This window comes from Monodon monoceros, unplaced genomic scaffold (genome assembly GCF_005190385.1).
Source record: "Monodon monoceros isolate NGI ecotype Baffin Bay Population unplaced genomic scaffold, NGI_Narwhal_1 Super_Scaffold_20, whole genome shotgun sequence".
In the NCBI taxonomy this organism is placed as follows: Eukaryota; Metazoa; Chordata; class Mammalia; order Artiodactyla; family Monodontidae; genus Monodon; species Monodon monoceros.
Genome location: NW_021703777.1, coordinates 85,623,668 through 85,687,085, shown reverse-complemented (window position 1 = coordinate 85,687,085; position 63,418 = coordinate 85,623,668). Strand labels below are relative to the sequence as shown.

The 63,418-nt window shown below is 40.5% G+C and overlaps 1 protein-coding gene across 2 annotated transcripts; it reads left to right on the top strand.

Annotated features, from left to right (window-relative positions):
* The first annotated feature begins 2,673 nt into the window (after nucleotides 1-2,673).
* ANAPC4 (anaphase promoting complex subunit 4) lies at nucleotides 2,674-43,930 on the top strand. Of its 2 annotated transcripts, XM_029235553.1 has the most exons (28): nucleotides 2,674-3,002; nucleotides 5,765-5,870; nucleotides 7,570-7,702; nucleotides 9,233-9,307; nucleotides 9,423-9,449; nucleotides 9,536-9,580; nucleotides 10,216-10,300; nucleotides 10,937-11,041; nucleotides 12,335-12,418; nucleotides 13,489-13,575; nucleotides 13,995-14,059; nucleotides 14,807-14,849; nucleotides 14,958-15,034; nucleotides 16,492-16,592; nucleotides 16,677-16,728; nucleotides 23,105-23,160; nucleotides 25,473-25,519; nucleotides 33,556-33,612; nucleotides 33,934-33,990; nucleotides 36,067-36,160; nucleotides 39,400-39,497; nucleotides 40,070-40,131; nucleotides 40,213-40,251; nucleotides 40,348-40,449; nucleotides 41,261-41,335; nucleotides 42,276-42,449; nucleotides 43,088-43,211; nucleotides 43,581-43,930. In XM_029235553.1, the coding sequence occupies exons 1-28, from the start codon at nucleotides 2,874-2,876 to the stop codon at nucleotides 43,806-43,808; spliced, it is 2,427 nt and encodes an 808-aa protein (XP_029091386.1). In that variant the 5' UTR covers nucleotides 2,674-2,873; the 3' UTR covers nucleotides 43,809-43,930. The 2 variants fall into 2 exon arrangements, with proteins under 2 accessions (XP_029091386.1, XP_029091387.1); XM_029235554.1 differs by lacking the exons at nucleotides 2,674-3,002; nucleotides 5,765-5,870; nucleotides 7,570-7,702 and adding an exon at nucleotides 5,872-5,884.
* Nucleotides 43,931-63,418: the final 19,488 nt, after the last annotated feature.

Here is a 63,418-nt window from a genome sequence, read left to right as displayed (position 1 = left end):
TTGCTCTGGTCTACTTTCCCTCCCTTCCCCTCATACTTCCCTCATATCCCACCCAACAACAACCAGTTCTCTACTCCCTGAGTCTGTGCGCCCAAATATCCCAACCTGTCTTGACTACTCCCTTGCTTTCATTCCCCCGATCTAATCAATAATCTGTTCATGTTATCCTACTTCAGAAATGTCTCTGGAATCACCTCCTGCAACCCCCCTCTCCCCTCCTCCGCCTCTACCCAACTAGTCTTCCTTCCTTTCTAACCCATCATCAGCCTTGGCACAAGAATTAAGGTCTTGCATGACCGATGAACCAGTGTGATGCCGTCAACAACACACCCCGCCGCCAACAACCTCTGTTCTCAACTTCCTGCCATTCAGAATCTAACCCCACACCGTTATAACACGTGGAAAGGTGCCGTCGGTGTGAGCTAGCCCAAGGGGTGTAGTGATCAAAGAAACAGCCTAGCTACCAAAAAGTTATTTCAAAAGAGCTAGCCACTGCATTTTCTTTTCAAGCACTAGGAAGAGGATAGATTAATATACATCATGGGAATTCTTAAAGTCTATTTTCTCTTCATTTCCCTCACCCCTTTCCCACTTCCCACTCTGCACATTTGTATCTCCCGTCTTTGCCTTCTTAAAAAGCACCAATGCCTGATCCCGGGGCCTTTCCCCCTTTTCCTTTTGATCCTGTGCCACATAAGCACAAGTCAACCAATTTGACTAAGCAGTGTTTTCCTTAGAGAATGGGGAAGGCAAAGAAATGGAGTGGGTAAAGCCAAAGTCTCCTTTATGGGGCAATGAGAAAAAGAAAAGGCTGGAGATACCGTGTGTTAATAGCTCTTGTCCTATGGCTACTTTGGATCATTTCCAGTAACAATCCCTGGCACCCACTCCCACTGACACGCATGAGGTGCTATGGCCACATCTGGAACTTCACACCTATGCTGTTTCCTGTGTTGTTATACATGCCTTCTGGGTAATTCATACTTTTCTGAGAAGGTTTCATAATATGCAGGTAGTTACTCTCCTCTGTCTTGTAGCACTGAGTGTATAGTTCTATTAACAGTCCTTTCCATGTGTTGTATGAGGGTTCATATTCAGGATAAGTTTCAGGAAAATGGCATTCAGTTTTCATAAGATTGTTAAGCGGATAAAGATATTGGACCCCCACCATGTAGGTTATCTATTGCCACCTGTTGGAGGATGGAGAAGGTATCTTGAGATCAGACTATGAGGCAGGCAGCTATTACATAATCCATGGATACGCTTATCCAGTAACTTACAGGATGGGATCAAGCAGACAACGGTCTGGAAGCATTCACAGCTGCACTCGGCATCGCCAAAGGACCGCTGGGACAATTTTATAGTTCACCTGGAGAAACAGGAAGTGCATTCGTTAAGTCAAGATTTATGAATGGGTAACTAGTCTTGTGGGTGCCAGGAATACGTCAGGGAAGGTCTTCATCATTGCTTGGGGACTAACAGAGCATAGAGGCCACCTGGTCCTAATGATTATTAAACAATTAACTACAATGCCCTTGACAGAGAAGTGATTTACCGCACAGTACAGTCTTGGGTAGGGCAGTGGAAGGACGGGAGGAACTGTACGTGCCCAAGGTGGCATCAGTTGTGCTAGCAATCACACACCACCCCAGAACATTAAATAATACCCAAAAACGCATTTCATGAATAACAAAGGCAAGTCCATTCTCACCTTAGGACATTGCCTGTGGGTGAATTTGGGGGACATTCTAAATTGTTTGCAGAAAAGGCAAGGGAAAAAGCCCATCTCAGGAAGCAGGGTAAACATGAGGAGTTACAAATCGCCTGGCACAAAAGAGTGCCTCGAATATTTGTTGCTGAATGAATTAGTCTACCTCTGTCACCTTCGTCCCAGGGGCTAGATCCAGACAGAGGGCAGGAAGACGGGGCTTGTTGCAAATTGAAGATCCTGCCTCCTTTCTACTTTGAACAAGTAAAAGAAGTGAAAGTTAGATAGATGGCTTTCTACCACAGACTTTAAGATCAAGAATCACAGGATGATACTGTCACATTCTCTTAACCAGGTTCATAACTTGTGGAAACTTTTAAACAAGTTAACACATTTAAATGTGTGACAAGAAGCATCAGATGGGCTCTGATTCACATAACCCGCCAGGCTGACCTGTGAACCTTACAGAGCAGAGCCTCTGTCCCGTGCATTTGTGTAGCTCAGGCTCCTTCACATAGTAGATGCTCCAATAGTTACGGGACAAATCCTGGCTGAGCCCACAGTCCTCATTTATCATGGTGGGGGCTAATACTACTAATAAGTTGTAGGCATGGGATAAAGAATCAAGATATTTGCCTATGTCAGAGGTTTCAGAGTATGACTCTCCTACCTTGGCTGCAAAGTGGCAGCACCTAGAGCGTTTTAATAAATATTGGCCCCATTACGTATTAATTCTCTTTTAATCGTCTGGGGTTCTGCCTGGGCAGGGTTTTAAAACAAAACAAAACAAAACAAAAAAAACCCACAACCCTCTCTACTGAGCACCCAAGGTTGCGACCCACTGGTTTAGAAACTATCGAAGAGGTTCCGGCGGTTCGAGAGCGCGCCTCCGTGCTCTCGCGAGGAAGTCCGGCTACCGGAAGTGCTCGGAGCGCGCGCGCGCGCGCGCGGCGGCGGGGGCCGAAGCGCTGGGGGAGAGCTGGAGGCAGAGGCTTCCCGGGTCGCGTTGCCTGCCGTGGGGCATCTGGCAAGTACCGCCACCCTCCGGGCTCTGTGCGAAGGGCCGGGGGCGGAGGCGGCGCCGCCGCCGCCGCCGGGCCCGGGCAGAGCGGCCCGGGGTCCCCTGCCGGCCTCCGATTAGGGGTGTAGTTGCAGGGCCGCCCCCATGTTGCGTTTCCCGACCTGTTTCCCGTCCTTCCGGGTGGTGGGAGAGAAGCAGCTACCGCAGGAGATCATCTTCCTGGTCTGGTCACCCAAGCGGGATCTCATTGCTCTGGCCAATACGGCGGGCGAGGTGAGTGAACCGGCGTGCAGCCCCGAGGACACCGAGCCCGGGCCACCTGTGTACCCCGCCCCTTCCTCCAGCCCTGCTGAAAACTTTAAGTGAATCTAAGGGGCCACATATGGGAAAGGTCATTTATACGCCCACCTCCCGCATTTTGTGGCCAGAACAACAGTTTTCATGCAGCTTAACGCAGTCATACAGTCCTGCATCCCCAAGACTTTCAGTTATGTGTTAAATGGGCTTTTTAAAGGCTCATGTGTCACTCATGAGCTAGACATAGTAGTAGGTCCACAGAGTCTGCAGTTAGTTTACTTGCAGTTTAGGCAGAAGAAAGATGAGTTATTGTCAGACTTGAGCTGCGAATGTGCGTGTCTATAGCTGCCACAGAGGATGTTTAAGAATCTTTATTCTGTTGTCCAAGTTATACAGAATGGGTTGGATAGCCATCACTGGATTCCTGATGGAATGTGCATGAGTGTTGTCAGTTAGCATTTCTAGTTCACATTGTATTACGCTTCATCAAGTGTAACCGAGTTGTAGCTTTCTGCTGAGAGTTTTTAGTTACTTGGCAGCCATTTTGTAAGGAAACCTTCACCTTGGCTTCTTTACTCCTTTGGCCTTTTGGCAGGGTTCCTGATAGTTATCTGGCCAGGTGAGAGTTGTGTGGTGTGCAGCCAACCTTGGAAACTAGGTGGTAAAGAGAACTTAGCAGTCAGGGAAACTTAGCAGCCTGCAAAACTGTGTTGACTATCGTGACCTCGTTGTCAGGGTATTGATATCTGCTTTCTCAAGGCCCTCTATGAAATCTTCTAGTCTCCCTCCACTGCCAGGGTGTTTTGGAACGCTGTCCTGGCCCTGAGAGGAGTGCAGTTAGTACAGCCACAGCAGTAGGAGAGAAGGGAGAGAATAGGAGCATCATTGTGATCAGATGGATAGATGTAATCAATTGTGGGCATTTGTTGCTTCCGTTTTCTCAGTGAAGAAGAAGGGGCGCTGTCTAGGAGTGAGGATGGAGAAGAAAATATTGGAATTTTGAGGAGAAAAGAGAGGTATGAAAAAGCTGACAAGTGGCCTGGTGAAACTTGGTAGGATTGTTCGTCAGTATTAAGAGCCACATGAGGTTAGTGATTTTGTAGTGAAACTAGTGAGCATGGTTGTATGTCTCTTCTGTTCAGCTGTATGGGTGCAGGCGTGGTTGGGTTTAACCAGAGTTGTTGTGACTAACTGTGACAAAGCAAGAGAGATGCAAGGGGGTTGAAGTTATACGTAAGAGGAATGATTGTAATGATGAACTTTGGATTGTAACCTGATTAAGTAGGGAAGTGAGGTCACGTGTTGGGTGAGGGACAATGAGTTGGTCGGTGGTAGAGTCAATGGCTTGTATGTCTTGGTGAGGTTGAAGAATTGAAGTTGGGTATCTGGGATGAGCAGGAGAGATACAGGTGGTGATGGAAAGTGGGAGGTTTGCAACTGAAGATTATGGCAGCATTTATAGTTGTTGGTAATGACAAGGTCACAGGCATGACCCTGAGAGTGACTGAGGTGAGGTAGAGGGTGTGATCATTGAAGAAGAGGTAGTTGAGCACCAAAAAGCCAGGACATTGTATCTCTTGAAATCGCCAAGAATGAGGATGAGTAGTGTTGGAAAGCATGAGTGAGCCAGACAGGAGTCCAAATCTCCCAGGAATGGGGGCGGCGGGGGCGGGGGGGGCCTAGGAGGCTATAGGCGACTGCAGTTAAGAGGGATAGCAGGTGGTATGGTCTGATTGCATATGATTCAAAGTTAGAGGATTTTAGAGAAGAGAAGAAAAACCAGCCAGAAATGACATCAAGGAGGAAATCTTTATCTCCTAGCCCAGTAGTAGTATAGGGCACATGGTGTGCAAAACGGCCACCACCTGAGAATCCTGTAGGGAAGCAGTATCCTCAAGTGAGAAGTACATTTCAGGGAAGACAGTGAAGATACAGGGGATCTTGATACCTGACCATGAATTCCAGAGGGCACAGAGGAAGGGTTTCAGAAGTAAGGAAAGTCAGAGATGGGCTCAGAAAAGAGCACTGGGTCTCGGGGATGAGCGATTCCTTGGGAGTCCTGGCTTCCCTGTAACCAAGAGTGAAGGAAGGATGCTATGAGATAAGGCAGGGAGTGGTAAAGCTGTGAGTACAGGAAACTATGAAGGTGTGTGGGGGTGGGGGGAATCTTCAGGAGCACATGCAGTTCGAGGCCTTTTCTTCATTTCTACCGGTTGTATAGAGGAGAGAGTAGGGACAGTTTTACTTTTGAAGCACAAGGAGCTCCAGGGCATCATCTTTATCCTCCAAGGTGGGAATATACCCGGTGGAAATGGAAATTTAGAATGACTGAGTGACTTGTCTGAGATCCATGGCCAGTAAGTGACACAGCTGAAATTGTCTGATTCCAAGTTTAGTATTACTTGATCTTACACAGCTGCCTTTCTAGTTCTGTTTGTGTCCTTTATTGCTTTTTTCGTTATCTTCTTGGACAGCCTTATTCCTTTTCTAAAAGGTAAGTCTCTTATTGACATGAAAGTTAGGAAATGTATAGGGTACAGGGTTAAATTAGACCTTGTTTCAGCCATTTCTTTGAAAATACCTTAAGTTCATTCAGACACTTTTGTCTTCGAATTTCTTCTGATAGCTAAATATTATATTTGATATGATTTAAAAAAAATTATAGTGGGGATCTAGGTATATTTTATTTTTGGAAACGGATTTTTTATTATTTGCCATTATTATCTGTTTTGTCTCAGGTTTTACTTCATCGACTTGCAAGTTTTCATCGAGTTTGGAGTTTTCCACCAAATGAAAATACAGGAAAGGAAGTGACCTGTCTGGCTTGGAGACCAGATGGCAAACGTAATGATAGTATTGTAAAAAATACATTTTTGTTTTTCAGAAGAAGTATTCTGTAAAGAGAACTTATTTCCAGAAAGAATTTATTGTTCTTATTATATACTAGAATTCTAAATTTGGGAACTTTGCCCTTTTTTCAAATGCTTTGAAGTGTTTTCATAGAACTCAGATTAATTCTACCATCTTGTTTCTTGGCAAAGATATCTCTAAAATGAAATCTGACTTCTTGGCAAAGATAAGGCTGAAAAGAAATTTGATAGGAATATACAGAGTACTTTGGTTTTGTTCTTTCGCTGTCGTGTTGTCCTGCACTGTTTGCCCTAAGCTTCATTTGTCACTCACTAGTCGGTTCAGTGCCATCATGGCCCTTTCCTCCCCAGAATGTGTTTTAGCATTAAATGTGTGGCTCATAAATATTCTCTCTGCACATTTGCTTGCCTCACCTGAAGGACTGTCAGTTCTGACCCACTTCCTGCAACTTCTGTGTGATCTTACTCCTTTTGGTGCCCTGTATGTTGTAGCTTGCTGCATTGTAGCTCTGAGGACCGAACTCTCCTCTTCCACGTGTTGTTACAAGGACAGTCATTGTTTGAGCTGTTGTACATGTCCAGTCAGCACAGGAAAATGCTACAAATCATACAGCTTAAAGTTCATCTGTATCATTGGTGCTTGAAAAAAGAAAAAGAATTGTTTTTGTAAAATGATATGTACTCCTCATTGCTTACTTTTTTCCTAGATAAATATAAGTATGTAAAAATGCCCTGAAAGCCTGTCACTTTACAGATAACAACTATTTTTGTCTGTACTCATTTTGCTCCGTTCTTGTTTCATCTTTTACGTAAAAACAAAGTATGTGTAAAATTAGAGAACTTTTGTAAGTAATAATTTGAGATCTTGCACTATTCATCCAAAAATGCCACGATCTCAAAAATTATGAAAGTCAGTGTGTGTGAAAATGTATTTAAGTAGATGATATTTTTATCATTAAGAAATGTCTTGTGATTTTCGACAGTAAAATAGGGTTTTTTTTTGGTAATGATTATTTCAAGATTGCTTTAAATCGTTTTGAAGAAGAGGAGACTTGGATTGCCTCACGTCTAGCAAAGCTGCATATATTGGTATACAGTGAAACTCACAGCCCTCTATTTAGAAATTCTTCAATTTGATATGTTAGGACGATGTTGATGACTTATGTAGAGAAACTATACTAGATAATTCAGCCACAGTGAAAGGAAGAAGACCCATCGGTATTTGATGGCCCTGTTCATTAAGGGTTAGAAATAAAAAAGGAATAAAAAACCTTCCAAGAACCAAGCAGATGGAATCACTTTTCAGCTTTTGGGTGGGGACCAATATGTCTTGGTGATAACGATATTATTGTTTATTTGTTGATGCCTGTTCTGTATTTTCTGCTTGGCATCAAGGTTCCAGTCTAGAGGCTGTGATATGTAAGATGTTAAGAACAGTACACGAGAAAGTAGTAGATTGCTCGTGAAAGTTTGAGCATTTGAAAATAAGCGTAGGTAACAGCATAACTATATGCAAAGATATCTTTTAGTTTTTTAATTAGTTAAAGCAAGGATTTGGGGGTTAAATCATTTCTATGATTATGTTGTATTTAAAATAGTAAAATTGGGGAAGCAATGAAATACCCATTTTTCTCAAATATTACACTAACTCATTCTGATTATTTCTTCTTTAGTTTTGGCCTTTGCTCTTGCTGACACCAAGAAAATCGTTTTGTGTGATGTAGAAAAACCTGAAAGCCTTCACTCTTTTTCTGTGGAGGCTCCAGTTTCTTGTATGCATTGGATGGAAGTGACCGTCGAGAGCAGGTTGAGTAGTAAAAAAAGAGAAACCCCAGTAGTCACAGTAGGATGTTTTTGAAATTCTCACTTTTTAAAAGTGGAAACTTAGGAGTATCTGGGTGTTGAGTATGTGTACATTGCATTTAACTTTTTGTTTTAAGCTTATCAAGATGCAGTTTTTTTAATGCTGTGTTGGGTTTTTTTTCTCTTGAAAAAAATCTCTTTTCTTATTGGAGCAGTAATGCCTCAATGGCCAAGATTTTTCTTTTCAGTTATTTTTAACGGTTTATATCGATGAGTTATACATTCAAGGAATATTAATTAAAATTATTGATTAGCAAATTGAGGTTCTGTTTTTCTTTTCACCATATATTTCACCTGGAGCTTTGTGTTTTTGTGTCCCAGTGAATATTCTTAGAGTACAAAAAGTGCTGAATTGAGCATTCTGTTTTGATGCTGAATGGGTTCTTTCTGTGTTCATGGTCCCTATAGTTTCCTTATTTTGTGAAAATAGTTTTGCCTTAGTCTGCGAAGTCAAGTACTACGCCAGGTTTGCAGTAAAGATGGCTTAAAGAATCAATGGGCTTAGTGAATACTGAAAATAAAAGTTTCTTTTTTGAGGAAATATGATAATTTTCTTTTCATTCTAATTAAGTTTTAAGTTAATATCAAATGAATTTGTAAATCCTGATTATTAATTGACAAATTTCCTAAGAAAGGGACTGTAAAGCATTAGATAATAAGGTCTAGCCTGGGGTTTGAAATTCACTGTAGATAAAACAGTGATTAATCCATCATCAAATAAAGGTTGTAAATGGTCATGTGAATTCATAGAAGATCAGAGGAACAGAATATACCATGTAATTTCTGTCTCAGTCCAGTTGCCTGCTAAGTGTATTCGTAACACACTTTTCATTAAGAGTTCAGAAATATGTGGAGATTCCAGGGTCTCTCAGGACACTACTTTTTCACCTTCTTACTCATTTATTTCCAGCCATATTCGGAGGTAGGATTGAAAAAAAGGTGGGGGGGGGGATAAATAAGACTGTTTCAAAATACGTGGTGTCATCTTATGTACCTGCTGGGTTTTTACATCTTCATATGTATGTAAGCTATAGAAGCCATCATTACATTATATAATAATTGCAGTGTTCTTTACAGTTACTCTTGGAACTCATATGTTCAGTGTTGGTTCTTAGAGGAGAGTTAAGTCAGTCAGTCTGTATCTGGTGCTGATACTGAATACATTTGAATACATTTCATATGCTGAGAAAATTGTTTATAAATATTTGTTCCTCTAAATGTAAAGTGGGTAGGCTGATTTTTTTTTCCCAGAAATAACGTTATAAGTAAATGGAGAAATTCCAACTTTTCTGTTTCTTGTTTGTGATTGTTATAGTGACTATTTTACAGTGATAAACTGTGTGGCATCTGTTTACTTGGTAATGTGTGATGTATAAAATTGGGCATTTAAAAAAATGAGTATTTTTTAATGGAAAGAAAAGTAGAATCTTTGTTTTTATAATACTTGTTTTTGTTTTGTTTTCACCTTTTTAGTGTTCTAACGTCCTTTTATAATTCTGAGGATGAATCAAATCTTCTCTTACCGAAACTTCCTACACTGCCCAAAAAGTAAGTATCAGAGTTTAATTTCATTGGAATTAATCTTGCAGATTTCTTTCCTTTCCTTTTAACACTGGCAATTTTCTCATGTGTTTTAAAAAATGCATTTCTGGTTTTTTTCTAGTTATAACAACACCTCAAAAATATTTAGGTAAGATATGCCTTTTTTCCTTGCAAGTAAGATAATCTTTTATTATTTGAAAGATAAAGATAACCCAATTTATTTTTATATTTTAGTGAAGAAAATTCTGATGAAATTATTAAGCTTTTGGGAGACGTCAGGTAAATCTTGCAGATATCTTAAATATTTAACAAGTCTTATTTTCTTAAATTTGATATTTGATATTTGAGGCAGTTTTTAGACTAAAGTTCCAAGGACAATTTCCTTATTTGTCCTGTTATTTCATTGCTGACAAATACCTCTGAACAATAAACAGACAATATCTATTATTTACTCGTTCTTATTCTATGATACTTGGTTGTGTCAAGTTTAATATTATGATGTACTTTTATTTTAAAAAGTAAAGGAGGGTGGAAGTGCTAGAGTTTCCAAAATTTAAATTTAAATGTTCAGGTTCTTTAAGCACACTTAATGCATTTAGCATCAGAGCCATGATAAAACTGTTGGCGCTTTATATTAACTGGAAAAGAGATGATTTTGTTATTGAGAGTATACAAATATAATCATCATTAAAATAATATATTCTTATTTTACTGCAAACTGATGTTTTTTTAGGCTGGATGAAATTTATGTTGTTCCTTTGAAAGAAAGGAATAAGCCCAATGTGATTGAGGCTTGGTGAATTTGTTGCGGGATTCAGGTCCCCCACAAGGAATCTTGAACATGCAGATTATGTGAGGGTTTAAGAACTCGCTCCTGTCTGTTGTCCTCAGCTTGTTGCATTATTTTTAATTAGGCTTAATATTCTTGTCCTTGGAGGAAGCTCTGCATTTATTGAGCTTTATGCTTATGGAATGTTCAAAATTGCTCGAGTCACTGGGGTAAGTTTTTCTTTAAAATCTTCCTTTTTGTTTCTCTTAGAATATAGCAGCTGACTGATTTATGGAAAAAGAATAAAACATTACTTTTTTTCTTCATTTCAGTTATTGGAATTATTTGTTCTTAAGTGTTAAAAGGATAATTTTCCTACTAAGAATAGTGATATGATGTCTGTGAAGATCAGAGGCTCTTAGTGGAATTAGTCAAAAATTTTTTTCTTACCAAAAAGATTGGTATGATACACTGGATTATAATTTAATGTTTTTCTAGTCTTGTGGTGTTTAAGAGCTACACTTTGCGATTGGAATTTGATAAACATCACCAGAAGCAATCTTATGCTCAGTCTCGGTCTTCTCCGTATCTTTTTCTTCTTATTCTTACAGTTCTCTAAAAGGATAGAAAATGTTATAGGCTCTGTGGGAATGTTAGTTCTCCAACACTTAGTTTGGGCCCCTTGTTGGGGGTGTGTGTTTGTGTCCTTGCAACTAAGAGGACACATGCCTTCATGTGCCACGTGTGTGGCAGGAGCCAGGCATGTGTTTCTGCTTTTTAGAGCTCTGAATATTTGCCTCCTATATTGTAAGCAGATGCAGTCTAGCAGTAACACTAAATATAATGGAGATTTGACTGTTTTACAGATTGTTGGTACTTGTCTTGCATTATGTCTATCAAGTGATTTGAAATCATTGTCAGTGGTCACAGAAGTTTCCACCAGTGGTGCCCCAGAAGTTTCGTACTTTCAGGTGAGTACTGGAACCTAATAGCAGCAGAGGGTAAATATATATTTTTAAAGGTTTTATAGTTTTTTATTATCCATTTCACTGGATTCTAAGGTCATTAAAACAAAACAAAGCAAAAAAATCGACTTGGAGCTTCTAAGACATATATAGAGTCTTACTGGTGAATACCTTACTATTCCAATGGTACAGCATAGTTAATATGGCCTATTAATGACTATATTAACTCATTGCTATACCAGTTCCATCTTTGTACCAAGTGTTTTCTTAGGATTCTGACCCTAATAATAATAAAAGCTAATATTTATTAATTGTTTAAGATGTGCCCAGTACTGAGTGATTCAGTATAACTCACTTGAATCCTCACAATAACCTAATAAGTAGGTACTGTTATCCCCGTTTTACAGTTGAGTACATGGGCACACAAACTGTAATTTGCTTGGTGAGCATTGGAAAGTGCTGCTGCACAGTCTGGCTCCAGAGTTGGTGCTCTTAACTAACACATTGCCTCTTGTGTAAGATGACTACTTAACGTTGGGAAAACCCTTTTTCATTGTGTGCTGTTTGTATCATAGATTATGGAAACTGGGCTCCTGTAGATTATTTAGATTGTAGCCTTGTCTTCAAGAAAATCTTCCCTAAAATTTCATCGCAGATAACCCAGCCACTTAGCCTAAGAATGCATGAACTCTCAAACAAAAGTAGGGTGAAAAGATGCAAGGTGTGATGCATGTGATGCCTTCCAACATTCGTTGTATTCAGAACATCAGAGAACTCTTAACTTCCTGACGTTTGCTGGAACGGTTGTTCATATTTGCTCTTCATCTTAAGGTTCTGTGAAAATGTGATTTCCAGGATTGCATTTGGTGCTGTAATAAAATGATTCACTATTAATGTGAAATTTGTAATAGGTATTTTTCAAACAACTTTATTGAGATAATTCATGTACCATTGTAATAGATATTTCACTTGTATATATCAATAACTATAATTCCTTTAACATTTTTACAGAAATTTGTGATCATTTTTTAAATTCCTCATAAGAGTGTTATAAAATAGATTATTACATTTATTCTAACTATGTAGAAGGGGTTGCTAACCTCGAGAGGGTGATCTGTGCATAGGTAGACACTGCAGATTAGAAAATCCTAAGATTATATTCTGTTACTCTCCAAACCATTATGCTCAAAAGGAGCAGAGTCTGGCATAGTCTTTCTGATATGTAGTTAGACTTTGACTCTTCTTTAAAAGAAGTAAATATGTCTGCTTGTAACTTACTTTATTATTTTGATTTGACAGCTTGAAACCAATCTGTTGTACTCTTTCTTACCTGAAGTAACTCGAATGGCCAGAAAGTTTACTCACATTTCGGCTCTTTTACAGGTATTTATTTATAGCTTGTTTTATGTGACTGTTTACTATAACTTTCTAATGTTCTGTAAATAAAAAACTTGAAAATCTTACTTCTTAAAGCCAACTTTATGTGGCGGAGGTGTCTAGTCTGATAGACAAGTTTATAATGTCCGTTAAAGCAAGAAAGAGAAATTTAATTGAAAATCTACTCTCACCCATCTCTATTTCTCCAAAGGAAAAGAAAAAAAGTAGTTTAAACCTTTTTAAACATTCTCATAAATAAAACAATATTTTGGAATTTTAAGTTTTTTACAAATAAAGTAGTATGGAAAACATCATATCAGTTAGCTTTTGTACATGATAAATGCACCCCAAATTAGCTTGTGATTGGTGTTTTAGTTGACGATTTGGGCTGGGCTCAGCTAGAAGGTTCTGTTGTTCTGGGCCAGGTTCAGGTATTCGGGGCTGGGCTTGTTCGTACATTGGTGGTCAGCTGGCTGGTCCAAGTGTCCCATATCTGTGATGGCTTTGTCTGGACTGCACATTCCTCATCTCCCAGCCGGCTGGACCAGCCTTGTTCATGAAGTGGTGGCCACGGCAGGGGTGTCAAGAGTGCAAGTGGAAGCATGCAAAACCTTCTGGGGCCTTAGACTTCTGCTTTTGTCACACTAAGACCCAAGGCCAGCCCGGATTGAAGGACTGGAGAAATTGAGTCTACATCTGCATAGAGGAGTTACTTGTACTTCATGTCAAAGATTTCTGGAGATTAGTGTCTTTTTAAAAGGATACTGTTTGAAAATTGAATAGTTGACCAGTCAGCATTTTGACAGTTACTGTATATAAAATGCATCTTATATGTAGAAAGCTGGAAAATATCTGTTTTACCAGATAAAAACTGAATTTGAGAAAGTTTGATAGTTAAATGATTATCAAGTGTTAGCTATAGTTTTTCTTTCTCAGGCTTAACTGAGTTAAAAGTGATTTATAGTAAATTTTGGATTTCTTTGAGACAGTTGACAGTAAGAAACATGTATTATTTAGTTAGCATGTTGACTTAAATATTTTTTGCTACTTTAATATTTTTTTCTTCTTGTTAATAGTATATAAATTTGTCACTGACATGTATGTGTGAAGCATGGGAAGAAATATTGATGCAGATGGATTCTCGTCTCACCAAGTTTGTGCAGGTAATATACCTGGAGTTTCCCATGGAAGGTGTTAAAGAATGCACGTTATCCTTATTTACTTCAGGAAGGACATGAGAAAAATCAGGCTGTTTTGTAAAAGGCTCAGATCATGATTTCTTTCAAACGGTTTGGTCTAACCTCATACTATTATCTCAGAGAGTGATACACCAGCTCTTCCCCTTGGTACAACTTAGGTGGGGACAGGATTGTGAAGTGGAGCTGGTAGGGCTTGGGGATTAAGGACAGGAGTTGGAAGAGCTGACTGGTTGTTTTCCTGTAACTGCTATTCAGATAATCAATTTAAATATGAATTTGAGAGAAGGCTAAGGATAAGAAAGGGAGACATGTTCCTGTAATTCTGAATAAATATGCTTATAATTTTAAAAATACCTATTATGATTTTATTGATCTTTCTCTAGGAAAAGAATACAACCACATCAGTGCAAGATGAATTCATGGACTTGCTGTTGTGGGGGAAAGCAAGGTAATGAGCTCATATTAGGTACTCTTGCTTTTCCTTCTCTTTTTAAAGTAATTTATTTCAAAAGCAATTCACATTCATTGTAAAAAAAAAAAAAAAAAAGAAAATTCTGGTGCACAGAGACCAAAAAAGTAGTATATATTTTTATTCACATATTTATTTTTTACATAAATGTGATCATTCTGAGTGTATGTATAATATATGTAAATATATTATATATGTACTTTTTAAATGTATACAAATTTTAAAATTCTTTGTAGCCAAATCATTCTTTTCCTTTATTGTATTTGCCTTAACATTATTCTTAAAAAGATCTTTCCCATATTAAGTGTTCAAAGATCTGTATTTTCCTCCAGAGATTTTTTTGTGGTTTATGTTTTTATTCCATTTACATGTTCCAGATGTGATTTATTTGGTCATATACTGTGGAAGACTAACTTCTTTTTTTTTCAGTGTTCAGGTAATTGCCCAGTATAATTCATTGAGTATTACACCTTCTTCTTACTGATGTGAAATACCATTTTAGCATATAGTACATCCTTATATCTACTTCAGTCTGTTCCTAGACTTTATTGTTTCCTGTCTTGTCCATTTCTTTGTGAGTACAACAAAGTCTTAATTTTTGTTGGGCTATTTCTTTTTATTTATTTTGTTTAAAAATCTTGTTTGTTCTTTGAAATGTTAATGTTTTAAGTGATGCATTCAGATTTTGAATAGAGGAGACTAAAAATACTTTCTTTTTCATTCTAGTGCTGAACTTCAGACCCTCTTAATGAACCAGTTAACAGTAAAGGTGCGGTTATCTTTGTATTTTAATGGCTATGAACACATTCTTAATTTTTTTTAGAATGGCATATAGTATCTTACTTGTATGCTGAATACTTTTTTTTCTCTTAATTAGGGCTTAAAAAAGCTTGGCCAATCTATAGAGTCATCATATTCCAGTATACAAAAATTGGTTATAAGTCACTTACAGAGGTATGAAGGTGATGTAGACTCTTTTGGTATTGCATCTACACGTACTTGGCATTGGTCTTCTTTCTGCAACCTTCTTTTCATCATCTGGCATTCTCTGTTTGAGCCTCTTCTAGCTAAAATTGTTGCATTAGCATTTGAGGGGACTCTTGGAGTGCCCAAGATTTAAAGAATCAATAATGGTAGTTCTGCTTTATGAAATAACTTTCCAACACCTTTTCACCACCCAAGGCCCTGTCTGGGCTTTTATCTCACCCAGACAGCCATGAGGTATGTCTTGAATAGGGCATATACCCTTTTTTGAGTGATGAAATTAAGTAAGTTTGTATATCATTTTATATGTTATGTAAAAGCATGTATATATTTTTGCATTTAACTCCTTGGCAAGGTGTTGGTTATGATTATCCTCATTTAGAAGAAACTGAAGTTCAGAATGGTTATATATGGCTGACCCAAAGTTATTAAGTGTCCGAGCCAAGACTGTCCCAGATCTTCAAGTCTCATGCTATTTCTAGCTACAGCTACCTCAGTGAAGCAGTTTGCAGGTAGATGTTCAGTGTTTGACTTAAATTTTGATAAATTTCTTTATGCTGAGACCCTGGGCCTTACTATATCACCTCCCGTTTTGATCACTTTAGGACCCTCTGGCCTAGTCTCTTCCAGTCCACACTATGCCCCTCAAATATATTCTCCACAGTGGATCTGATCATGTTACTCTTACTTAAAAACTTCCAGTGTCTTCCCATTTCTTAAGACTAATACCTTTGGATGGCTGTCTATCTGCTTCACCTACACTGGTGGCCTTCTCAAACTTGACAGTTTTTCTCCTACCCGGGGCCTTTGTACAGCCCTTTTGCTTTCTGGAACACTCCCGCCCTGTTCTTCACTTGCATTCTCTAGCTCTCAGCTCAAATCTCACTTGTTCAGAGAAGCCTTCTCTAATCCCCAGATTAGATCAGGTTCTTCTGTTAGACCTGCACCTGGTGTGTTTCCTTTAAGGCATTTATGGTAGTTGGAATGATATACTGTCTGATTGTATGGTTATGACTGTCTCCCCCATTAGACTGGCAGTGTCATGAGGACCCTTTCGTTTTCTTCACCATTAAGTCCCCAGTATTTAGCATAGTGCCAGACCTAAAGTTGGAGCTTAATAAATATTTGTTGAATGTTAAATACATAGCTGTTGGGTGAACAATATGACTATCTTAAAAGTGCCAGGACTAACTGTGGAGCATAATTTGATTTTACAAAGTTTAATCTTGTGGTCATATGTTCATCTCACTAGTCATGACAACCAAATGATTCTTCTACAGCTTTTCAAAATAATTTTGAGAAATAATTATTTCTCATAGAAAGAAAAAGTTACTTTCAGTATTTATTTCTGAAAACTTAGAACTATTCAAGCAAGATAGTAGCTGCCTGCCACCTTGATGATGGTGTTTCTGCTCTGTTTTTGATAGTGGCTCAGAGTCTTTATTATACCATTTGAGTGAACTGAAAGGAATGGCTTCATGGAAGCAAAAATATGAACCTCTTGGACTAGATGCTTCAGGAATTGAAGGTGGTAATTTAATTCCTCAATAGAATGCATTAAATCCACTTTACTTATTTGACAAATGATATTTATTTATTTACTTCCTTTTAGATGCTATTACTGCAGTGGGTTCTTTCATACTCAAGGCAAATGAACTTCTTCAGTAAGTATTGGGGATACTTGAATATTGGAATCATTGACTTGAGAATGTTTTACTTTTTACTTATAAATAAGAACCTAGCAAATTGTTGCGATTTTCTAAAAATGAGTTTTTAAGTTTTTATCAAAATTATACCTTTACATGATTAAAACAATCCAATAGCACAGCAGTTTCGTACATTAAAGTGGTATTTTCCTGTCCCGCCCATCCTCACCCCAGGTCCTCTTTCCAGAGGGAATCCTTTTAACTATTTCTGGTTTTAGGTCTGTAGGTTACTTCCATATTTCTAAATTGTATGACTGTACTGCCTTTCTTTTACTTATCAGTTTTGAGAAATTATTCTTCTCTGTGTGTCTGTCTTTCCTAGACTCTGCTTGCTTTCTCCTTGCACAGTCTGCCTTGCTCACATCCTCAGGCTCTCCGCCGTCTCAGGGGCAGTGTCACACCCCTGGAACTGCCTCTGTCCCTGCTGCCTCCTCCATTAGCCTCCCCCTGCCTGCACCAGCCTGCGTGCGGGCTCCATCTCGTGCAGCCACCGCCCTGGCGTTTTCTTCATTGCTTTCATGGGTTAGATCCTTACTTCCAGGATCTCCTCTGTTTCTTGGTTCATTTAATCATTTTGTGGAAAATATCTTCCAGTAACTTAGAAAACGGATGTGTGAGGGTAAGCTTTGTGTGTCCTTTTGGGTCTTTTCTCCTTCTGCCACACTTAATTGATGGTTTTGACTGGGTATAGATTATGAAGGGGGATTCATTTTCTCATAGAACTTTCAAAGCTTTGCTCCATTGTATTTTGGCCTTTTTGTTGCCAGTGGACGGTCTGGTGCTTCTGATTCTCATTCCTTTGTGTGCTATATTTTTTCTCCTCTCAGAAAGCTTTATTCATCCTTGATAGGTTGAAATTTCACAATAGAGTTTTAAATGTGGGTCTTCTCATTTGTTTTACTCATAATAAGAAAATGCCATTTTAACCTGAATTCTATATTGTATTATTATTTTGATAATTTCCTCTTCTCCCTCTCCTTTTTTTTAACTAGATTTTTGTTCTAGAAATCTAGTTAGTCAGATATTAGACTTCATGGATTGATCCTCTGTGTCTTTTATTTTTACTCTCATTTTTTAAAATATCTTTGTCTTTTCTATTTCCTGTGAAATTTTCTTGACTTAATTATCCAATGCTATCATTCATCATAGACAATTATTGAGCATTTAACTATGTTTTAAACACTATTCTAGATGCTGAGGGTATAGCAGTAAACAAAACTGATAAAAAAAATCTTGCCTTCATAGATATTATATTCTTACATGATGAGACAGACAATAAAGAAATGAATAATTAAAACATACAGCAAGTCAGATAGTGATAAGTAGTGGTGGGAAAAGCTAATGAGGGAAGGAGGACCTAGGGCATGCTGGGGGTAGGGGTGCAATTTTTTGGTCAGGGAAGGCCTCACTGAGAAGGTGATGTTGGAGAGAGGAGGGAGTGAGCCCTGTTACTTTGGGGGCAAAGGAGACAGCAAGTATGAAGGCCTTGAGTTTGGAGCATGCCTGGCATATATGAGGGACCTCAAGGAGCCACTACAGTTAAAGTGACTTGAACAACAATGTGAGTTGTAGGGGATGAATTGAAAGAGGTCACAGAGGATGGGACAGGTTGCGTAGAGCCTGTAGGCAGTTGTAAGGACTGTGGCTTTTACTCTGGGTATAATAAGCTCTTAGGGAGTTATTAGCAGTGGAGCGACAGGATATGACTTAGGTTTAAAGAGATCCCTCTTGTTATTTACTTGGTATTGAGAATAGATTATATGAGGGCAAGGACAGAAGCCATGAGACAAATGGTGGTCAGAATCAGAAATGGTCAGAACCTGGATATATTTTGAAAGTAGGAATAACAAGATTGCTGAATGGTTGTGTGGATGGTAAAAATAAAGGAGTCACGGATAATTACGAGTGTAGGTCCTAAGCACCTGGTAGAGTATGACTAACATTTACTGAAATGGGGAAGACTTGGGGGAGAATGTAGGAAATATATATGTATTTTATGTTCCTCAATTTGGGTTTATCTGATTTTTTCATGGTTTGATTCAGGTTATACATCCCTGGCCAGAATATTACATAATCGGTGGAGTATCCTTCTCAAGGTGTCAGATCCAGAGGCAAACAGTGTCCGTCTACCTCTTCTTATTGATGTTAATTTTGATCACATGGTCAATGTATTAGGCATATTAAATTGAAATGTCTGTTAGATACCCTGGTGGAGCTGTCCAGCATGTTGTTGATTGTATGAGATTATGTTCAAGTGAGGGATCCAGGCTGGAAATGTAAATTTGGGAGCCCTCAGCACATTGGTATTATTTTAAGCCATGAACCTGGATGAGAGAGTTAGTGCGCTTAGAGGAGAGATCTGAAGACTGGGTGATGGGCTTTCCAGTGTTAGAAATGGGGTTGATGTGGAGCTAACGAAAGAAACCGGAGAGGCAGAAAGACCAAGGAGTGGGTGTCCTGCAGGCTGAGTGAAGGACGCATTGCAAGAAGTAATGAGGGATTGGTTGTCTAATGCTGCTGAGTCAAGTAAGGTGAGGACCAGAAGTGGAATAGATGAGAATATTATCAGAATAGATGATGGGTGACCTCGCTGAGAGCCACTTCTGTGGCGTCATGGGAGCAGGTATGATGCAGAATGAGAGCAGATGCAAAGAAAACAACAAATGTAGTCTTTTGAGTTTTGCTGTAAAGGGAATGGCCAGCATTTAAAAATAGTCATTGGGTTTTTCTTTCTTTTTACAATGGGAGCAATTAGAGTATGTTTATTTATGATGGGAATGTTCTTCTGAAGGGGAACAGTTGAGATGGCAAAGAGAGGGAAGATTGCTAGAACAAGAGGATTCAAGAGGGGATGGGATTTAGTGTGTTAGGGAAGGGGCTGGAAAAATAGTTCCTCCATAGTTATAGGAGAGAAGGCCAAGACAGGGGTCACAGATGCTGGTATATGAGCAGATGAGGGCTTGGGGATGTTCACTTCTAATTGTTTTTATTATCTTAGTGGAAATATGAAATGTTCTGTCATCAGCTGAAAGTAAGGATGGGGAAGTGGTATTGAGCTTTGAGAATAAAGGAAGAGGTGGGAGCCATTTGTCTAGTACAGTAGGAGCGTGAATGGGCTGATGAAGCAGGAGCATTGTCAGTAGTGCTAAGGGCTGCTTGGTTAGCGTTCCCAGGAGCATTAAAATGAGACCAGCCAACATGGCTGTGTGGTTTTCTCCAGCCAGGGTCAGCTGTTCGAGTGGGAGCACAGAATAGGTGAGCAGTTTGATTTACTAGGCTTGGTGAGTAAAAGGAAGCAAAGGGGAGGCAAGAAATTGAAGCAAGGGCATGATTAAAATGATAAACCTCAAATCTGTACTGATTTAGGAGGGAAGTGAGGACACAGGGCAGGTGCGAGACAGTGAAAGGTGGTAGAACTAGTAGGTGGTAGTCTTCGTGGGATGAATGTTGGGCTACTGGAGAAAAGTCACTGGAGAGATAGTTGCTGTTTGTTGGTGAGCAGGGTGCTTTAAATTGAGATTTAAAATGTTCACGTTGGTGGACTTCCCTGGTGGTGCAGTGGTTAAGAATCCGCCTGCCAATGCAGGGGACATGGGTTCGAGCCCTGGTCCGGGAAGATCCCACATGCCACAGAGCAACTAGGCTCGTGCGCCGCAACTGCTGAGCCTGCGCTCTAGAGAGCCCACAAGCTGCAACTACTGAGCCTGCATGCCACAGCTACTGAAGCCCGCGTGCCTAGAGCCCGTGCTCCACAGCAAGAGAAGCCACCACGGTGAGAAGCCCATGCACTGCAGGAAAGAGTAGCCCCCGCTCGCTGCAACTAGAGAAAGCCCATGTGCAGCAACGAAGACCCAACGCAGCCAAAAATAATAAATAAATAAATTTTAAAAAAAAGGTTCACGTTGGTAATGAAGGTCTAGGGTGTGAACTTTAGAATAAATAGCCCAGGTGGAGTGGAGGACGAGATCTTTGACCTGAACCATGCTATTGAATGTCTTATTATGGCAGTCCCGTCTTTTAATTTCTAAGTATTTTCTTATTTGTTTAATCATTTTTCAAAGCTGTGCTCTTGCTTTGTGGATGCGACATCTTCCCACAGCTCTCTGAGGACGTTAATTAGAGTTTTAAAAAATCTCTTCTCCCTGAATTATCTCCTCTTTGTGTGTCACTTTGCTGTTTATTTTGGTCTCTTGTTGCATGCAAGCTTTCTTCAAAAACCTGATGCCCGATTGTTTACTCATATTTATTCGTGAGGCAGTTTAAAGTTGCCTGGAATTGCTGGGTGCAGAGCGGCCCAAAGCCAGCATGAGTGCCAGAGCATGCGGACCTATGCTGTGGGCAGCCAGTGCCGACCCAGAACCGCCTTGGCTCTTCCCAGTTTATTCAGCTTCTTTGAAGAACTCTTGTTTTTGTCAGGAAGGTAGTAAACGCCTAGGCATTCATATCTTGGGGGAAAGAGTGTATTGGCCACTCTGTGTTTCAGTTTGTCCTCCTTTGTCCAGCCCCAGATGTCATCCTAATGTCTTCTGTTGAACTTGACATTTCTAAGGACTGAGTATCCTTGGCGTCTGCCGGGTGGATGACTCCTTGCTGCTCGCTTTCCACAGTGCCTGGCACGTGGCCGCCTCTGGTGACCTTCACCAATCACTAGTCTTCTGTCGGCTTTTGACATTTCTGAAACTTAAAAAAATTTTTTTTCTAGTGTCCTCTTTTTGTGTGTGAGTTTATAACACATCCACCTCTCCCCACCAATACACCATCATTTTAATGGGCTTTTATTTTTTTTTAATGAATTTATTTATTTTTGGCTGCATTGGGTCTTCATTGCTGTGCACAGGCTTTCTCTAGTTGCGGCGAGCGGGGGCTACTCTTCATTGCAGTGCGCGGGCTTCTCATTGCAGTGGCTTGTCTTGTTGCAGAGCACAGGCTCTAGGCACACGGGCTTCAGTAGTTGTGGCTCGCAGGCTCTAGAGCGCAGGCTCAGTAGTTGTGGCACACGGGCTTAGTTGCTCTGCGGCATGTGGGATCTTCCCGGACCAGGGCTCAAACCCATGTCCCCTACGTTGGCAGGCGGATTCTTAACTGCTGCGCCACCAGGGAAGCCCCTAATGGGCTTTTAGAAGGTAGAGCTTATTACAGATGTGTGTGCTCAAAGAACAAAGCAGGAGGAGAAATGATATTCCTTTTCCTGAATGTTGAATAATTTTTTGGTTCTCCGTATTTGCAGAGAGTAAACATAAAATATTAAGCTTTCTGTGATCACCTTTGACGTTTCAGTGAAAGGTAGTTTTTGATTTAACTTCTTCCTCCTTTGAGATAAGTAGAATATAGCATTATTTTAGGTTATAATGAAGAAACTGAGGCAGTGAGAACTTTGACGTTAGCCTATAATAGATCAGTGGTTGCCTGGGGTTGGGGTGAGAGTATTGACTGGGAAAGACAGAAAGGAACGTCTTTTCTGTTTTTCAATTTTGCTGCAAGAGAATTTTGAATATAGTGCTTGGTAACGCAAGAGATGTTACAGTCTTTTATGTCAGGTGTTTTACTGTGTACAGAAAGGTTAATGATGCTGACCTACTTCTCCAGTAGTAGTATGACATTTAATGCTTGGAAGGGACTTTGAGATTTAGGGGTGAAAAGTGCACATATTATTTGCTTAGAGTAATTATCTTACAGATTTGAGCTTAAAGAGGTTTTTAAAAAAATGATATCCATCTTTATATTCAGAGACAGTTTCATCAAAGGGAAGCTGACTTCCACTTATAACCCTTAATCTTGGGCGTACATTTGTGTAAAGCCCAAGGAAATTCAAATTTTGAGATTCATTACTGTAAGGATAAAAAAATCAACTTCCAAAAGTAATGTCTGTTGATATCAGAGCTAGTGGTAGTGACATATTACAAGTTTATAATAATGATTTTCTTTTGTGTTTGATGTTTTTTTCTTCTTACTGATCAGTGAGTATTTTTTTTTAAACTGAGAATGGTGCCGGAAACTTTTTTTCTGATTTCTTTTATTTCCAAAGTTAAGAAAAGGATTTCGTACTTTACTGAGTGCCCGGAAAGGAAAGACTGTTACACAGTTTGTGGCAAGGCTGTTATAATCAGTTAGAATCTGAGTTATTTGCTTTTTTTTTTTAAGAGAATCAGGATTTGCTTTTTTGAAATTTTATTTTTGGGTATGTGTTTTATTTGTTAAATCTGTTGTAAAGGCTTAAATGTCATCCAGATAGGATATAGTAGAACAAAAAGGATTATTATATTCTACAATAATTGAACAATGATACATGAACCCCATATAATAATTTCATTTCTGATTTATTTTTATCTTCTAGAGTTATAGATAGCAGTATGAAAAACTTCAAAGCATTTTTTCGGTGGCTGTATGTGGGTAAGTGAATTGAATGAAACATTCTTGTATTTTTAACACTTTTTAAAAAAATTGTGGGAGCATCAGTTTAGCATATTTCAATTACTGTAGTAAATTTTAAATACCTATTGAAGTAGAGAGAATAGTATAAGTGATCTGCCTTCTACTCGTCACTCAGTTTCAGCAGTTTTCAACATATGGCCAGTCTTATTTCTTCTATACACCCACCCATCTCCACCCCCGCAGATAACACCTTCTAGCATTGATTGTCTCTGTCACTCACTGAGAATTGACCCTTATTTACCTTGTAATGTCTCCTTAGGTTAAAATAACACTCTTTAAATCTCTGCTTTGTATTAGGCATTGTTAGGTGTTAGATTTGGGGGAAATGGGGGAGAAAAAATAAGACAAAACCTCTGCCCTTGAATAGCTTAGCTCCTGTTTTATACTTTGGTCTTCTGTCTCTAGATCTGTGCCCTTCATTATGGTAGCCACTAGTCATGTATGGCTGTTTCAATTAGTTGAAATTATGTAGAATTATAAATGCAGTCCCTTAGTCATGCTAGCCACATTTTAAGTGCTCAGGAGCCACATGTGGTTAGTGGCTACCAGGTTGAACAGCACAGAGCTAGAACATTTCCGTTATCTCTTCTATTGGACAGTGATGCCCTAGCTAAATAGAATGCAGACCACTTGTGGCCTTTCTTTATGTCTCCACAGTATCTTTGCATTTGTAGGTAATTAACAAATAGTTACTGACTTGATATTAAATGTTTTAATGCTCACTCTACAGGATATGCATATTTTATTTAGGTCCATTTGTACTGCTATTTTTGTGACCTCTATTAATATCTTTGAAATAACTTAGCATACATTTCCCTCCAACATATGCAAAATTTAGTCGTAAATGGAACTTATCCCATATTTGTTAAAATTCTAAAGAGTAAAATAGACAGTAAATTACCTATAATGTGCTAATATCCTTGAAACAAATGCCCAGATCTTTAATTCTCATATTTTTAAAACAGACTTTTCATATTTGTTAGCCTAGTACAATTGCTTTCAATAAAAAAATGAAAGCGATCTGTAGATGTTGACATTTAAAATTCTTATATTTTTCTCAAAACCATACCAACACTAGCCAGAATGGGGAGCCAGAGTGTTTATCAGGCCAGCCTGTTTAATATCAGAGTTAATTAGAATAAATTACAATGTTAAAATTAAACGAAACCTTAGAAGTGACTTTCTTTTACAGAAGTAGTAGCTTGGTTTTACTGATAATTATTGGAGTAATTAGGCAGTTTATATTCTTATTGCCTATCCTAACTGTAATAAGAAGTTGCATTAGAAGATAAATGAATTACTACTCAGTCCTTACCATTAGAGCAAAGCACACTGGATTGGAGAACTGGAGACCAAACTGTAACTGGGTGCTGCCACTAGTTAGCGCTCTAACCTTGGTTTGCTCTTGTGTAAAATGCAGTCTCCATGAAGGCAGGGACTTCTTTTATACTGCTGTATCCCTAGTACCTATATTACACTCAATAATTAATTTTTGGATGGATAAATGAATTAGTGGAACCTAGATTATGGCTGGTTTTTCAGATAATTTAGAAGTTTGAATTAATTAAAAACAGTTTCTTAAAATAATCCATATTTGCAGAATAATGTCCAACATGCTTTTTCTCAGCCAAACATAAGCATATTCAAACACTATGCAAAAGCACGTGCAGCATACTTCTTGACTTAGGTGGATGTAATGTATAGAAAACACGGTATTGATAAAGACACCCCTATGAAAGGACAAAAAGAACCAACCACAATATTAAAGAAAATATATAAATATATATATACACACATGTAAGTGTGTGTTTACACACATAAGTCTTAGTGCAAATATCTTCATGTAGCAAAAAAGCCCAAGGGAAAGAAATACATCTTTTTGGTATTCTAAGACTTTTGGAGGAAAGAACTGCTTGCACATTTTAAGAGAAGAAACATCGCCGAGTTAGGAGGAATCCCTACACACGTAGTCTTAGCTCAAGGCAGCAGTTAGGTTTCTTTGTCTGGAGTGGCAGTGGGTTGAATTGAAGGAGAAAATGAAAAATAATAGTTTAGGATGGCTATATCCATCCATTTTGAACCTGAAAATATAAATCAAATTTAAATTCTTTTAGTTCTTCGAAGAAAAATAAGGTTTCCTTGGTGACAAGAAGCTGTTGAAAATGGAAAATGTAGTCCAGTGAAATATATTTATTTTTTGAAATGCATCTATAATTAAAATTATGTTTGTAGTTTCCCTTTAAAGATAGTTTTAAAATTTATATTTCCAGCAATGTTGAGAATGACGGAAGACCACGTACTTCCTGAGCTGAATAAGGTATATAGTAGTATTTTTTTTCCACATCTTTATTGGAGTATAAATGCTCTACCATTGTTGTGTTAGTTTCTGCTGTACAACAAAGTGAATCAGCTATATGTATACATATATCGCCATATCCCCTCCCTCTTGAGCCTCCCTCCCACCCTCCCTATCCCATTCTTCTAGGTCATCACAAAGCACCGAGCTGATCTCCCTGTGCTATGCAGCAGCTTCCCACTAGCTGTCCATTTTACATTTGGTAGTGTATATGCGCCAATGCTACTCTCTCACTGCATCCCAGCTTCCCCTTTCCCCCATGCCCTGAAGTCTGTTCTCTATGTCTGCGTCTTTATTCCTGTCCTGCCACTGGGTTCATCAGTACCGCTTTTTAAAATTCCATATATATGCGTTAGCATATGGTATTTGTTTTTCTCTTTCTGACTTACTTCACTCTGTGCGACAGATTCTAGGTCCATCCACCTCACTACAGATAACTCAGTTTCATTTCTTTTTGACTGAGTAATATTCCATTGTATATACGTGCCACATCTTCTTTATCCATTCATCTATCGATGGACACTTAGGTTGCTTCCATGCCCTGGCTATTGTAAATAGTGCTGCAGTGAACATTGTGGTACATGACTCTTTTTGAATTATGTTTTTCTCAGGGTATATGCCCAGTAGTGGGATTCCTGGGTCATACGGTAGTTCTGTTTTTAGTTTATTAAGGAACCTCCATACTGTTCACCATAGTGGCTGTATCAATTTACATTCCCACCAACAGTGTAGGAGGTTTCCCTTTTCTCTACACCCTCTCCAGCGTTTATTGTTTGTAGAGTTTTTGATGATGGCCATTCTGACTGGTGTGAGGTGATACCTCACTGTAGTTTTGATTTGCATTTCTCTAATGATTGGTGATGTTGAGCATTCTTTCATGTGTTTGTTGGCAATCTGTGTATCTTCTTAGGAGAAGTGTCTGTTTAGGTCTTCTGCCCATTTTTGGATTGGGTTGTTTGTTTCTTTGATATTGAGCTGAATGAGCTGCTTGTATATTTTGGAGATCAATCCTTTGTCAGTCGCTTCATTTGCAAATATTTTCTCCCATTTTGAGGGCTGTCTTTTCATCTTGTTTATGGTTTCCCTTGCTGTGCAAAAGCTTTGAAGTTTCATTAGGTCCCATTTGTTTATTTTTGTTTTTATTTCCCTTACTCTAGGAGGTGGGTCAAAAAGGATCTTGCTGTGATTTATGTCATAGAGTGTTCTGCCTATGTTTTCCTCTAAGAGTTTTATAGTGTCTGGCCTTACATTTAGGTCTTTAATCCATTTTGAGTTTATTTTTGTGTATGGTGTTAGGGTGTATTCTAATTTCATTCTTTTTCATGTAGCTGTCCATTTTTCCCAGCACCACTTATTGAAGAGGCTGTCTTTTCTCCATTGTATATCCTTGCCTCCTTTTTCAAAGATAAGGTGACCATATGTACGTGGGTTTATCTCTGGGCTTTCTATCTTGTTCCATTGATCTGTATTTCTGTTTTTGTGCCAGTACCATACTGTCTTGATTACTGTAGCTTTGTAGTATAGTCTGATGTCTGGGAGCCTGATTCCTCCAGCTCCATTTTTCTTTCTCAAGATTGCTTTGGCTATTCGGGGTCTTTTTTGTTTCCATACAAATTGTAAAATTTCTTGTTCTAGTTCTGTGAAAAATGCCATTGGTAATTTGATAGGGATTGCACTGAACCTATAGATTGCTTTGGGTAGTATAGTCATTTTCACACTATTGATTCTTCCAATCCAGGAGCATGGTATATCTCTCCATCTGTTTATGTTATCTTTGATTTCTTTCAACAGTGTTTTATAGTTTTCTGAGTACACGTCTTTTGCCTTCTTAGGTAGGTTTATTCCTAGGTATTTTATTCTTTTTGTTGTGATGGTAAATGGGATTGTTTCCTTCATTTCTCTTTCTCATTTTTCATTGTTAGTATATAGGAATGCCAGAGATTTCTGTGCATTAATTTTGTATCCTGCAACCTTACCAAATTCATTGATTAGTTCTAGTAGTTTTCTGGTGGCATCTTTAGGATTTTCTATGTATAGTATCATGTCATCAGCAAATAATGACAGTTTTACTTCTTCTTTTCCAATTTGTATTCCTCTTATTTCTTTTTCTTCTCTGATTGGTGTGGCTAGGACTTCCAAAACAATGTTGAATAAGAGTGGCAAGACTGGACATCCTTGTCTTGTTCCTGATCCTAGTGGAAATGCTTTCAGTTTTTCACCATTGAGTATGATGCTTGCTGTGGGTTGTCATATATGGCCTTTATTATGTTGAGGTAGGTTCCCTCTGTTCCCATTTTCTGGAGAGTTTTTATCATAAATGGGTGTGGAATTTTGTCAGAAGCTTTTTCTGCATCTATTGAGATGATCATATGGTTTTTATTCCTTAACTTGTTAATGTGGTGTATCACATTGATTGATTTGTGTATATTGAAGAATCCTTGCATCCCTGGATAAATCCCAGTTGATCATGGTGTATGATCCTTTTAATGTGTTGTTGGATTCTGTTTGCTAGTATTTTGTTCAGGATTTTTGCATCTATGTTCATCAGTGATATTGGTCTATAATTTTATTTTTTTATGATATCCTTGTCTGGTTTTGGTATCAGGGTGATGGTGGCCTCATAGAACGAGTTTGGGAGTGTTCCTCCCTCCGCAATTTTTTGGAAGAGTTTGAGAAGGATAGGTGTTAACTCTCCTCTAAATGTTTGATAGAATTCACCTGTGAAGCCATCTGGTCCTGGACTTTTGTTGGTTGGAAGATTTTCAATTACAGTTTCAATTTCATTACCTGTGATTGGTCTGTTTATATTTTCTAATTCTCCCTGGTTCAATCTTGGAAGGTTGTATTTTCCAAGAATTTGTCCATTTCTTTCAGGTTGTCTGTTTTATTGGCATATAGTTGCTTGTAGTAGTCTCTTACGATCTTTCGTATTTCTGCAGTGTCAGTTGTAATCTCTCCGTTTTCATTTCTAATTTTATTGATTTGAGTCTTCTCCATTTTTTTCTTGGTGAGTCTGGCTAACAGTTTATCAGTTTTGTTTATCTTCTCAAAGAGTATTCTTTTAGTTTTATTGATCTTTGCTATTGTTTTCTTTGTTTCTATTTCATTTATATCTGCTCTGATTTATGATTTCTTTCCTTCTACTAATTTTGGGTTTTCTTTGTTCTTTTTCTAGTTGCTTTAGGTGTAAGGTTAGATTGTTTATTTGAGATTTTTCTTGTTTCTTGAGGTGAGCTTGAATAGCTATGAACTTCCGTCTTAGAACTGCTTTTGCTGCGTCCCCTAGTTTCTGGCTCATCGTGTTTTCATTGTTATTTGTTTCTAGGTATTTTTTGATTTCTTCTTTGGTTTCTTCAGTGATCTCTTGGTTATTTAGCAGCACACTGTTTAGCCTCCAAGTATTTGTGTATTTTTTACTGTTTTTTTACTGTAGTTGATTTCTAATCTCATAGCGTTGTGGTTGGAAAAGATGCTTGATACGATTTCAGTTTTCTTAACTTTTCCAAGGTTTGATTTGTGACCCAAAATGTGATCTATTCTGGAGAACGTTCTGTGTGCACTTGAGAAGAAAGTATATTCTTCTGCTTTCTGGTGGAATGTCCTAAAAATATCAGATAAGTCTGTCTGGTCTGTTGTTTTATTTAAAGCTTGTGTTTCCTTATTTATTTTCTGTCTGGATGATCTGTCTATTGGTGTAAGTGGGGTGTTAAAGTCCCCAACTATTATTGTGTTACTGTCGATTTCTGCTTTTATGGCTGTTGTCATTTACCTTATGTGTTGAGGTGCTCCTGTGTTGGATGCAGAAATATTTATAATTGTTATGTTTTCTTCTTGGACTGATCCCTGATCATTATGTAGTGCCATTCCTTATCTCTTGTAACAGTCTTCATTTTAAAGTCTATTTTTTCTGATATGAGTATTGCTGCTCCACCTTTCTTGTGATTTCCATTTGTATGGAATACCGTTTTCCATCCCCTCACTTTCAGTCTGTATGTGTCCCTAGGTCTGAAGTGGGTCTCTTGTAGACAGCATATATCAGAGTCTTGTATCCATTCAGCCAGTCTGTGTCTTTTGGTTGGAGCATTTAATCCATTTAGATTCAAGGTGATTATTGATATGTATGTTCCTATTACCATTTTCTGAATTGATTTGAGGATTTTTTTGTGGGTTTTTTTTTTCTCTTGTGTTTCTTGCTTAGAGAAGTTCCTTTAGCATTTGCTGTGAGGCTGGTTTGGTGGTGCTGAATTCTCTTAGCTTTTGCTTGTCTGTAAAGCTTTTGATTTCTCCATTGAATCTGAATGAGATCCTTGCTGGGTAAAGTAATCTTGTTTGTAGGTTTTTCCCTTTTCATCACTTTAAATATGCCCTGCCACTCCCTTAGGGCTTGCAGAGTTTCTGCTGAAAAATCAGCTGTTAACCTTGTGGGCATTCCCTTGTATGTTATTTGTTGCTTTTCCCTTGCTGCTTTTAATATTTTTTCTTTGTATTTAATTTTTGATAGTTTGATTAACATGTGTCTTGGCATGTTTCTCTTTGGGTTTATCCTGTATGGAACTCTCTGCACTTCCTGGACTTGACTATTTCCTTTCCCACATAGGGAAGTTTTCGACTATGATCTTTTCAAATATTTTCTCAGACCCTTTCTTTTCTCTTCTTCTTCTGGGACCCCTATGATTCAAATGTTGGTGCGTTTAATGTTGTCCCCGAGGTCTCTGAGACTGTCCTCAGTTCTTTTCATTCTTTTTTCTTTATTCTGCTCCCTGGCAGTTATTTCCACCATTTTGTCTTCCAGCTCACTTATTCGTTCTTTTGCCTCAGTTATTCTGTTATTGATTCCTTCTTGAGTACTTTTAATTTCATTTATTGTGTTGTTCATCACTGTTTGTTTGCTGTTTAGTTCTTCTGGATCCATGTTGAATGTTTTATTTTTTCCTTTCTGTTTCTGAGATTTTGGATTATCTTTACTCTCATTGCTCTGAATTCTTTTTCAGGTAGGTTGCCTATTTCATCTTCATTTATTTGGTCTTGTAGGTGTTTACCTTGCTTGTTTGTAACATATTTTTTTGTCGTTTCTTTTTTTTTTTTTTTTTTTTTTTTTTGATGGGTGGGCTGTATTTGTGTCTTATTGGATGTTTGGCCTGAGGCCTCCAGCACTAGAGTTTGCAGGCAGTTGGATAGAGCCAGCTCTTGGTGCTGAGATGAGGACCTCTGGGAGACCTCACTCCAACTAATATTCCCTGGGGTCTGAGGTTCTGTTAGTCTAGCAGTTTGGACTCAGAGCTCCCACCGCAGGAGCTCGGGCCCAGCCTCTGGCCCGGGAACCAAGATCCCGCAAGCCATGTGGCGTGACAAAAAAAATCAAAAATAAAACAAGGAGCAATATAATATAAGGAATAAAAAGCAAAATAAAATTAGAAAGATAAAAAATATATTAGGAAAAATAAAAGTATAATTGAAACAACTGCAACAAGGTAAAATAAAACCACGACAGAAAAAAAGGTGGGGAGGGAACAATCCAAAAGGAGAACAATAACAAAGTATAAAGAATAATATAAAATTAGAAAAGTAAAAGATTTATTAGAAAAAAATAAAATATAAATGAATCAAAAAGGTAAAACAGAACCCCAGTCTAAAAGAGGAAAAGAGAAGAAAAAAAAAAAAAGCCTTGGCTATGGGGGCAGGGTTTAGGTGGGGGGGGAACTTAGGGGTGGGGTTTAAGGTGGGGTGGAGCCTAGGGGGGGTTGGGGGGTGGTGTTTTAGCATGGGGCGGGGCCTCTGCTTAGAACCTGCGCCTTAAGGGGAGAGGCAGCATCTCCAAAGGAGGGCCTTCCAGCTGTGGAGTTCCGGAGTGTGGAGGCGGGGCCCTGGGTGGGGGAGTGTGGGTGGGGTTTAGGCCCAGTGCAGTTGGAGGGGTTCTCAGAGGGCGTCTCCGAGTGTGGAGGTGGGGCCCTGGGTGGGGGTGTAGGGGCGGGGCTTGTGTCCTGCACGGCAGGAGGGAGGCTCTGAGGGCAGAGGATTAGGCCCGAGAGCCCCAGAGGCTCCCCGGTACCTAAGTGGACAGGGAAAGCACTGGCCACATTCCCTTCCATTCCTCCACGCCCCCCCCACCAACAGTCTCCCTCATCCCTGCTGGACCCCTGACCATGCGAGGGCCTCTGGCTGTAGGAACTCCTCCCCTCCCCCAGCCGCCCCTCAGGGGTGCCGGTCCCATAGGTCTGGCCTTTATTTTTGCTCCTCCTTCCCTCCCTCCTACTCCCTCAAGACCCGTGGCTGGAGGGGGCCTCGGTGAGCAGGGGAAACCTGGCCACACTCCCTTTTGTTCCTCTGCCCTCTCAATGGTCCCACAATTCCCCCCTTCGGGCGTGGGATCCCTTCCCCTCCCCCAGCTGCCCTTCAGGGGCGCCAGTCCCGTCCTGCCTCCACTTCTCCTCCCCCCTCACTCCCCCCACGCCCCACGTTCTACCCGGTCGCTGGGGGTTCCTCTCATCCCCTTAGGTGTCCATGGTCCCCCACTGTGCCTGGTAGGTGCCCTAGTTGTGCGGAGACAGAAATTCTCCGTCCTCCTAGTATGCCATCTTGACTCTGCCCGTCTCCTAATATGTTAATATTGCCCTGGTTGAGCTCAGCTTTGCTGGTCATCTTGGTAGTCTTATGCAGTTATTAGTTAACAAGATGTTAGGCTGTAGACACAAGACAGATCCTAGTAAGCCTTTTTTTTTTTTAATTTGTGTGTTTGATATTTTTTTTAATCTCACAGAACACCTTTATTATGGCTGTCTAAGTTTATTGTTTTCATGTTTGTATAAGATTTTGTAATCTATATAACATAGGGTGTTTGGATTCCTTACTTTAACTTCCTAAAATGTTAAATGCATTTTTATTTTCCTTGGAAAGCTAGTACTTAGGTATTAGTACCTATGTTGAGGTCTGGCAAACACCAGTTTCTTTCTGACTCTAAGGATTGTGACAAGTAGCAATGGAACCTTCTTCTAGAAAAATCTTACAGAATAAGGCAAAATTCCCACTTAGTTCCTGCAGCTCACTCATCCTCACCCCTGCTCAAACTGCCTGATTCAGATAGATTAGATAATTTTGAGTCTGAAAAAATGGAGAGCATTAAGATTAGCCTTGGGCTTCCCTGGTGGTGCAGTGGTTGAGAGTCCACCTGCCGATGCAGAGGACACGGGTTCGTGCCCCGGTCCGGGAAGATCCCACATGCTGCGGAGCGGCTGGGCCCGTGAGCCATGGCCACTGAACCTGCGCGTCCGGAGCCTGTGCTCTGCAACGGGAGAGACCACAACAGTGAGAGGCCCGCGCACCGCAAAAAAAAAAAAAAAAAGATTAGCCTTGGTGGCCCAGATGAGTAAAAGATCACAGCTTTTATACAAAGTAGATCTTTTGTGCTGTGGATGACTGGCCTTGCAAGCCAGAGACGTTCACCTTAGCTGTTTCTCTGATATCACTCTTAGCTTTATTTGGGGAAATATAATATGTTACTTCTTGGGAGAGCCCTCAATGTGTAATTTTTTGAGGACTGAAGAACCGGGATAGGGAGAAGGCAGGGTCATTGAAAGAAGCAGAGGGCCAACACTGAAGCGCTCTTGGGTTGCAGCCCTTAACTCACATTGAGGTTATTTATCTGGACTGACAGTCCCCTACTCCCAAAGGAGGGACTCTACACACGTAGTCTTAGCATAAAGCATAAAATAATAAACAGCCTTAGGCCATAAAGAGTTCTATAGCTATTGGCGTCGCTGATTGGAAGATGGGTTTAAAATATTTAATTACATGCTTCTCAGAGCCCTAGGATTTCATACTTTCAGAGTTGCATAATCTCCTGAATTTCTGTTGACATTTTCTTTGAAGGAACTTTGCTTATTTGTCCCATAACTTTTAGTAGATAGTAGAAAAGTTACATTTATTATTACATAGAATTTTATTGGCAAGCTTTCTCTTATCTTAATCTGTTTTCTTTTCGTTCCTTTTGGTTTTGATAGATGACTCAAAAAGACATCACATTTGTTGCTGAATTTCTTACTGAACATTTCAATGAGGTAGGAAATTGGTATTTCTATAGTGCTTCTTAAAAAATAATCACAATAAATTGGGATAATGGTAGGAAGTAATCCAATTTAATTGAAGTTCTAAGCAATTATGTATGTTTTTTAAACTATTGAGCTAATTAATGGCAGTACTTATTTATTAAATGTAAAGCATATAAATTGAACTTTTGTTTGTATGTGTGTGTTACTACATATAAAAGAGTAACTGCCACCAACAGCTTTCTTAAACAATAGAGTTTTTGGTTTAAATATATAAGATTTTTTTTCCTCAGTGAGTTGACTTAAGAATTAAACTATATTTATTCTTTCTAGGCTCCAGATCTTTATAATCGAAAAGGAAAATATTTTAACGTTGAAAAAGTTGGTCAGGTATGGGCTCTGGATTGAATCTAGTTACTAATTTTTTTATTTTTAAAACTTTAGCAGTGTTAGTCTTTATTATACAAAACTTTTTGAAAGTAATATAATGCCAAATTATATAGTAACCATGCCCTTTGAGTAAAATCACCAAAGAGTAGCTTTAAACTTTTTCGTCTCAGAACCCTTTTACATTCTTAAAATTATTGAAGACTCTGGAGAGCTTTTATGTGCACTGTATCTATCAATAGTAGATATTATTAGGTATTCGAAATTAAACAGAATAAAGAATTATCTCTTAATTAATTAAAAAACCCACTTACCGTTCCACATTAATATAAATATTTTTAACGAAAAGTAGCTATACTTCACAAAACAAAATTAAGTGAAGAATGGCATTGTTTTATATGTTTGCAAATCTCCTTGATGTCTGGCTTAAGACAAGGCAGCTATATTCTCATATCTGCTTCTGCATTCGATCTATTGTGATGTGTTGTTTTGGTTAAGAAAGCCTGGTTTCACGCAGGTGTGTAGTTGGAAAGGGTAAAGTATTTTAATAGCTTTTTAGATAACTGTGAATATTCTTTGATACTACACCAGATCCTGACAAGTGGTAGTATCTTAGGTTAGTTTCAGTATGGAATCTAAATTGCATCAGTGGACTTTTCATATTCTGATTCATTAAAATTCATTCATCTACCTTGCACTTTGGATGGATCTTTTACGCTGTGCATGTGATTTTGCCATATCATGTATTGGTCATTTGGAAAATACTGATTCGCTGAATTACAACGATCTTCCATATGCTGACACCTTTCTTCATAAAGTATCCAAAAGTCAGATTTTGTTAATGTCATTACCAATCTCATCAGACAATGTTTAACTACTGTGAGGTTGTCAAGCACATAGTGGCAGATACATGTTTTTCAAAAATTTTAATTTTTGCTTAAATGTTTAAATTTTATCATTGGTAATAAATACTGTCAGGTTTTTTTTGTTGTTGTTTTTGTGTTTTTTGTGTGTGTGTGGTACGCGGGCCTCTCACTGTTGTGGCCTCTCCTGTTGCGGAGCACAGGCTCTGGACGCACAGGCTCAGCGGCCATGGCTCACGGGCCCAGCCGCTCCGCAGCATGTGGGATCTTCCCGGACCGGGGCACGAACCCGTGTCCCCTGCATCGGCAGGCGGACTCTCAACCACTGCGCCACCAGGGAAGCCCCTGTCAGTTGTTTTGCTTAAAGTGACAGGATCACTTTATTTTCAAGAACATATCTGCCAGATACCCAAGAATGAATAATCATAGTTTGTCTGCCAGTTGTTCTTTTGAGTGAAAATGGAATTCCATTAATAACAAAGAAGTGCCTGGCCTGACTGACAAGTACATTTTCATAAATGCTTTCCCTCATGATAACTGTCATACTTTGGTAGGCAGCAAAAGTGCTTTATTTATACTTCCCAATTCTGTCACTCAGAATATTAAAAAGATTTTGTTGAGATTTAATTTAATCATTTTAATAGCCTCATTAGAGATTAGTGAAACTGTTATGTGGCAAAAAGGAATATAGTGACTGCTAGTATGGTTTGGGACCACTACTTTGATTCTTGGTGACAGTGCCAGGAGTTTTCTCCACCTGTGCTTTTGACTATCAGGGCAGATGTCATTACAGTGAAAAGGGCAAATAATATCTTGATACTATTATAAAAATAGTAATGACCTCATGGATCTCTGAAAGCATCTTGAAGACTCTCAGAGCTGCATGGATCACACTTTGAGAACTACTGCCATAGATTAGACTGACAGTTGATACTTTTCAAATTAATTTATAAACTTAAATATGTAAGTTTAAAATGTGCTTCCTGAAAATAGAACATGAAATTTAAACTCAATTTATAGTCTCTAAATCTACAGCATTCTAATGTTTGCAGTTCAGTTGCTTGGCATTTAGCAAATTTTGGTCATCTCACAGAATAATGCACTTTCAGAGGACTTGGCAGTAAAACAAAATAAGTAGAATAATGTTAAATATAAACAATTTCGGAGCCTAATGCTTTGGTTTACAAAACTTAAATTTCTAATTCTGTACTTCTAGTACTTGAAAGACGAAGATGATGATCTTGTGTCACCCCCTAACACAGAAGGGAACCAGTGGTATGACTTTCTTCAAAACAGCAGCCACCTTAAAGGTATTTCATGAACCAACATGGATTTTGGCCATGTTTATATTTATTTGAGACCAGTACATCAGCAAGTGTACTTGCTGAATACTTATCTAAGTTCTTTAGATTTATCTTTTGTGTCCATTTTATTTGATTATAGAAACAGTAAAATAATAACAGTATATGGCATTACCATGTTCAAAAACACTCTGATATTAACTGTGATGTAGTAAGATTGCTTAAGTATTGTCCGTTATAAAAAATATGTATTAAAAAATAGGATATTGGGAAGAAAACTGTAGAGCCTATCAGTCAGAGAAGCCTGTTTTGCCAGTTCCAATTTATTAGCTTTTAAGAGCATATAATGCTTTTAACTCCTATAATGATGCGTCACTGTATTATTCTGAGGTTGTATTTTTTTTTTAATTGATATGCCTTTCATTCTTTAGGATGTTGATTTGGTAAAACTTTATTTAGCCAACGTTACTGGGAATACAACACAAAATAGCAACCATTGAATATGTCGAAACGTCTCCATTTTAGATGAAAAGATTTTTAAAGCATCTGTTTCTTTGCTTTCTCAAAGAATAATCTGACCACAGTTTAGCTATTTCTTAGATCCTTGGGGTAATAGCCACATACATATATTACCTCCTTTAATCTTCACAAGGACCTATGAGGTAGGTACTTGTTATCTTCATTTTACTAGTGAGGAAACTGAAGGTTAGAGAAGGCCCCAAGATGATACAAGGTGGTAAGCGATAGAGCTAGGATTCTGCTAACTTGAGAGCCTGAGTTTTTAACTGGACTTAGTAGTGACCTCTGCTCTGTGTGGTTGCTGTGTATCTGAATGAGGGAGTGAGTGGGGGGAGGCAGAGAAATCTCAGGCCCAGAACTTTGCTTACTGCTGTTTTGATTTAACCCCACAAGCCCAAATTCTTTTTCAGAGCAGGGCGTATTTTACATTGTTTGAGAGTCTTAAGATCAATTGAGAGAGATGTATTGATGTAAGTTAGCTATTGAATAGAGGGAAAAATAAAAGTACCGCTGACTCAGCTCATTTACCGTATTTAATCAGGATGTCCAAGGAGTAAGGAAGGATGCCTGGGGAGGGCTGATGGCAGTGTACCAGCAGGGGTGGCACCTGGACCCTGTCACTGTTGGGCTAATATCCATCTTGGGGACTTCGGGCTATAAACAGGTTCTACCCTTTTTTCTCCCCACATCTTCTGTGGCTGAATAGAAAGGTGTAATCTTAGTTACAGGTCTCATGTTTAACTTCAGATTAACTCCATCTGTTAAATGCTTAAGAGTTTGCTAGTGTGTGACCTTGGACAAGCTCATTAATTTCCCAGTTTCTTAGTCTAGTATGAAGTAATACCGACTGTCATTATGGAGCTATTAAGAAACCTTTCATGAAACTTCTTCCTAGCACTTTGCAAAAATCAAGTGCTAAATGCTTAGCGCACATAGCTTCCCAGGGGATGTGAGAGAGTCGGTGTTGTTACGGGGGTAGAGGTCGGTGTGCTGGAAGCCGGGCTGCCTGGGCTGAAGTCCTGCTCTGCCACTCTCTGGTGTGGGGCTGAGGGCACGTTGCCTGGCCTCTTTGTGCCCCAGTTTTCTCTTCTGTAAAGTGAGGGTGATCAGAGCGCCTCCCTCAAAAAGCTGTTGGGAAGATGAAACAAATTAATCTAGATGAAGCACTTAGGATAGTGCCCGGCACATAGCATATAAGCAGGCAGTATGCATCTGAGCTGTTTTTACTCAAAACACCTGACACCAAAATGAGAGGCTTTTTTCCCTCCTGAGACCAATTCTGACACCACCTGGGTGTCCTACAGTTCGATTCTGACACTAACTCTGCAGATTTACCACCAGACTCCACAGGGTTAGGGCCTAGTCCCACAAGACTGCCCCCACTTCAGAGTTCAGTCACAAGTACTAGGTCCCCAGGTTACCCACATTTCTGTTCCACTTGGCTACAAAGTTGGGGCTTCCCATGCTTCAGTTTTAATAATTTGCTAAAATGGCTAGCAAAACTCAGAAATACTTAACTTACATCTACCAGTTTATTATAAAGGATACAACTCTGGAATAGCCAAATGAAAGAGATGCATGGGGCAAGATATGGGGAGGGGCATGGAGCTTCCATCCCCTCTCCAGGCGCACTGCCCTCCCAGCACCTTAAGCATCGACCCAGAGGCCCTCTGCTCTGTCGTTTAGGGGCGTTATGGAGTTTTCATTATGTAGGGGTTAGGGGCCATTGGTGACGGGACTCAACGCTAGCTTCTCTCCCCTACCCGCAGGTCAAGGGAAGGGGCTGAAAGTTCCAAGCTGCTAATCAAGGCTTGGTCTTTATGGAGACCAGCCCCCATCCTGAAGCTATCTAAGGGCCTCATTAAAACTCATTAAGGAGCTCTGGGCCAGGAACTGGGGACAAAGACCAAATATCTCTCTATGATACCACAGCATCTGTCACCTGTTGGGAGCTTAAAATGTTAACACGATTAAAGCTCCTTTTATCCAGCATAGCTGGGATATGAGGTGCTGTGAGGGAGGCCTACAGAGCACAGTGGAAGAGGGTGGGCTTGGGAGTTGGACCTGGGTTTGATTCAGCGTCTAGCTTCCTAGTCATTCTCACGCTGGGCAATTGCCTCCACCTCCTAAGCCTCATTTTTTTTCTTTTTTTAATCAGTAAAATAAAGAGTATGGTGCTTAATATATACAGCTGTTGTAAACAATAGAAATAACAGGTATAAAAAGAACCTAGCATACTTGGTGTCACTAAATGAAAAATTATATATTACTTTCTACTGATAAAGTAGTCTTTTCAAAAGTAAAGAGCTTATTTTCATAGCACCAGTTTCTTGTCTCCTGTTTTTGTTTTCACTAGCACACTCTTCCAAAACAAGCGCTGTTGTTATACCATTGTGGCAAAGAAGAGAGAAAAATGAATTTATTTCATTATATGTCTTATGGTTTCCCAATCATCCCTTTCTTCTTATAGCCAGCAGAAGCATACTGTTGGATTTTGGTGGGAAAAAATAAAATATAGAATAATTAAGCTGCAAGGACTGGCAGCAGGGGATGATGAAAGGCAGAAGGCCACGGTCATTTTTAGTGAGGTCGTGCCAAGGTATAATGAAGTGGCCAGGGAGAATTCCACCATCAGATAAGCTGTGTGGGCTGGCTTTAGCAGTAGATTAGTTTCTCCTAGTTATCTGGTTTGTTATAGCTTTTTATTTTTTGTTTTTGTTTCAAACCAGAAAGTCCTCTGCTGTTTCCTTATTATCCTCGAAAATCATTGCATTTTGTGAAAAGGCGGATGGAGAACGTTATTGATCATTGCTTGCAAAAGCCAGCAGTAAGTTTGAAAGAAATGCATGTTTTTGTGTAGGAGCAAGAACATCTGCAATATGTGGCTCGCTTATGTAAATGGTCGTAGTTATTAAGATGAACCATATCAAAATGCTGGTATTCAGCTATTTTTGACTAACAAAAATGGCAGTTTCATATGGTTCACTCTAATATTTCCTCTTATTGTTGCTCTCTTACATAAATTAAAAAATAAATACATGGTTATTGAACGTGTTGACGTCCTTTAGTATTTTACTTGTGCCCAGAACAGACTTATTATAAATGGTCTTAGTTACAGAGCTGATGTGTCTGTTAACTACTGAATGAATGATGGATGATTGATGCTATGGGACTAGAAGAGGTGGTTTCTAACCTGCCATCACTTATCTCCAGGGTCCTTTTCAGCTCAGAACTTTCTCTCTTCCTTACTGCCATGACTGTCATTAAAGTTTCTTGCATGAAAGTTGGTGATATAGATGATTTTGCACTAGACTTAAACAGTGACGAGCAGTCACTTTCTGTGGAGTATTTATTTTTGTGTATGTATGTGCTTTAATTATATTTTTAAATCTTATTCAGGATGTAATTGGAAAATCGATGAATCAAGCAATATGTATTCCATTATATAGAGATGCTAGAAGGTAATTCTGTTTACCTTTTTGGGTGATATAATTCAGCAGCCAATTAAAATTTTTCTTACTTTTTTTTTTCTTTTGTTTTAGTGAGGACTCCACACGTAGATTGTTCAAATTCCCTTTTCTGTAAGTGTCTCTCCCCTATCTCATGTGAATAATACAGTTTGGTTCTCTGCATTGGTAGCTAAATAATCATGTTTTGACATTAATTTTTTTCCTTAGGTGGAATAATAAAACCTCAAATCTGCATTATCTTCTTTTTACTATTTTAGAAGATTCGCTTTATAAAATGTGCATCTTAAGGAGACATACTGATATTTCCCAGTGAGTATTAATCTGAAGTTTGAACCAAGGAGATAAGATTTTATTATTTTTAATCGTAAAACATACCACTTCCCTTCCCTACATTTCGGGTTTTAGTTAAGCTGCCTTATGACTTTAGGCTTGCTAACTTAACTGTTCTGGTCTTCGTTTTCACATTTTTAAGGTGGTAATGCCAAATTAGGAAGCTATGTGATCCCTTCTAATTCTAGATTATTTAATTTTGTATTGGTATATAGCTGTTACGTGTAGGATATTTTTAGGGTTAGGAAAAATATAACAACAGAATAGTCAGGATTATATCTCATCAACTTGTGGAAGTTCAAAATTATATCTTGGCTTCCTTATAGAAAGGATTTTTAACTCAGGTTAAGTATGCCTTTCATTAAACAAGAAGTTGCATATAGAGACTTCTTTTGAGAATGCAAGTAAAAGTTCTGAAAAATAAATCATATTCAGGATGTCACTAGGATCTTAAATGATTTTAAATCTAAACCTGAGGAAAATTTTTTGAAACCAAGATGTAGCCCGAGAGAAATAATTTGGTTGTCCCAAACATCCTTATTTTATAAGGAATCTTGCTACTTTGGTGACTATAAGATTTTAAACTGAGTTGTAATTTTGATGTTAGTTTTATCTATCAGGGGTTTATATCAGTTATCAGTATTCTAGAGTGAGTGTAATAGTATTTTGGTCTGGGGCTTGGTGATTAGGTAAATGTACTAATAATCATGTTCTTTCAAGCACATATAGATTATTGCCTATCCAACTTGTTCTACAAAGTCTCTTCCCCTACCCCCTTTCTTTCTTGAAGATCTGTAAGTAACGGACTAATTGCTATTAAATTTGGGAGCTTCACATATGCCACAACTGAAAAAGTGCGAAGAAGGTAAATCTTGAATCTTGTTTGAGTGAGATGTATATATAATAAATACAATTATAGGAATATGGTTAGGCTCAGTTACAGTGATGATATTCTTAGAAGGCCTTCGTCATTTGTAACTTAGGGGGCTGGGTTGGTTATGTATTTTATACTTAGAGGATGATTTGACTTACAGTGAAAGGAACCTTACTGGCCTGCAGGAATTTTTATAGTGTGCTTTCCTACAATTAATACTTCTGAGCTCTTTGTCAACTAAGAAAGTAATGTGGGTCCAGGGGGCAGATGGCTGAAGGTCTTCTTATGACCAGCAGAGGTGTGAGGTGGTATCCTTTTCACTGGGGTGGGATTTTCTTAGGGCACAAAGGGTAACAATACTTGATGTCATCCTGAGGCTTTTGCAAGAGAAAGAACTGACACTAATCCTAAACCAAGCTTTTTCTTACTCTTTTCCTTACATAAACGAAGTTCTTTATGATAATGTCTTTGAAGTTGTCTCTTTTCATGTGTAAATCTTACTTTTACTTTTCATTCTAGTAAACTCTGTTTATTATATATATGTATATATGTATACACACACACACACACACACACACACACACACACACACACACACACATATATACATGGTGTCATTCATGGAATCTCTACAGGCTTAAGGCCTGACCATTGATGTCAAGAGTTTTCTGGAGCTGTGAACCAAGTTCACAGGTTTTTCTTTTTTCATGATTATCTATTTTCAGGGCCTAGTTATATTTGTGAATAATCAGTACAACAGGTAACTGTGACTTTAGTGTAAACTAATGATATATTTTAAATGTACTGTATAGAATGTCATTTGATATTTTCATTGTCAGTTTTCTGCTTGGTACCAGTATAATGTTATATATGCAGTATTTTCTCAGTCATGATAACATCTTTGATATAACAAAACTTATTTTAATTCTAGCACCTACAGTTGTTTAGATGCACAGTTTTATGATGATGAAACTGTCACAGTAGTTCTTAAAGACACTGTAGGACGTGAAGGAAGAGATAGACTCTTGGTCCAGTTGCCGTTGTCTTTAGTGTATAACAGTGAAGATTCTGCAGAATATCAATTCACTGGGTCTTACTCTACAAGGTAACTTACATTAGTAAGATTGTCTTTCTGATAGAACAGTTAAATGTTTTTTTAATGTATATTGTACATTCTGGTTCTTTAGGTATGATAGATAAATAAAGTCAGCTGGGCAGAAATGCTTCTTTTTTTTATTGAAAAAATACTGGCTTCAACAGCTCTTCTGTCAAGAATTATTTGCTGGAACAAGGTGGGGAATTATTTGGTGTGGAGAATGGAACTTCTGTTTGCAAGGATAGCATGAACCCCAGTTTGTAGTAGAATTATTTTAGATTTGCCTTTAGTATTTTCCTTTCAGAATTAGGACCTCAGTAGCCACATAGAGGTTCAAGGTCAGTTGAAAGAGATGGCTTTAGGTTGAGATTTAGATAGGCAGATATCTAATTTTTAAAATGAGTCCATTTGCTTACCTTGAAAGTGAATCAAAAACCTTACTAAGGTTTCTGCCTTAAAAAGGTATTCTGCCTATTTGGAAATGCAGTTTTCTCATAGAATATAGTATCACAGCTTTTTTATACAGTAGCTGGTAGAATTATATTGGAAATGGGAATACTGGTAGAAATCAAACCCTGACACCACCCCTAGTAAACCAGGGAGAACAGCCCCATTTCACTCCTGGGTTGGTTTTCTCCCCTCTCTAGGCTAGATGAGCAGCGTAGTGCTATTCCCACCCGTACCATGCACTTTGAAAAGCACTGGAGATTACTGGAAAGTATGAAAGCACAGTATGTTGCTGGGAATGGTTTTCGCAAAGTGTCCTGTGTGGTGAGTATTAAATTGTTTCAAAGAGTAACAGAAGCAACAGGATCTGTAAGTCCTCTCGGTGCAAACATTTAGTGATGTCAAGCTTTTATTGATTATGATGAGCATGTAGTGGCCTTAGCTATTTAGTTCTCTTGTTCTGAGAAAGCTTACTAAGTAATTAATAACAATTTTAGATTTTAGTAATCTTGAAATTGTATGTGGAGATCCTTTTATACAAAATGAAAGCTGAGTTTAGTGATTTTGTTGTAAATTGATGGGAAAATAACTTTCCTATAAAACCACTTTTTTCAGATTTCTGATTTCTAATTTTTTATATATAATGTATTAGTTAAGCCATTTAAAAAGTTCTTTATTTGGCCTTTTCTTTAGTTAAGCTCGAATCTCCGTCATGTGAGAGTATTTGAAATGGACATAGATGATGAATGGGAGCTTGATGAGTCTTCGGATGAAGAGGAGGAAGCCAGTAATAAGCCTGTAAAAATAAAGGAAGAAGTATTGTCTGAGTCAGAAGCAGAGAACCAGCAAGCTGGCACTGCTGCTTTAGCTCCAGAGATGGTCATTAAAGTAGAAAAACTTGACCCTGAGCTAGACTCATGATCTAGCTTGCCATTATTTTATATGTTCTCTTGTCAGAAAGGACACAGATGATGATCAAAGATGTGTTGGGCCACTTAATTTTCTTTGTGAAATAAACAGTAAATGTTATTTTTTTTATTCTGCGTCATCTTCTTTTAGTGGTATAGCCACTGTGATTTTCTTTTCACCAAGATTTCTTTTTAATACTGTGTTCGGAACTAGTGTTAAAGAAAATATAAATTGAATGTGAAGAAAAAGTTTAATCCTTTCTGTCAAAAGGTAGGTATCAGGTATCATTCCTGTATCAGGAAGAAATTACGTTTAGTCATTCATCACTGGAAGTTTTGATGCATTTAGTATTTTTAAAACGCAGACAACATTTATTCCTCTTTTAACATCTTCCTCTTCTAGTTCATTTTAGATCTCCAGAATGCTTTCAAAATTATGTTTTTATACTGATTTACTGTAACCCTAAATAAGCCAAGAGATGGGTACTATCTTTATGATCTAAATAGCAAAAACATTGCTTGACACCTGCATGATTATCTTTTCTCACTGTTACTTTATTTGAGCTCTGAATTCTTTGAATCACCAGTGTTTAGAAGTGTATTTTTCCTCTGTTCAGAATTGGTCAAGGACATATGTGGCTGTCTGTGTGGTTGGTTCCTTGGGAACACGAGAAATAGGGATCAACTAAACATAATTTAGCATTAGTGCAGATGAGCGCTTGTTGATTTCCTAATGCTCATTTCTAAAGTAGAATGGTACTGTCATGTAACTTTCAAAGTTCCCATTTCATATATGAATTCTTTTTTTTTTTTTTTTTGTCTGTATTGGGTCTTCATTGCTACTCATGGGCTTTCTCTAGTTGTGGCGAGTGGGGGCTACTCTTCGTTGCGGAGTGCGGGCTTCTCATTGTGGTGGTTTCTCGTTGCAGAGCACGGGCTCTAGGTGTGTGGGCTTAGTAGTTGTGGTGCACAGCCTTAGTTGCTCCGTGGCATGTGGAATCTTCCCGGACCAGGGCTCGAACCCGTGTCCCCTGCATTGGCAGGAGGATTCCTAACCACTGCACCACCAGGGAAGTCCTATGTGAATTCTAATATCAGTTCACTGGTAAGTAAAAGAATCACTTTTGAAAGCTTTAAATATCTTTAGGCAGCAACATATACTATAACCAGGTAGGTGGGTAACTGCAAGATTGCTGTGTCATTTGTCTGTTTCTTTAATAGGGATCTGCTGTACTTTGATTTTAGGTATGTCACACTTAAGATTCTCAAGGTACCTCAGTTGGACTGATCTTTGTTGGTTTCGAAGGGAATACTGAAGAGAATCCACTGTTGTGTGCATGAGCTTGGAGATTAGAACTCTTTTCAGGAGACCAACCATGCTAGCCCTCAGCCTTGCACTTAACAGTCCTTAAATATGATTAATATACAGTTTACATAAATGTTTATTAATGGTCGGTCTGTGTCGATGGCATAGTGCAGAATGCCTTGAATTAACCTCTGTCAGCAAGAAAGGTGAACTGTCAGATGACATTACAGAGAAAGTATAGGTTGTAGGTATGTGGAGCAAATTAGGGTGAATGCATTGCACAGATATACCACGTAACATTTAAATAACTTTGATGGATTTTAGGGACAAATAATTACAGATTGTTCTTAGAATGAATTACAGTCTCAAAATAAGCAGCCAGTTCTTTGTTAGACTAATCTGTCTCATGTGACATCATTAAATTTATAAAGATTTTTTGATATGTGAATATTTGCTTTCTATGGTTCCAGCATAGGGATAGATTGAAACTGGGACCCCTAGACTCTGCCCTTATCTTGAGCCAGGGATCAGAAATAGTTCTGTTGATGCACTAGCTGTCCCTTAACATTGAGTTAAATTAATAATGTGAATCACTCCTTCATGCACCCAGTGTTCATAGCAGGAGTGTGTACAGTAGCCAAGACATGGAAGCAACCTAAGCGTCCAACAGATGAATGAATAAATATGTATGATACACACACACACACACACACACACACACACACACACACACACACAGTGGAATATTACTCAGCCATAAAAAAGCATGAAATATTGCCATTTACAGTAACATGGATGGACCTAGAGAATATCATAGTAAGTGAAGTAAGACAAGAGAAAGACAAACATTATATGATATCGCTTATATGTGGAATCTAAAAAATAATACAAATGAATTTATTTATAAAGCAGACTCACAGACACAGAAAACAAACTTATGGTTACCAAGGGGAAAGCGGGGGAGGGATAAATTAGGAGTATGAGATTAACAGATAACATACAATTATATATAAAATGTGAAACAAAGACTCAATTTATAGCACAGGGAACTATATTCAATATCTTGTAATATTCAATATCTTGTAATAAAGGAAAAGAATATGAAAAAATATATATATAACTGAATCACTTTGCTGTACACCAGTAACAAAATATTGTTAATCAACTATACTTCAATTTAAAAAAATGGGAATCATTCCTAATTATAGGAGTATAGTTTTTTCATTAATGCTTTTAATGTATATGATAAATCACCTATTTCAGAACTGGGTTTGTATTATATCAAAGTGAAAAAGTTTAAACTGATATCTGCATATACCTTTTTTATGTTTTAATAAGTATAAAACAATTTTCTGTTTATCATTGTATTTTTAGATATGTGCTATCATTTCCACATCATAAGAAATTTTGCTTTTAATATTTAGAAGCAATCTGATCATTATAGATTATCACTTTATTTCTAGTATATTTAGCAGCACATGCTGAATTTGAGTTTTGAATTTAGTGAATGACAAGTAAGGCGTGGGGACGTGAGCACCCTGGGCCGTGGGCCTCCACCAGTTACTGGCTGTGGGCGGAACTCTGGGCCCTGACCTTTGTACAGTGGGGATAAGTGAGAACCTGTCCCAGGTTTGAGGACTAATGAGGGCTCAGTAGAGCATTGTGGTTGGCGTGTAGGAGACACCTGATAGATTGGCACTTCTTAGTGCAGTGTTCTGTACTTCTGTACTTTTCTGTGTTAAATTGTGTTCGTTTTTTAGAAATTTAAATAGCCTTTTTTTTTTTTTTTTTTTCTCTGTCAGACTTATTGGACTGTGACTTTTTAAGTCTCTGGGTTTCTTTTTTTTGTTTTATTGTTGACTTTTTTCCAAAATAAACATTTTACCCTCCAAAAGATGCTAAAACATGTTTTATTCAGAGCATTTGAATAGAAATGTGAAGAAAACTATTAGGGTATAGCCTGAGTTTATGATGCCATAACTAGAGGAGTCTGTGTATATCTGAATTAATCTAAATTTCCATTCTTGAGGAGGCCCAGCAAGCAGACATATGCTAAAAACTTCTAGAGGATGCTATACCTGAAATTATGGTTTGCATGATTTCACCAGGGGCAAATCAGTTTCTTTGGCACCTCTTGAAGTTGTGACAATTATCTATAGACTGTTTGCATTTATTAGAATCTATGTTTGACTGCGCGTATCATCTTTAGTTCTCACTGAGCCGGAGGGAGATGGTACCTAGGATTACACAAAGTCAGGGTCACAAAAACCTTATAACGTGAGAGTAAGATATTAATATTTCGATAATATTAGAGCAGAAAATAGTATTTGAACTCTTAGGAGGAATATTCAGATCAGAAGTTCTCAGTTGTTGAAGGGTTAGTGCTAAGAAGTGAATTGTTAATACGGTAGATAATCAATGTTTTTCACTTTCTGAGTGAACTAGAACAGGACTTCCCACGAAGCACAGGCCACCACATAAAAATCACCTGGGCCAGTGATTAAAAATGCAAATTTATGGGTGCTTCCACAGGCCTGCTCAGTCAGAATGTGAAGGTGGGGCCCAGGTCTGCATTTTTAACCAACTCACCTGATCTTATGCCCACCAAGGGTAAGAACCAGTATTCTCCACAGAAGCTGTTTTCTAGTAATTAGATGTTTAGTATTTTGTTGTTGTTGTAAGGTTAAAAGCTGCTCCCTTAGATGCATTGAAAATTGATGTATTTTTTTCTTTAAAAATAACCCTTACTGGTGATGAATTTCACTTGCAAGGTGCTCATACTTCCATTAAGTCTATTTAGATGGCGGTGGACCTAATTGTACCCCAACTGTCTATGTACTACGGCATGTATAAATGAATCCCTTAAGGCCACATTTCAGCCCAAGGAAGGTATGGTTCAACCAAGCAATAGATGCTTAGTTGGGTCTCTGTGGGCCATGAGTTGGTAATAGTCCATTTCAGTTCATAAATGTCACCTTTCCTCAGGTGTGTGCAGTCAGACTGAAGCTCACAGTGCTTCTGGACACGAAGTGTGCTGTGTGGTTACCGCTGTACCGATGATAAAACTGTCCCATGACATGACTTAATGACACTGTGTTTACCGGCTTGATAGATGTTTTAAACGTTCAGGCAAGGAGATAAATCTGTAGTTCATGCCTCCTGCCTCTGAATTCCGATGTTGTCATATTCCCCCAACCAGACTGGATTCCTGATTCCAGTTGCAGAGGGAACATTATTATTTTAAATTTCCCCACTGTTCAGATGATAAAACTGGGTGTTTAGGAGCCCAGCTAGATGTGATTGTCAACATTTTAAGTGACGCTGCCCAACTTTCTAACATTGATAATAGATTCCTTCCCATTTTCCTTTCCACCACTTATTTTGTCCTGCCCAATTCTTGCAGGAAGGCATGTGAAGGATTAAAAAAAAAAAAAAAAAAAAAATTTGGTTTGCTCTCTTGGGGTGCAAAGTCAAGATCTCCACCGGGTGGCAGAATGTGGATAGCCAAGGGGCCAAGGCTATTGTTCTGGGTGCCATTTTCTCCCTGCTGCAGGAGGAGCCATCAAGGGAGACTTGGAAAGAGTGACCCACATGGCAGGAGGAGACCCAGGTAACTGGCTAACGGAAGCCCAGTCAGGAGAGCAGTCAGCCGTGTGAAATGCTGCCAGGAAGTGGAGAAAGGGCTTGGTGGAGGATTGGCTGTTACCTCTGAAAAGCTGAAAGTTGGTGGTGGTTGCTTTTCAGATAACCCTCAGTCTCCTTAACATCTTCTCCAAGGCTCTTCAGGCTCTGCCCCAGCACTCCCGTCATCTCGGGGCTCTTCCCCCAGCTCAGATGGGCTTTCTTTCTGTTTTTCTTGAATGAACCAAATTCTTTCCTACTCCGGGGCTTTGGGATATGCCCTTTGCTAGGGATGTTGTTTCCTAATCCGTCACAAAGTTAATTTACACTTATTCTTAGTTTCTCAGCTCAATGTCTCTTCCTCAGAGAAGCCTACTGTGCTTTTAGGAGTCTCTCTTACTGACCCCTTCCCTTCATATCAGTTGTCACAATTTTGTAGTTATATATTAATTTGGTGCTTAGTATTTTATTGTCTAAATTAAATTATAAACCCTGTAGCATCAGAGTCTATGTCCATTTTGTTTACCTCTCTATACCCAGTGTCTGGCATAGTGCCTGGCACATAGTAGGTGCTCAAAATATACTCGATTCAATTATCAAAATATACAGCAAAATGGACACTGGTTTGAAATATGATAAATTATCCTGAAGTCTTAACAACATTGCAGTGTATTGAATTTGTTCACAAATGGGCTGTATTACAAAATTTGCAAACTGATTGTTTGACACTCAGATTAGATTTCTCTATAGAAAAACTGTCATTGTTGGTCCCGGTCTGCACCTACTGAAAATAACAATTACAGATCTGCAAGCTCACCTCTATCCAAATATCAGCCTTGATTTCCAAATCAGGATTCCCAGTTTTCAGCCTTCACATAATTTTTAAGGCCTTCATTCTTGTGAATTTAGGATAGAGATGATGTATTTAGAAAGATGATTTTTAGTATTAAAAAAAAAAGTGGTGACCCTGACAGGAAGTGTTCCAGAGGAGTGCTGGCAGCAGCAGCCCTATTTGAGTGGGTGTGAAATAGATGTGAAGTGAGCAAGTGGCGACCACAGAAGTAGGCAAGTCTTGAAGAATCTTGCTGCAAGAGGGGAGAGGAATGGAGTGGTGGCCAGAGGGAGACATGGCATCAGGGCTCTTTAAAAAATATGGATGCTATGAAGGCATATTTATACAGCCATAGGAGTAATCCACGAAAGGGGGAGAAATTGACCATTCTAGAGAAAGGGGGGAATATGTGAGAGTGAAACCCTCGAGAAGGCAAAGAGCTGAGACCCATTGGTCAGCAGAAGGATCTGTCTTGGGTTGGAGCATGGTGTTCCTTCCACGCACGCTCACAGGAGTGTGTGGGGACAGTTGCTGGTGGGTGGTGGAACTGTGGGTAGTACAACAATTTCCCCCAAGAGATAAGGTCACAGCAGAGAGAGATGAGGAGAGGAGATGTGTGAAATTGTTGACCTCCAACGGGAAAGTGAATTTTGCTGAGGAAGTGTTAGCATTGAGAGTCTGCTGGAGATTTGTGGCATAAATTCAAAGAGTCCAATTAATGGAATCATTTTCTCCCACTGCTCAGGTGTCGGGTGGATTAGGTGGAACATTGGGTTTAATCTGGGTTGGGGTTTTGTCAAACCACTGCGACTAGGCAGAGAGGGATGAGGGGCTTAGAGAAGGTAGTACCACTGTGACAGGGCCAGTGGGTTAGAAGGTGGAGGATCATGGAGTTTTGGAACCAGAAGGATGGGGAGACAGGCGGCGGCCAGAGGGGCCATTTGCAGTGAGTGGTACAGAGGTGGTGGAGTTGATGAGGACAAAGGGAACTGTGGCCATGGTGGCTGCTGTTGGGAAGGAGAAAATCACTGGGGATCAGGTCAAGAATTGAGTGCCCGGGGTTTTTGGATGGCTCATCATCCATGTGGCTGTTCAAGCTGAGATAGGAGATGACAGCAACCAGGTGGAGAAAGCTACCGTGCGTTGGGTGCTGAGGTCACCAGGGCAGGAGGAGGATGCGGTGACAGCTGTGAGCGGAACAGGAGGGAAAGGAAAAGCTGCCTGTGCTTCCAAGGCTCCTGGGCTTTGAGAGGCCCAGAGGAGGGTCCGTGACTTACATAAAGTCGCTTAGGAAGTCGTGAGGCAGGGAGTCAAGCCCAGGCGGGCTGAGGCAGGGCCGGGCTCCCAAGCCCCACACCGACTGCCCAAGAAGGGCTCGAAGCAGAACCCAGGGTTGTAGAGGACCTGGTGCAGGATAAGAATACAAAGCCAGCTTGTGAGCACTGCAGTGTTTTCCAGTCCTGTATCAGCCGGAGATTGGTACTTCCTCCATCTGGGAGATAAGATTAAAGGACAGGGTCGAGTGGAGGGCAGTTCTGATTTTTAAAGCTGGACTGAGCAGCTCCCCCTGCTGGCTCTGGGAAGGGGTTGTTCATGGTGGTTCTCCTGCCTGATCCTGTCTTTTTTTTTTTTTTTTTTACATCTTTATTGGCGTATAATTGCTTTACAATGGTGTGTTAGTTTCTGCTCTACAACAAAGTGAATCAGTTATACACATACATACGTTCCCACATCTCTTCCCTCCCGCATCTCCCTCCCTCCCACCCTCCCCATCCCACCCCTCCAGGTGGTCACAAAGCACCGAGCTGATCTCCCTATGCTATGCGGCTGCTTCCCACCAGCCACCCACTCCACGTTTGGCAGTGTATATATGTCCATGCCACTCTCTCGCTTTGTCACAGCTTACCCTTCCCCCCTCCCCATATCCTCAAGTCCATTCTCTAGTAGATCTGTGTCTTTATTCCTGTCTTACCCCTAGGTTCTTCATGACATTTTTTTTTCTTAAATTCCATATGTATGTGTTAGCATACGGTATTTGTCTTTCTCTTTCTGACTTACTTCACTCTGTATGACAGACTCTAGGTCCATCCACCTCATTACAAATAGCTCAATTTCGTTTCTTTTTATGGCTGAGTAATATTCCATTGTATATATGTGCCACATCTTCTTTATCCATTCATCCGATGATGGACACTTAGGTTGTTTCCATCTCTGCGCTATTGTAAATAGAGCTGCAATGAACATTGTGGTACATGACTCTTTTTGAATTATGGTTTTCTCAGGGTATATGCCCAGAAGTGGGATTGCTGGGTCATATTGTAGTTCTATTTGTAGTTTTTTAAGGAACCTCGATACTGTTCTCCATAGTGGCTGTACCAATTCACATTCCCACCAGCAGTGCGAGAGTGTTCCCTTTTCTCCACACCCTCTCCAGCATTTATTGCTTCTAGATTTTTTGATGATGGCCATTCTGACCGGTGTGAGATGATACCTCATTGTAGTTTTGATTTGCATTTCTCTAATGATTAGTGATGTTGAGCATCCTTTCATGTGTTTGTTGGCAGTCTGTATATCTTCTTTTGGGAAATGTTAGGTCTTCTACCCATTTGGGGATTGGGTTGTTTGTTTTTTTTATATTGAGCTGCATGAGCTGCTTGTAAATTTTGGAGATTAATCCTTTGTCAGTTGCTTCGTTTGCAAATATTTTCTCCCATTCTGAGGGTTTTCTTTTCGTCTTGTTTATGGTTTCCTTTGCTGTGCAAAAGCTTTGAAGTTTCATTAGGTCCCATTTGTTTACTTTTGTTTTTATTTCCCTTACTCTAGGAGGTGGGTCCAAAAGGATCTTGCTGTGATTTATGTCATAGAGTGTTCTGCCTATGTTTTCCTCTAAGAGTTTGATAGTTTCTGGCCTTACATTTAGGTCTTTAATCCATTTTGAGCTTATTTTTGTGTATGGTGTTAGAGAGTGTTCTAATCTCATACTTTTACATGTAGCTGTCCATTTTTCCCAGCACCACTTATTGAAGAGGCTGTCTTTTCTCCACTGTATATTCTTGCCTCCTTTATCAAAGATAAGGTGACCATATGTGCGTGGGTTTATCTCTGGGCTTTCTATCCTGTTCCATTGATCTGTCTTTCTGTTTTTGTGCCAGTACCATACTGTCTTGATTACTGTAGCTTTGTAGTATAGTCTGAAGTCAGGGAGCCTGATTCCTCCAGCTCCATTTTTCTTTCTCAAGATTGCTTTGGCTATTCGGGGTCTTTTGTGTTTCCATACAAATTGTGAAAGTTTTTGTTCTAGTTCTGTGAAAAATGCCAGTGGTAGTTTGATAGGGATTGCATTGAATCTGTAGATTGCTTTGGGTAGTAGATTCATTTTCACAATGTTGATTCTTCCAGTCCAAGAACATGGTATATCTCTCCATCTATTTGTATCATCTTTAATTTCTTTCATCAGTGTCTTATAATTTTCTGCATACAGGTCTTTTGTCTCCTTAGGTAAGTTTATTCCTAGATATTTTATTCTTTTTGTTGCAGTGGTAAATGGGAGTGTTTTCTTGATTTCACTTTCAGATTTTTCATCATTAGTGTATAGGAATGCAAGAGATTTCTGTGCATTAATTTTGTATCCTGCTACTTTACCAAATTCATTGATTAGCTCTAGTAGTTTTCTGGTAGCATCTTTGGGATTCTCTATGTATAGTATCATGTCATCTGCAAATAGTGACAGCTTTACTTCTCCTTTCCGATTTGGATTCCTTTTAGCCACAGCAGTCAGAGAAGAAAAAGAAATAAAAGGAAGCCTTTTGCTTTATTATCTAAAAGATTTCTTCAACTTTGTCTTCTAATTAATTTTGATTTTTTTCTAGCATATTTTAATTTTCAAGAGCTCTTTCCTCTTCTTCGATTATTATTATTTTCTTCCTTCACCTCCTCCTTCTTATAGATCTGCAATATCTTGTGTAATGTCTCTGAAAATATATGTGAACATTGTGTGTGTGTATTTACTGCGTTTAGTTTTTATTTCCGTGAACTATCTTTAGCTTGATATTGGATACATGGAATTGGAGATGCCCTTAATATATCCAAGTGTGGTTCTTGGCTCTCTGGGGGTATTCAGAAGAATGGTCTAAATGGGAATATAAATTCATACATTGGCCTGGGTGTGATGAGGTCATCTAAGGAGAGGGCAGAGAGTGAGAAGACGATGGGATTTTGGTAGAACCTGGCTACTGGCCTTCTGGATGTGGAACTCTGGAGAAGGGCCAAATCCGGAAAGGAAACCAAGAAGGAACAGCTGGGAGGTAGGAGTGAGCCTGAGAGTGGGTGTCAGGAAGCCAAGTGTAGGGCTTTCGAGGAGGAGCAGAGGTCAACCATGGACCATCCTGAGAGGCTCATGAAGATGGGCAGTGACCTCTCCTCAGCTGAGTATCCCACAGAGTCCGTGTGGCTCATCATTCAGGCTCAAGTTTCTGCCTTGGATGTTTATTTCTGTTTTCTTCCATGACTGTTGAGCTCATGCTCCCGAGATGCAGGATTTCCACAGCAACACGTGCCTTGTTTTCTTGCACCTCCTGCTCTTCCTCTTCACTCATTCATTTAATTCTCTTTTCTTTTTCTTGTATCTGTATGAGAAGATTGATGAGCCTATTGTGGTAATCATTTTCCAGTATATGTAAATCAAACCACCGTGCTCTCTCTACACCTTAAACTCATACAATGATGAATGTCAATTATTTCTCAATAAAACTGGAAAAAAATAGAGAAATAATTACAAAAATCAAAACACGAAAACAACCAAACATGCTCTCATCGCTGTGGACACTGATGATACATATTCATCAACCCTAATCCTCACCCTTATGGCCTTATATTCCAGTGGGGGGGGGAGGGGTAGACAATAATCAAGCAAAGAAATAAGTGAGCAAGATAATTTCGGAGAATGGCACCATTAATAAAGAAATGTGAAGCAGAGAATTCCCTGGCAGTCCAGTGATCAGGACTCGGTGCTTTCACCGTGTGGGCCTAGGTTCGATCCCTGGTCAGGGAACTAAGATCCCACAAGCTGCGCAGTGCAGCCAAAAAAAAAAAGAAAGAAAGAAAAATGTGAAGCCAGTTAAAGAGTTAGAGAGTTAGGAAGGAAGCGGGAAGAAGTTGCTGTTTTAGCTTAGGCAGAACATTCCAGAAGCGATCTGAAGGAGGTGAGAGAGGAGGCCAGAGAGTATCTGGGATAGATTTATTCTGACAGAAGGGACAGGATCTGCCAGGGCCCTGAGGTGTGTGCAGGGGACAGGGGAGGAGGGCAGCCCACAGTGGGAGAGGCTGCATCACAGGGCCTTGGGGGACATGGTGAGGCCTGTGGGTTTCATCCTGAATGAGATGGGACATTGCTGGAGGATTTTAAGCAGAGGAAGAACATGATCTGATTTCTCTTCTGGGGCAAGTGAGAGAGACACTGCCTGCTCGCTCGAGATGATGAGGTTGAGGAGTCCTGTGGAGTTTTGAAGCAGAAACTGGCCTGGATCTGGTCTGCCTGTTAGGATAACTCCCCATGGAGGGAGGAGTGGGGGACCTGGTAATTAGCACGAGGTGATGAGGGTACCATGAAGGCCAGTGTGTCTGTGGACGATGCAGAGAAGTAAGAGACCGGCAGTAAGGTATAAAATAGCTAATATTTGTTGAGTGTCAATTATATGCTGGGCACTGTGCTGTGTCACTTGGATTATTCTGTGTAATCCTTGCATTGCCCTCGAAGGAAGGTAGCTTTTATCATCATTCCCACCTAACAGAGGAGGAAACTGAGCCTGGTTGAAGTTATAAAAGAAGCACGACACACACAACTTTGTGAATGTAATTAGTGCCACTGAATTGAGTGCTTCAATATGGCTAAATAGCAAAGTTTATGTTACATATATGTTATTGCAATTTAAAACAAAATTTTAAAAGAAAAAACACACCAAAAACCCCACATCATTTTGTCTGTGAGACAGCAGAATTCAAACTCGGGCAGAATGAACCCAGTTCTGAACTCGTCCACACCGTGGTTTGTGTAAGAGGTAGACTTGACACTTCGCGCACGGTTGGAGGGTGGGTCATCTAACGAGTATTCATGTCAATTTATTAATTTGGGTTTTATTAAAATGCACTGTGGTCCCAGATCAGAACGCTTACAGCTCGTCTCTTCTGTTTTACTGATGCACTGTATCCAGTCTGAACTGTACTTGTGAAATATTTCCTGGGTTTCATGCCCTGCTCCCCAACCACAGTGGGCCTTCCCCATCCCAGAACCTCCAGCAGCCTCCTCCTGGGGCTTCCAGGCTCCCTCCCTGGAAGAGCCTCCCCATCTCTTCTCCAAGCCATACTTACAGTCCTAAAATCCTGGGGTCATAGTGGACCTCTTTACTCGGAAGCTGAGAGCTCAGCTTGGTTCCCCAAGTATGATGATCCCCAGGCTCTGGAGACGCCAGAGTGACTCTTCTAACCAACACGCTGGTGGGCTTTTCTCAAGCCTCTCCAACGACTCCTTTTCTCATCCAGAATAAAAGAAAACACCCTAAGGTGTCGGCCCCTGAGTGAGTCTGCGCCCCCTCCTCCTGACACTTACTCCCCCTCCTCCCATTTACTCACTCACCTCCAGCCTCACCAGCCTCCTTGCTCTACTTGGAACTCACAGGCACACTCCCCGCTCCAGGCCTTTACCCTGGCTGTGCCCTCTGCCTGGAACACTCTCAGACTATTGGGGTGGTTTCCTCCTTCTCCTTTGACTCTTTGCTCAATTTGACACCCTATTTAAAACTTTGATTCCTTGCCCAGGAACCCTGATCTCCCTATTCTGTGATATTACCCCCCAAAACACCCATCACCTTTGCCCACCACGGTATTTTGGATCCAAGTCTGACTCCCTGCTCCTGTGAGGACGAGGACTTTTGCTGTTTTGTTTGCTGATGTATCCCAACCCCCTGGCATATAGTAGGTGCTCAATAAACATTGTAGACTAATTGAATGAATGGATGGATATTTCCCCCAATTTCCCAAGGAAAGCCTGGGATTGTATCATTTCCTTCTTACTTGTTGCCATTCATTTCTCAGTGATTCTTAAAGCTAATGAGGACAGAAGTGGAGGCCGTACGTGGACTGTGAGTTTCAACCTGACTTTGGGTGGGGATGACGGCCAAGGCCTCTTCTCCAGGCTGAGGCGCAGAAGGAAGAAATGGCCTCTCCGAGCATGGCTTCTCTGCCCAGCGCCCTCAGCCTTACTCCAGTTCTGGCCCTTCTAAGGCAGGGTGGCGGGGAGGACCCCAGGGAGGGGGACCAAAATTGGTTTGCATTTCTTGGTAGGGGTAGGGGCAGGAGGACCAAGACTTAGGCAACAATTTTTTTTTTAATTTGAAGAAAGATGCTTTTCTGTCTCTCCCATCTTTTTTTTTTTTTTTTTTTTTTGTGGTACGCGGGCCTCTCACTGTTGTGGTCTCTCCTGTTGCGGAGCACAGGCTCCGGACGTGCAGGCTCAGCGGCCATGGCTCACGGGCCCAGCCGCTCCGCGGCATGTGGGGTCTTCCTGGACCGGGGCACGAACCCGCGTCCCCTGCATCGGCAGGCGGACTCTCAACCACTGCGCCACCAGGGAAGCCCTGTCTCTCCCATCTTTAACTTCTCTGCCTCTGGCTAGGTTTTCAAACCCAACCCAGTCTAGCAAGGGCACAATAAGAAGAATTGAAAAGAAAACTTTCATTTTGGTGCCTTATTGGTAAAGCTGGGCTTTCCTGTCACCCATTTTCACCTGGATCTGGACTTCTGCATCACCTTTCTCCTGCACATTGCCAGCTGCTCTTGAGCTGCTGTTGGGTCCTTTGTCAAGGAGGAAGTTTGCATCCAGAGCGCTCGGCCACTTTGGTGACAGCTCCCGCAGTCTGAGCCATGCCAAGATGGGAACGTGGGTGACCTCCTTTCCAGCTGGCTTCTCCACCTCCTGTCTTCGCAGAGCTGTCATTTTCAGAAGCTATAACATTCTTCCCCCAGTCCTTTTAGTAGAAATCCTAAAGGCTCTGAAAACCAAAAGTTGTTTTTTACTTTGATAACTAACTTGGCATCATAATGTGACCTGGGGCTTCCCTGGTGGCGCAGTGGTTAAGAATCCGCCTGTCAATGCAGGGGACACGGCTTCGAGCCCTGGTCTGGGAAGATCCCACATGCTGCGGAGTAACTAAGCTGGTGCATCACAACAACTGAGCATGAGCTCTAGAGCCCGCGAGTCACAGCTACCAAAGCCCGCATTCCCCAGAGCCCACACTCCGCAACTACTGAGCCCGCGTGCTGCAACTACTGAAGCCCTCGCGGCTAGAGCCCATGCTCTACAACAAGGGAAGCCACCGCAACAAGAAGCCCGCACACTGCAACAAAGAGTAGCCCCCTCTCGCCACAACTAGAGAAAGCCCGTGTGCAGCAACGAAGACCCAAGGCAGCCAAAAAAAAAAAAAAAAAAAAGTGACCTGAATTTGGTGGCAAAAACCTCACCTGAATGGAGGCTATTAATAGCTCTTTATTTAGTCCACTGAGCGTGAAGATTAGTATGTTTTGATGCAGAAATCCGAATATGTCTAATTGTGTGCTGTCCCGGATTCCCTGGGGCTGTCATGGACCGTGCCATACTGCACTGAGTGAACACTCTTAAATCGGAGTCTTCTGGATTTCAACCCACAGCTGACCCAGGGTTTGGATACGGGCTGTGGATCTGTGTGTGTCCTATGACAGAGAGGCAGGGGGGAGTAACGCCTCTCAGGGTCAGTTGGCCTGGCTTCAGCTAGCACGCACATACTGGCTGTGCGGTCTTGGCAAGCCTTATAACCTCCTGGACCCTCTGTCTCTTTATCTGTAAAATGGCAGCCATGACCGTGCTTTCACAGCCCTGGGACAAGATCTGCCCTGGCTTGAGTCACCACCTGCATCTCCCATCACGTCCTTGCTGGCCCCTCTTCTTGGACCCATTCTCCCCCAGATGTCTCTATCTGGCTCCCACCCCGTGTTCTGATGTCCACTGTGCTCTGAAGTCGCCTCCCCACGGAGGCCTCCTGACCCTGTTGATGAGGCATTGTTCTCACTACTCCCACCCTCCACCTCTTTCTCCATTTTGCTTTTCCGCCCAGCACGTGTCTCCGCCTGCAATGATCCTGTGTGACTGTTAGTTTACTTGTAAATCACCTGTCTCCCCCACTGGAAGGTAAGCTCCTCCAGACATGGCTCCTTGGCCTGACTCACAGCTGCCTGCCCGGCAGGCACAGCAGCCCGGCTGGTGCCCAGTGAGGAGCAGAGAGTGGGCTGCAGCCCTGCAATGTGCCCTCAGGGAGCACAGGGACGATGCGTGCAAGACCGGAATGCACTGGCCATTGCCCCGCACTCCCAGCTTCTGCCCTTTCCTCCCTGCGGTGGCTGAGTTCCCCTTCTATATTTAGAAGGGGCTGGAAGGAGGTATGGGGGCTTCTGAGGCAGTGAACTGAAAGGCGATTTTGGTTTTTTGTCAGGACTCAAGACCAAGTCTGATGAGATATTTCCCTGAAGGCCTTCTTAGTGCAGATTTCGGGAAATAACTCAGAGGGCATCGCGCTCTGCCCCTGCTGTGAAATTCTTGAAACTCTGGAGTTGGTTTTTGCTTTTGGCAAAGGCAGGCAACAACCCCCAGAAACCTCCTGAGGGTAAAATAAAGATAAGCTGAGGGCTTGGAGGGGAAACCAGGCCCTCTGAGTGCCACAATTACTGGAAAAGCCTTTCCCTCTAGACCTGTGTCCTCAGGTTTCCTGGTACCTGGGACTGGGCAGAGTTCCCTGGGGGAGGAGGCAGTGTTTTCCTGAGTCCTTTTGCACAGCCTGCAACTTCTCCAGTGTTGAAGCAGAAACAAGTCAAGTGTTCTTGGGGGCAGCCTGCATATCAGAGGATTCTGAAAACAAACTGAAGCAAATGCTGGATTTAACAAGAGTGCACTCACCCGAATTCCGGGGCCGCAGAGTGGGGACTGAGAGCTCTCTTACAGAGCTGGGAGGGCAGGGTTTTAGAGGAGGGTCGAAGTGTTTAGGGACACGTGAGTGAAATTAGTTAATCAGAGGGGTGATTTGAAATATTGAGCCCAAGGGTCCCAGAATGAAATTCATGAAATATTAGAGACCTTATAAATGTATGCACGATGCCAGCAAGCAGAAGAGCCCGGCAGCCATGCACCTGCTACCCGGGTTTATAAAATTTTCCCATTTTGCCAGATTTCCCAAGAAAAACCCCAAACGTTACAGGCATAATTGGAGTCCCCTATGTTCCCTTCCCTTTCCTTCCTCTCTCTGAATTTGGTTATTACTCCCAGGCTTGTTTTTATATTATTAATACAAATATTGTCTCCATAAATAATTCTATTATTGTATATATTGTTAAAGTTTACATATCATTTATAACATAAAATTTTTATTATGTAATAATATATACTGTGTATGTACATACATTATACACTGTTATGCTACAATGTGCAGCTTTCTGTAACTTACCTTTTTTTGTTGTTCAATATTATGCTTTGGAGATTTGCCCAGGTTGATCCACAGAGCTGTAGTTCAGTCGTTGCAAGTCTGTCAAACATTCCATCATGTTAATACATCACAAGTTATTTAGCCATTCTTCTGTTGATGGCCGTTCAGTCTGTTGCAAGTTTCTGCTATTATAAACAATACTTCAATGAACATTTTCATACTGCGTCCTTGTGTTCTTGCTAGAGATTCTTCAAAGTATTTATCTATGAGTGGAATTGCTAACTCAAGAGGTCTGCAAATATCCAGCCTCATTTACTTTTGCCGGATTGGTCTCCAGTTGGTCAATACCAATCTAGACTCCTGCTAGCAGAGCATAAGAGTTCCTGTTGCTCTACATCCTTCCTGACTCTTCAGTGTTGCTCAAGTGTTTCATCCCTGGGAGGTGAGGGTTCCAGGCCTTGATTCCCCCACAAGGGCTGATGGCTGACGGCGGTCTGGCAGCAACACCCCCAGAAGCTGAGGAAAGCATCCTTCTGTTCTCAGAGGGAAGCACAGGCCACACTCTACCTTCCTCCCAGCCCCCTTACTCCTCCATCTTTCACCCTTGAACTCTTTGTGGGGCTGGCTGATCTCTATGGATCGAATCACTCTGTCTCTCTGTCTTTGGCCATCCCCTTGGGTTTGACCTGAGAGAGAGGCTGGGACAGGAGATCAGGGGATGAGAGGAGACAGAAGTCAAGGTGTTTATTCCTGCAGAGGCGGCCTTCTTTGGTCTCAGTCCCTGCTGGGCCAGCTCCAGCTCCGCCTGCTTCTAGGGATGCTGTTTTCTCCTCTCACCGCTCTGGGCCTCAGGTGGTACCAGCTCCCCACTGATGCTGGTCTCGGGGGTCTGCACCAGCTCACTAGCTCCCTTCATCAGCCCACTCGTTATAAATAGTAACTAAACCCTTGGAGTATGCCATCTCCATCCTTCCCTGAATGATATACTTTTTGAGTTTTTAAATAATTCTAATATTTATGAATACTATCCTCCATCGAGTTTTCCCATAAAAGAGGAAACAATGGGACACAACCAAGTGACACTGAGAGCTGAATCAGGCCTGTGAGCTACCGAGCCACTCGCCAGCCAAGTGACCTTCCCACAAGGATTTAGATTTAAGCCCCAGCAAGGAGACCAATGATTTCACATCACAGACTGGCTTTGCTTTGGGGGGTCCTGCAGATAATCAAGCCTGTCAATGTTAAGTCTGTGAACTCTGGGGGGCTACTGTACCTTCTTGAAAGGGTTGTTGTGAGAGCAAAAGGAAATAGGCTAGGTCAACGGCAGAGAGACCAGTGGATCATCCAGCCCTTTTGGATGAATTAGGAAAAGGTGGGAGCTCATGGCCTTGCAAGGAGTCTGGCAGGCAGAGCCCTTCCTGGTGGGGAGCTCTTGTGCAGTCCACAACCTATGCAACATCATGCAATGGGCCTGCTGAAGTCCTCACCCAATAGTGGTGAAGATCCAGTGGATCCTGGATTCTGGCAGATCTAGGCTCAAGTCCTGGTCTAGCCCTAGTCTATCCCAGAAAGTTCTGTGGCACATCTGACGAATCACCTAAACTCTTTATGTCTTCGAAGAGGGTAAAAAGCAGCCTCTACTTTGGAGAGTTGCAGTGAGAACTGAATTGAGAAAATGTCTGTAATATGTATAAAATAGTGTTGAGCACACAGTAGGTGTTCAAGGAATGCTATTATTCTGACTTCGTTGCTGTTATTCTTATTTGCAGCCAGTGTGGTCCCCACCTTTCCTTGTATGCGGGACCTATAGTTCTCGCTGGAAGGGACCTAGGTTAGGGGGAGCTGCTGTCATTTAGAGTTGGTGCTCTGAGATGATTTTTCTCCTCTGAAATCCTCCTGCTATAATTACCCCAAAGGCAGTTTTTCACTCCAAAGAGCAGCCTTGGCACCATCACTTTTGCTTTTGATGTCTGGCTCCTTCCTCTAAACTGTTCTCCAATCCTCCTCTCTCCCTCCTTCTCCCCTCTTTCTTTCTTCCCTTCTTCCTCCCCCATTATTCCCTCCCCCTCTCTCCCCTCCCTCCTTTTTCTCCTCTTCTGAACAGGCTCTGAGCTGCACAGATGCAGTGCTGGGTGCAGGGATTGGAGAGGAACAGCGCTGCCCAGGAGCTCAGAGCAGTAGAAGTGTTACCGAATGCAAGTTTGTGTGCCAAACAACCCGAAATGTTGGAGTTTGGAGCAGAGAAAGGTTTATTGCAGGGCCATGCAAGGAGAATGCCCGGCCCCAGCCCATGCCCCCAAACCCTGAACTCCCCAGAGGGTTTCAGCAAAGCATTTTTAAAGGCAAGGTAAAGGAGGGGCATGGTTGGTTGTTGCAAACCTCTCTGGTGCCGGAATCCTTTGTTCTTGCAGCTGTCCATGTAGGTCAGGTCAGGATGTTCCTGAAAACCTCCAACAAGACAAATATTATTCTCTGTTCTGCAACTTTGTATCTTCATATGAATGAAAAAGTGTTATGCCCTTAAAGGTCAGAGCCTTGAGAATGGGCTATCCTGTATATTTCAGGCTGTAGGCAGCATTCTTAACTGGAAGCAAAAGCAATAGAACACAAAGGTGAAAGTAAAAGAAACAGATCTAATACGGAGTCAGATTTGTTCTTCCCTATTACAGAAGGACTTCAGTCCCGCATGGACCAATACCCAAGGGCATTGGTTACAGGTCACCACAAGGGAAAACTGACGGCTGGGCTGGACAGAGGGGTCGTTCACAGGGAGGCCTGTGTCCAAGGGGAGAAACAGCTTCCCTGGAGGCTGGTCTCACTGTAACATTTGCTCTCCAAGTAGGAAATGACCACTCGGCCCCTAATGGAGCCTATGTCCTCCCCAGCCCCCTGCCTAGCCTCTGCCCTAGAGAGAGAGTGTGTTCACTGCCCCACCCCCCAATACCCAGAATCCATCTTCTCCTCCCAGAGTAGAAGTCAGGTCAAGCTCCCCACAGAAGGCAGTGGAGAGAAAGGGCAGGACTCTGGGAGAACATGAGGACCTACTGGGCCTAACCTGTCAGCATCCCCTTGGCTGGGCAGCTGGTTCGACTCAAGGTGGCATCTGGGCAAGGTGAGGCCCCAAACTCTGTAAAATTTGGTTCAAACTTGTATGATCCCATAGATGACTTTGTTTCTTGATGAACACTGTTTTAGAGAGATCAAAGCCATGTGGCCTTGCTAAGAAGGAAGATGAGTGTGTGTGTGTGTGTGTGTGTGTGTGTGTGTGTGTGTGTGTGGGCGGGGCTGGGGAAGGAGAAAGTGGCTCCCTCTACCCACAGCGTAAACTGGAGCAGTTATTGAGCATGGGGTGAAGAGGTGGA

Bases quoted from the DNA above. Each gene is read 5' to 3' on its own strand.
- ANAPC4 (XM_029235553.1), top strand. From the start codon at position 2,874: ATGTTGCGTTTCCCGACCTGTTTCCCGTCCTTCCGGGTGGTGGGAGAG. The intron at 23,161-25,472 runs GTAAGTGAATTG...TTATATTTCCAG, and splicing joins TTTTCGGTGGCTGTATGTGG to CAATGTTGAGAATGACGGAA. The intron at 40,132-40,212 runs GTAATTCTGTTT...CTTTTGTTTTAG, and splicing joins TTATATAGAGATGCTAGAAG to TGAGGACTCCACACGTAGAT.